The 72,089-nt window shown below is 44.5% G+C and overlaps 1 long non-coding RNA gene across 1 annotated transcript; it reads right to left on the bottom strand.

Moving 5' to 3' along the window:
• Window positions 1-46,404: 46,404 nt before the first annotated feature.
• LOC129386702 (uncharacterized) lies at window positions 46,405-50,479 on the bottom strand. The gene is made up of 3 exons (XR_008614021.2): window positions 50,328-50,479; window positions 48,697-48,723; window positions 46,405-46,479 (listed from the first exon to the last, which is right to left on the bottom strand). It is a non-coding gene; the product is annotated as an uncharacterized lncRNA (long non-coding RNA).
• Between the last annotated feature and the right edge of the window lie 21,610 nt (window positions 50,480-72,089).

Here is a 72,089-nt window from a genome sequence, read left to right as displayed (position 1 = left end):
AAAATCATGATAAACGGTGTTCGCATAAAAAGAAGTAAATAGGCCCAGACTCATTTCTATCCCTTGTAATCTACAAAGGACGCCTTTTTTCATGCATTGATAATGGGGGTTGGCTCACACTTATTGTTATTTATGTGGTGTGCCTGACTGATTTCTCTTGCCAATTTTCAGCCATGGGTGAAAACAGATAAACAATCCTAATCCGGCCTGAAGCCCCATTGCGGATATGTGGGGCCAAGTCGGACGAGCATACTGTTCTTTCAGTGAAATATGGTGGTCTCATAGGTACATATTTAGGCACCAGCCAGTCCGCGTTAGGTACATTTGACCACATGTGAAAGGAATACAGTACAGTGCCTCTGACACGTACTGGACAAATTTGGTGCTACTTTTAACCAAGGAAGCCTCGCTTGCCTCCTTGCATCTCTGAAATCAATTTTGAACTGTTGGGCATATGCTGCTTAATTTATTTTTGCTTGAAATATGTGTGCATTGCAGTCCACAAATGAATTGACAAAGGTACCCAGGCATTGGAGGCTTGCTTAGTTAAAGATACACAAAATTTGTCTCGTATCTGTCAGTGGTAGTGTAGGCTATTCTTTTGATCCCGTGCATATTTGGCCCAATGTACATCGGGCATGCTGACTAGCCGGTGCCTCAGCATGCGCCTAGGAGAGCACCATAATTTGTCTCTGTGTTTGTCTCCTACTCTTTCTCGTCCTGTCGTCTAGCGCTGTTTGAATTTTATTGTTACCATGGAACACCAACTCACCCAATCCGCTGCCCTTCTGCAGTTCACTCAAAGGACCAGTGCGATCGTCCCATTTGACCTTGCATTGACATGACATGCTGTGCACTGGATTTAGATTGTTTATCTGTTTTGTTCGCCTATGGCAACCGATTGATACAACAAAATCAGTGAAGAGTAGCACATCCGAAAATGGGACGTGTGTCAGTCAACGCTCATTATGATTTCATGACAAAGAGGAATACTCTCTAATCACATGGGATAGCAATCACCATGCTTATTTATTAAATTCTTTTTATGCAAGCTTGTTTATCATGCTTCTACGCATTTGTTTATCAACTTGTGCCTTCCCTCTGAAAGCAGCGCTCGCGTGTAAACGATAAAAAACCCCAGACATGGTGTGGTGTATTTCTTGAATGGGATATTGGCCATCATCCAGGAGGCCAACACAGGCATGACATAGTAGGCTTGGAATGTATGAGAACTGTGTGGTAGCTGATACAAATATTCTATAACGACTGGCACTTGGATGTCTCGGGAATGCATTTGGCTGCCCGTACACAAAGTCTCCCATGCTCATTTCCATGCCAATTTTCTAATTCTTTAATTCACGCTAGCAATCCACAGACACTGCTGCCCTTTGTCAAGAAGAAACTGATATAGCTGAAGTAGTTCACAACATGTACACACGCCACAGCTGATCCACGTTGCACATTTGTACAGCCAAGAGCAATTTCTGCTTACTGTAGTTACTGCTGCACCCAAAGGCCACACAGTGCTTCCTCAACAAATTTGTGTGAACCGACACCACAGAAATTTTTCGCAGAACTAGCTATAACATCTCCAGATCATTCTGCAGCAAGTGATACAGCGTGTATTTCTGTGGTTCATTGCCAAGTTTTGTTAATTTTCTGTCCTTTCTACCATGCAGGGTACACATGCACTCACTTCAAGACAACACTCCGCCTCAAGAACAACCTCTCCTCAATGATAAGTAGTGAGATTAAATGAAAGGAAAATATCACATCCTTAACCAGACTGATAATGCGTTTCCTTTCATTTAACCTCCTTCTGCATTTAAGGAATTATTGATATGCCCAATAAATGTTTTTGTAATGTCTAACATGCAGCATATGTACGACCCCATGTACATGTCAAAAGTGCGGCATCTTCGCTGGACATTCATACATGCATACAGGCTACATATATCAAGCACCAAAGACAGTCACGTACAGGTAACAGCTTTAAATAAGGACTGGCTGCCATTGGGAGACATGAGAAAATATTACCACTCGTGGTGGCCAATTTTGTTATAGGAGTGCTATGAGCACCAGCAGTCTAATGTATAAGCTCATTGGAGATTCATTTGGAAGGCATGAGAAAGTCACAAGAAAACTGCTTTGGAGCGCACATTAGGAAGACATTTCACGCTCACAAGAAAAACGCTCATCAAGAATTCAACAGAAAGACTGTGGCCAATATGTTTTAGAATGACATTAGGAATACATAGGAAAATTAAAAAAAAAAAACTCATCAGAAAGGCTAATGGCTGTGATGTCAAAACTCATCAGCCTTTCCTGTGAAACTCATCTCATATTTTCTTAAGGGATGTCATCATTCTAGGCACATGTTCACTGTAGAAACATTATAATAGGCCTGCGATAATTTAATGACCTTCTACTGGGAATTTCGAAAACATCCTTATTTGCAATGCCATTTGCGCCGCTTGGAACTTATTAGGAAAAATGAGCCTTACCCCCGAAAGCCCTAGAACACTGGTGCCTCTACGCATATATGTCAACGCCACTGAGAAAGGTTACTGCATGTGAGCCAACCACTGTATCTGCCGAACTTCCCAAAATGAAAAATCCGTGCATCTTCGAAAATGAAATATTCGCGTCCTTAGTAACTCACAAAAAGAAGTAGTAACATGTATGTGGGAGAAAATTCGTAATAGCATAGTTGCTGCTTTTTTTCCTTTCCTTTGAATCTGGTATTACTAGAGCAAAGTGAATGTTAGACAAAGAACCAGTAGGAAGTAAAACGTGCAGCAATAATACGGAGGTCTTACAAAACGGCGTTGGGTGATAAACGCAGTTTTAAAGGTGTGTGCACGTGAAGATAAATATTTTGCGCGAATAGCAGTTTGACAAAAGTTTATGGAATTGACCAAATTTCGAACAATGCGTTCGAAGTTTTCAATCGGTTAAGACGTAGCTCATTTTGGCATACGAAGTAGCTGGTGAATGAGTGAGATTGCGTGCGGCGAACTGGCAATTTTCAGGTTCGTTCTTAAGCCAGTATTTCCGCGCGTGTTACTACTTCTTAGGACATAGAATGTGCGAAGAAGACAACAACGTGGTCGAGCTAAAACATAACGTAAAGTTCTTCCTCGCGTAATCTATTGTCCATAATTTGTCCATAAGTCATGGCGCAGTGCATATATAATGTAATGTAATGCAAGTGCATAAACGTTTTGGAATTCGCTGCCACTGAAATGCGACTGCCGCTGGTGGCACTGAACACGTGACTTCGATCTGAGCCGCCTAGCGCCACAGCCACTGAACTGCTGCCCCGGGTACTCTGGCTTTATGCTAAAGTGAGGGATTTAAACACCAGGAGTGATTATTTTTTGGAAGTTGCAGATTTGCTAAAAAGCCACATTAATCAAGATCTGCCCTAACGCCGGTCGCGAGCCAGTGAGCTACTTTGAACCGGTTCCGAGGAAACGGCACGAAAACTTCAGCTGGAGTAAAGCGTTCTACGCGGAGCCATCACAACCAATAGCAGTGAGTAGTATCCCACCTTTTTACAGCGAAGCTGTATATCTCCACCCTTCAAGGAAATTTTCGTGTCGTTGGTATGGGAAGCAAAAAAAGCTCCCTATACGTGTGCCGATCCTGGAGATAGTTTAATACCAGGCCGACCCGAGGCCGAAGTCAAGCAGGCGCCAAGCACTCCCCATACGTGGGCCAATACCGAAGATTGTGAAATGCCCGCCCGATCCGTGGCGCAGGTGAAGCAGGCGTTAAACACTCGCCGTACGTGGCCCGATCCGGTAGATAGTGCAATACCGGCCTGACCCGCGGTGAAGGTGAAGCAGGCCTTAAGCACTCCCCATACGTGGGCCGATCCGGAATGTAGTGCAATGCCGAGCCGACCCACGGCGGAGATGAAGCAGTTCTTAAATGCTCCCCATACGTGAGCCAATCCCGAAGATAGTACAATACCGACCCGACCCGCGGTGAAGGTGAAGCAGGCGTTAAGCACTCCCCATACGTGGACCGATCCGGAAGATAGTCCGATTCCGGTCCGGGCCGAACCGCGGCAGAGATGAAGCAGGCGTTAAGTACTCCCCATACCTCGGCCGAAACCGAAGATAGTGCAATGCCGGCCCGACCCGCGGCGGAGATGAAGCAGGCGTTAAGCACTCCCCATACGTGGGCCGATCCGGAAGATAGTGCAATTCTGGGCCGGGCCGAACCGCGGCGGAGATGGAGCAGACGTTAAGTACTCCCCATACCTGGGCCGATACCGAAGATAGTGCAATGCCGGCCCGACCCGCGGCGGAGATGAAGCAGGCATTGAGCACTCCCCATACGTGGGCTGATACCGAAAATAGTGCAATACCGGCCTGACCCGCGCTGAAGGTGAAGCAAGCGTTAGCACTCCCGATACGTGGGCCGATCCGGAAGATAGTGAAATTCCGGGCCAACCCGCGACGGAGGTGCAGATCGCTATTAAGGTGCTCACATACATAGCTTCGCTGGTCATACTTCCTCGCACAGCATTTTTTTACAGGTGTCCTGCTTTCTGTGAATCGTCTTTTGCACGTTCTCCGCCCGCCTTTCTCCACATTAAATTTGCTGCATGAGCATACGCTGCAAACGCACAAATGTTTATTTATTGCAGGATTACACAGCTGGTGATGCTTTTTTTTCATATCACTTGCCTCAGACATTTTTGCGTTGTCCTCCATAAATTGAAGCGGTGATTTTCTGTCACGTGCTCACAACTTCTTCAATATATAAGCATACTATGCCCTTTAGCTGCAATTACCGGCCCAAAGTTGGCCACTAGCATTCGCTGGGAAAGGATATATCGTGTGTGTTCGCTGCAATAATGAATAGTTTGGGAAAAGAATTTAGTTTGCTTAAGAAGAAACCCTGAAATATAAACAATCACTATTTTTAATGTATTTTTATCCTTGATCAGAAGTTTCTGCTTTTGCAACAGAGACTGAAAGGAATCGGCATTTTTTTTCTGGAAATACCAATGAATGTTTCAACTCTTAACATTCATCTCATGCAAATGTGCTATTTCATGACACTGACATGACAAGTGTGAATGGCCTTCCATAGAAATAGTAACGTTTCTCTGAGCGTTGGAGTACTGCCATTAGTGCCACAGATTCACCTCCTGTGTCAAGAACAATCGGGGCAAAGCGTTGATATGATACTGCATTTAGCGCTTATAGCGATGGAAGTAATTAAGGGTTATGCACATTGAGAATTGCCAATATCATCATCGGATAACCATTACAATTAAGGCGCTCAAGTCAATGACTTCGGCTTATTTTGGCAACGTCGTAACTGGCCACCCGCACCAGCCGTAGTGTTTAATGGCTATGGTGTTGGGCTGTTAAGAACGTGGTCACGGTATCGAATCCCGGTAATGATGGCAGCATTTCAATCGGATCGAAAATGGAAAACATCGCTCGTGCACTATGGCATGCCTCATAATCAGATCGTATTTCTGGCACGTAAAGCACATTATTTTTTTGACTTGCCACCCGCAATAAATGCAGATAAGAATTCCGCAATGAACAGTTAGCAGTAAAAGCATAAAACCTGCAAAATGCACAAATGCTTTTTCATGCGTTACTAAATTCTCGCATGACACTCAAATATCGCCGGCGTTGTATTTACAGTTACACATTTCAATTAAACTCAATTCTTTATTCAACGTCTTGAGGATGTTGGGTGCGTCGACAAAAAACCAGAAGAAACGCTTGACAGAGGTCGACGCACCCTACAATGACTTGGCAACACTATCACAGTGTATCATATAGCATGTGTAAAGCATTCACAATAGTAACATTGGCACAAATGAAGCGGCATTTGAACTTTACAGGCAAAACAAAAACAAGCACAAATCGCTATGACAAATGTTTCAGCGGTACATAAGTATACATCAATTCAGAGCGCGTTATTTAACGTCTGTGGAAGAATGTAGCAAAGCATTTGGCGACCATAATTCGTTCGCGTTTTTGACACGAACTCCGTGAAGCCAGTGCGCGTAGCATACTTAAGTTCCTTGCATTTCAACATTGCCAGGTCAAACTTAATGTATTATTCTAATACTTGTTTTATACCGCCTTAATAGTAAGTTTTCATACAATTGGGGAAGGGGAGTGATGCCAAGTGACGCATAGATCGGTGTGGTATGTTCAAATCTCCAAGCATTAACAATATTTCGAACAATTCCCTTCTGAAGCATGTGCAGCCGTTTGATATTAGTAAATGACGTGGTGCCCCAGACCAACATACAGTAATTAACGACTGAAGAAAACATTGCATTGTACAGCATTTGCTTAAAACGCTTCGGTAGGAAATATCGCAGTCGGGACACTGAGTTGCAACTGAACTTCTAATGTTCTGTACTGGTAATAGTAAAGGTACTCGAAAATTGGAAAATATTCTCACTGATGTCAAATGACCGGCCTATTCAAGCGACGCAATTGTGTTACCAAACAGGGAAAGTTGTTAAGAACAGTGATAGTGAAAACAAAGGCGTTTTTCAACATTTCACCAACATTTCTGTCTAAGACGAAGAGAAAGCGTAGTTCTACGAATGTGCACAAAAACTGCTCATCTGCGCATCTGAAAGTGCACTGTTACAGTGAAGCTTTGTGACTAGAAGAGTTCGAAATGCTTCTCTGTGTGTATTTTTTCCGTGGAACGTCTTTCGCTTCAACTTGCGTAGGTGGTCACTTGCTGAAATCGCATGTAACGAACAAATATAAAAATAATATTGCTTATATCCTTAAGATCGCGCTACACCTTTGCTATCATTGCGTATACATTAGAAAACGTTACTCGATCGTTCATGTGTCGGGTAAACATACACGAGAGGCAAATTGTGCGAAATTTAGTTATGTTTATGGCGTTCCGTGAGGTGTAGATAGTAAGTACTTTTGTCGATCCGAGCGCAAGTGGTCGTGTTTCAGAAAATTCACACTTGCGATAGTACGTATAACACATCCAACACAAACGCACGTCTATTATGCGTTACAAGATATTCAAAATTCCATTTATCGAAGAAACTCCACGCTTTCTCAGCTATGGCACCCTTTCAATCAATATTGAGGGTCCTGAAATAGCAAAGCATGATGACAGTCGGACGGCCACACAAAAGAATAAAAATCATCTTGAGCACGAGATATTGTGTTTTTCTCTATAGGAAGCGCAAGTGCAGGAACTGATGCGTTTGGAGTTTGCGCCGTCTAACAGTCATCATTAGAGATAGATTCATTTATTCAGTTTGCCTACAAGGGGGCGAAGATGTTTGACTTGCCGTCGCAGTGTCGCTGCAATATCGCGCAGTGTGGTCGAACTGAACTTGCGCGCCTGTCAGTGGTGATCACTGGAAGGCACGCTCTGTAGCATCAGCTTTGTTTCGGCCACGCGCTCGGTTGCTCGCATTTAATTTACGCTGATAGTTCGCAGACGTACATACATGCATACGTACATACATACATACATACATACATACATACATACATACATACACACATACATACATACATGATGATGATGATGATGATGAGTGGTGTTTTATGGCGCAAGGGCCAGGTTTGGCCAAAGAGCGCAATGACATACATACATGCATGCATGCATGTATGCGTACATACATACATACATACATACATACATACATACATACATACATACATACATACATACATACATACATACATACATACATACCTACTTTAATGCCGTAGAAGACAATAGTTTTCGCATCACCGTGTGTTGCCGCCAATACTTCGCTGGTGGTCGTTGCTGCAGATTTGCGGGTGGCACATACCTTTGTGCGCGCAGGGTTCTCGCCGCTCTTGCGTTGAAGTGATAGACCGCACGGCCTTTTGAATATAGCGCTGATTTAAAGATTCTCGCTCGTATTCCGCAAGCTTAGAATACCACTTCGCATCTTTAGCTGTGGCAGTTGCATAAAGTTGTTCGACTAAACGCAAATGACTGTTTTCGTTGGGGCTTGGCAAGGCGGGCTCGATTTATGGTGCTTATACCACCTTCACCTCAGAAAGAGTTTCTGAACGTGGAGCTGCAGCAGTGGACAACGCGCAATGACTTCCCAAATTGTTGACGACTCCAGAATATGTTGCTTGTGCTCGTAGCGCTCTCCAGAGAGAGATAGCTGCGAAATTGAGATTCACGGCAGCTCTTTTGCTTGGTGCTTTGCTCAAGTTTCTCGCTTGTAGCTTACAATCGAGGCGTTCTCTTCGAAGCCGAAAAACCCTTTCTGCCGATTACTTTATTTTGATCGTTCGCAAGGATTCCAGTGGCGATGTCGCGGAAATCTTTGCTGTGAACGTGAAAATGTGCGGCCTGTCTAGAGAGCCGTGTGAGTCTTTTCTAAAAAAAAAATTATTTCAAGCTAGCCGGGGAATAAGAAAGTGTTTGCGCAAAGCAGGCATGCGAACTGTGCAAACACTTGTTCGTGGCGTATTTCCACCGGTAGAGGTGAAATACGTGACTGTTTTGGACCTCTTTAGGCAATTCCGCCGCTTTATTCGTGCGAAAGTGTATCGCCTACCATGCCGCGATATATAGACCGTAACGTGTCGTGGTTTAGGAAGGTAAAAATAAAATATAATGAACCTAAAAACTTTTAAGAGACCTGGCCAGAGGGTCTTGTGTGCTACATTGTACGTACGTTGCCGTAAAGTACGCTAAGTTTCTTATAATTGTTCCTAAATTGCTGTCGGTTGTATAGCGTGCCATGGCGTTCCAAAAATTTAGTGTCATGTTGGAACTCATTGCCCGCCAATTACGACACCGAAGGTCGCCCTACACCTATGTTTGCGGCATTCTTCTTCTAGATATTTTTATTGTAATGAAGCCCATGCAATTTTGATAAGGCGCTTATACCACTTCCTAAAGCAAAGCCGGAAAGCAGACTGAAATGCTTTGTACAGTCATGGTTGTACTGTCCGGTAAAATATGCTAGAGCTTATTTATTGGGAGTGATTCATCTAAAAAATGTCCGCGAGTAACATTTGGAGGTGTACATGAGGCTACACATATGACAACTGGTATTGTCACGTCAGTTGACACGTCGCGCTAGGTATTGTGCTCTATTGCTATCAGTCATAAAGGCATTTGCACGTCTGCAGAGTCTAGAGGTGCGGTCAGAGAATGTGACACCCTCAATAGGGTTGGGAACTTTTTGATCGCAGACTCTTCCCGCATATTTCTCTCTGCACTGGCGTATGTGGTAAATTACCGAAAACGACTTTCCTCCCCCAATGTCAAAGCGGCTTCACGGACTACTAGTCATATCATAAAAGAACACCTGCATAGCTAAGTAGGCATTCTACTGCACATAATTTTGATTGCAGCGGTTGAACTTCCACCTATCAATTTCATAATGAGCAAATGTGAGAGCTGGCAAAGTGGCGTCGTTTTACTAATGAATGATATTTGGAGAGCCATACAGCAGATCTCGCTTCGTGAGTCTGCGTCAGTCTCGTTAGTGTCACTTACGGCGGCGAAAAAAACGATAAAAGAGCAATGGTTCATGATCTTGGCTTCTAGCGCGAAGTGAACACGGACACAGAAAGGAGCAGAAAGAACGAGCGCTAACTCTGAACTAAATTTTTATTAAAACGAACAACATATATATAGGTGATTGCAAAAACCGTAGCATAAGAACATGACAAGGTAAAAAGATCAGTTAAACATATCAGGGGGTATGGAAGTCAAAGAACAAAAACTGATTACTTCAGATTAGTACACGTATTGCGAAGGTACTGAAATTCGCAATCTAACAGAGACAACGAAGCATGGCTGACGAAAGTGTCTCCTAATCTTCTTATGTGGAATGCCTCGATAATTTCCCGCGAGGTTTGGCATCTGTGTCAGGAAAGAAATTTTGTGACTTCAAAGAAAGGTTTTCAAGGTGTACAACAATGGTTCACTAATGGGCGCGTACTTATATTTTACTCGTATTTGCCTAGCGATAAAAAAATGTGGATCGAGATAAGGAGGCCGCATCGTATGTTTCTGTACTGTATGTGTTGGGTATATCACGCACTTTTCTGAAGCTATTCATATTTCTTTTCAAGTTTTTATTTATGTTTGTATCTAACCGTCTTCATGCCTACGTGGGTTAATGGGTAGACAGTTATGGAATGCGTAGTGCATTGTGCTGTGTACTGCGGTAACGCAGTTCCTAGTCGGTCAAGGCACTAACTTCGGTCAGTGAGCGTGCGGCAATTTGTACAATGATACCACTTTTCAACGAACATCTTTGACGTCGACATGTGTCACTGTTGGAGCGTAACTTGGTAGGCAAAGCTGTTCGAAGAAACCCTTTGAAGCCTACGTCCAGCACTGTGTAGGGGCGACTGGATCTATTATTTTCTTTAGTGAAACCCTGATACCAACTTAGGTCACTGTTTATATACGAGTAGGAGTGTGTCTCTTTTGAATGAACATTTATGTCGCCAACGCGGGTAATTAGGTATTTGCTAGTGGGTATGTGGCGCTCTCAAACGACGAATATGATCCCTCAATGTTCGTCGATGTCGAGTGGAATCTAACCATCGCCTAAAGGGTTCCCCAAGATCAGCAACGAGACAAATTTGCATTCTGGGCCACAAATGAACTGTGTATGTACTGCTTCTCAATGAACGCCTTTCACACCAAAGCTTTGCTGGCTGGACCGAAAATTTATTGGGCATGTGCCGCCACTCTTTAGTGACCATCTCGCCAACGTGTGTCCCGCAGTGTGTGCCACTGACTAGGTGGCGAGCGAGGGAGCAATGCTCAGCATTCGCAGGCGCCGTCTCACCTCGGTTCTCGCCTCGGAGACCACGCGCTTACTTCTCGTCGGTGCCACTAGATGGCACAGCGCATTTCAATATAAACGCGAGAGAGGAGCTCATTTGTATTCAGGCGTTTCTGAGCATGCGCATGTACCAGCGCGCCGTTCATTTCGGAGGCTACACGAAATGACGCAGAGTGTACTTCGTGCAGCACGAAAGAGGTGTTCCGGTGCAGTACACGCTTCATACATAACTTGTTTTGACAGTGAAAATACATTGTGTATCTTTACTCATTTATTGCTGACCCAATGCCGTCGACAGTCGCCGTAAGATGGGCTCTGGCGCACTTTATTATTCGCAAGACATTTTAGCGCTGCGCAAAGATGTCTTAAGTCAGCAGTTAGCGGACGTCTTGATTATGTACGTCTTTCTTAATTTTCATAGGTATATTTCATCGGCTTACTCTCGAAGTCGTATTCACCTACCCTGAAGCCGTCGACATCAAGTGTGGGATCCGGCATTTCGTTTGAGAGATGGTACAAAGTGCAGAGAAACCTTCGTAGATGTATGCGGATCATAAAAAGAATACATGTATCATAACTTCGAACCTATTGTATCGGCTTGTCGTGCTAACTAATGCAATCATCTTATAACTTTAACTCAGAATATTTAGCACGCGGAAATAGCTCTTCGTGTTTTTACCGCTTTTACTTACTTCAATATTCATTGTATATCAGGGAGCGCACGGTAAATTTTTGCGGTGCCTTTTACGGTGACTCTTGCCATTCGCTTGCAGATATAACAAATCACTCCCAGTCTGCGGTTGGCACGCAGTGCAAAATTGAAAAAAGCCAAATTCATTTTGAATGATTCACATGAATTAGATACCTATAAAGCAAGGCACTAGACGCAGATTGCTAATCCACTAACTATTCTCGCGCGTCACTATCTTACTTGAAGACAAGGCGCTGAAGTTCAGCCGTAATACTCTCTCCCTAACACTAACCGTGCCGTCTAGTTACGCACACTCTATTAAGCCATCATTGACCACGAAGTAGCTCATGTTGCTTGCCGCCTCAGAACACGTCCGCATATTGAGCTTACGATGCTGCGTTTACTGTCTTAATCTCTTTCCTAAAACGTATGCGTCAGAAATGAATAAAGAAAGATGTTGTGTACTATCTTTTATGCTTAAGTCAACAAGTAATATTCGAAAAGCTTGCGCAGGAATATCTAGCAATGGTTGCTGCATTTTGCAGTTATGTTCGCTTCGTATGAAAGCATTACATTGGTCTGAAAAAATACATATATGGTCGGACATTTATTGCCTACTTTATGATTATTCATTCTCATGCATGACGTACGAAATATGTATTGGAAGGTGAGATAATTTTATTCCTACTAGTTGTTCTCACAGATAGCTAGATCGGTAACCTTTGTTTTCTGTCTAAACGCATATGATAGCAGGGGCACGAAAAGACGTGGGGGGTTCTTTGAATGACATTTTCCAAAAGTGTTTAGTTAGAAAGTGTGGCGTTAGCTTGACAAAGACGCTACCACTTTTAATACAATAACGTTAGGGAGAGATTTAGCCCAACATTCTAATACAAAAAAGGAAGTCGTAGTATACCTTCATATGAAAATGCTATTTGTTAATATATCTCATGACTGTTCAAAAACGCTATTCCTGTACTTTATAATGACGCAATTAAAGTTGCACGGCTATACAAATACAGAAACAAAAAAGAAGGCGTTTCAACCAGAGTTGACACCATACAAGAGAAGGCCGCCTTAAGTTATAGGTGTCGCATGTAATATATATATATATATATATATGTGTGTGTGTGTGTGTGTGTGTGTGTGAGTGTATTATGGTATGAATATTATGCAGTATTCTATCATTCGATAATACTTCGCCTTGCATATTAATTATTATTTTTTGTTTTATTCATATAGTTTAAATTTTTTTCTAACCTCCAACCAGTTTGAGTACGTAACGCACCAGCGGGCCTGATATTACTACTGGTCGAAATGGTGTTCGAGCTAGCTTAGTAATCTGTCCAGTAAACTCCGCCAAAGCCTATAAAGAGCATGGAAACAGGCAAATCCGCCATCACAGAAATAGAAATGAAAGCGGAAGCGCCGGCGATGTCGTTCAGTCAGGACAGCAGGCGCAAGACAGATGGCACTGGACGGTGGAAGAAAATTAGAGGAGAACGCGAAGTGAAGAACGTAATAAAAACCACAACAACGCCGACAAAGCCAAAAAAAGCAACAATTTACGAAATTTTGCTCGCATACGGGAGCACGGAAGCACACAAGCAGCATCAGGACGGGACTGTGCAAGACAACAAAACAAAACGAAGATCTTCATCATCCGGAAGATGTATCTTCATCCTGAACATGTATCGGGTTAACCAGCTCAGGTTAACCGAGGCGGTCAAAAGAAAAACAGAAGTCAAACAAGGTATAAGACACTAATTCAGATTTTTTCCTGACATTCTGGTCAAGTAACCCAACCAATGGTTTAGGAAGAGTACAAAACCAGTAAGTCCGTTTCATCGTCGGCACTTGTCACTGAACTGGGAGCTTCCGTTCCATGAAAGCCACCCTAAATGTTAGTGCTCTCGCCAACGGCAGAAACAATGTCACGTGTGTCTCTGTCATCTAAACTCCACTTCCACAATTGGATGCTATGTGTGAACCCGATAACACCGGAAACTTGTATCTCTTCCCTTGTGGAACATCGTTATAAGGATTCCAGTCCGGCACACACCGTACACTTACCTAAAGCCACTACAGTGTTATTGCAATATGAATTATATGGACAATCCAGGCTCATTACTGCCATCAGCGTAGCCGTACTGTGGTGTATAAAGTCCAAGAGCGATGACATCGTTTGCACGCCCCATATGCTCTATGTGCGAGGATAAGCTGACGAAGACGGCTAGTCTCGCGCGCCAAGGAAGGAAAGCGAGGAGGAAACGTGCCATATTCCATGGCGCTCGGGACACCGGGGAAGAGAGTGATCTACTCCGACCACTGCCGCTAACGGCGCGGCCACGGGCGGCCTCGCGAGCACTATCTTGTAAGGCATCTGCGATGAGTAAGTGCCTAGGTGCCCCATAGGCACATAGCTTCGTGTGAATTATGTTATAGACGCTCAGTTCGCGCTGCAGCGAGAGCAAGCAAGATGGCCCTTTCGCTCGACGCTGCTGCCGCTCTTCCTCATGCCAGCGTTTCGACAGCGAGTGTCCGTGCTTATCGAGTGAGATCTGTTAATGTTCCCCTTTGTCCGCGCGACACCATTTGTGTTAAACAAATTTATTTAGTATGCGAATGTATCGGAATTTACACGGTGATAAAGCTGCTATCCTTACTTCGTATAGGTGTCTACAAATGTGCTATCGCAATCAATGCTACCTCTTTCAGGCGAAAGTGCACTATCTTTTACCAAAGCCTTGTTAACTGCGAAAGTTTAACCGCGCAAATTATTAAACGGCAACAAATTACCTGCGCAAATTTGTCGCCTCTTAAGCTGTCTCGGGTCTACTTCAAAAACATTTTATTATTGTTTTAATGGCTTTTGTTCCACACGTAGTTTGTTTCGTTTTGTTTGAGTGCTCTTCAATTTTTCTATGTCCGTATATTATGCATTTGTGGATTTTAACGTCTTCAGGTGTCGGATTCAATACATTTACAATTTATCTCTGTATATAATCCAGGTTTTATTCGCCTTCTTGAAATTTTTCCACCTGTAATTCTTCATTGCAAGCCCTGAGGGTTAAAGGAATAAATAAATAAATAAATAAATAAGTAAATAAATAAATAAATAAATAAATAAATAAAAGGAGGACAACGAGGTAGGAAAGGGCAACAGTTTTAAAGAAAACATAAAAGATGCTACGGTAATCGCGAAATATCGTACGAAAGCGCTTTTTTTCCCTGGTAAACTCCAGCCGCCTCTGTCGCCGAGCTCATTGTTGTTTGCTGGTCTTTGGGCAACAAATCATTTTTTTATACATTTACGACGGCGATCCCGATTTACTTTCCATGTTAATTTCACGCATACGCGCCAGGACGCCGTTGCGCAAAGGGCAAGAGTGACTAAGCGGCTCATCACACGTTCTCGTTTTATGTACAGCGCAGTAGATATCCTTGGCTATGCAAGAACAATGGCACCCACAACGATCATGGAAGAGAGCATAGTCTAGAGGAATTTAAAATCCCCAATGGGACGCCGGAAGAAGTAAAGAAAGCCTTGGGACCTATGCAAAGGGGGAAGGCAGCTGGGAAGAATCATGTAACAGCAGATTTGTTGAAGAATGGTGGGCAGATTGTTCTAAAGAACTGGCCACCTTGTATACGCAATGCTTCATGACCTCGACCGTACCGGTATCTTGGAAAAACACTAACATAATCCTCATCCATGAGAAAGGGGACGCCGAAGACTTCAAAAATTATAGACCAATAAGCTTACTGTCCGTTGCCTACAAAGTATTTACTAAGGTAATCGCTAATAGAATCAGAGACAGCTTAGACTACTTTCAACCAAAGGACCAGGCAGGATTCCGTAAAGGCTACTCAACAATTGAACATGTTCACACTATCAATCAGGAGATAGAGAAATGTGCGGAATATAACCAAACCTTACATAAAGCTTTCATTGATTACGAGAAAGCGTTTGATTCAGTCGAAGCCTTACAGTCATGGAGGCATTACAGAATCAGGGTGTAGACGAGCCGTATGTAAAACTACTTAAAGATATCTATAGCGTCTCCACAACCACCGTAGTCCTCCACAAAGAAAACTACAAAATCCCAATAAAGAAAGGCGTCAGGCAGAGAGATACCATATCTCCAATGCTATTCACAGCGTGTTTAGAGGAGACATTCAGACACCTGAATTGGGAAGAATCGGGGATAAGAGTTAATGGAGAATATCTTAGTAACTTGCGATTCGCTGATAATATTACCTTGCTTAGTAACTCAGGGGACAAATTGTAATGCATGCTCACTGACCCGGAAAGGCAAAACAGAAGGGTGGGTCTAAAAATTGATCTGCAGAAATCGGAAGTAATGTTTAGCAGTCTCGGAAGAGAACAGCAGTTTACGATAGATAGCGAGGCTCTGGAAGTGGTAAGGGAGTACATCTACTTAGGGCAGGTAGTGACCGCGGATCCGATTCATGAGACTGAAATAATCAGACGAGTAAGAATGGGCTGGGGTGCGTTTCGCAGGCATTCGCAGATCATGAACAGCCGGTTACCATTATCCATCCCTCAAGAGAAAATTGTATAACAACTGTGTACTCACAAGTACTCACGTACGGGGCAGAAACCTGGAGGCTTACGAAAAGGGTTCTACTTAAATTGAGGACGACGCAACGAGCTATAGAAAGAAGAATTATGGGTGTAACGTTAAGGGATAAGAAAAGAGCAGATTGGGTGAGGGAACAAACGCGAGTTAACGACATCTTAGTTGAAATCAAGAAAAAGAAATGGGCATGGGCAGGACATGTAATGAGGAGGGATGATAACTGATGGTCATTAAGGGTTACGGACTGGATTCCAAGGGGAGGGAAGCGTAGCAGGGGCGGCAGAAAGTTAGATGGGCGGCTGAGATTCAGAAGTTTGCAGGGACGACATGGCCACAATTACTACATGACCGATGTTTTTGGAGAAGTATGGGAGAATCCTTTGCCCTGCAGTGGGCGTAACCAGGCTGATGATGATGATGTATAGGATCTAGAGTGGCTTCCGTCTTGAGTAGCATTCTTTTTTGGCGCAGGTGAATATGGCATTAGACCGGCGTATTTCAGGGATAGCCATGAAGATGTTCAGATATGTTGATGTTTTTTTGGCTTTAATTTACCGCGACGACTCTCCAACAAGGCGGACGAAAAAAGAGGTATTTTTAGTGAGTTTGGTCAGGGTTTGAGGTTCACCTCGGAGCAAGCAAAACAGGATGAACTACAATAACTTGACCTTAGATACGTTTCCTAGACGATCTTGTCTGTTGGGCAATTCGGATCTCTGAACTTCTCGCTGTCCTGGTAAAACAAGTGGGCATGCAATGAGTGATACCTTTCACGTCGGGTAGTCATGCTGGAGGAAGCTGGGTACCCGGATAGATTAATAGCGGGTGAGCGATGAAAAAATGAATAAGTGGGTAAGAAACTCGAGTAGACAGAAGGCCGCAGGAAATAGCAGGAAGAACTTGGTAGTTCTACTATGTACATCGCCTATCTCATGGCCTCAAAAACGTTGCAGGTCATTATGGGATGCAGGTTGCTTTTCGGCTCCTGGAAAATTGAGTGCTATTCGTCCGGCGGTCGAAAGGCGAGAAAGTGGTGCAAAGCGTAATGATAAAGTGAGGTGCAAAGTGAAACATACAGTTTGTGGTGCAAGTATGTAGGCTGCACCACCAACGTGGTATGCTCTTTTCCGCTCAATTGTAGGCGAGTGTAAATAGGGCAAACCGGCCGATGCCTAAATGTAAGACTTAGCGAGCATGAATTGTCCTTGGACAAGAATGGTTATGCGCATGTCTCTGCCCATTGCCGGCAATGTAAGTGCAAGCCTCTGCTCAGAGAGACAACAGTTTTGTTGAAGCATAATGATGCATCCACCAGATTAGTCATGGAAGCAGCCCGCATTGAGCGAAAGGGCACGTGGTGCATTAGCCAGCCTTCGATCACGCTTTCTCAGCAGGAATTAACGAACCTAGATATCCCTATACGGAAAGAGATGCCCTGTATACACGTGGCCCGGTTGTGTGTCCCTCGATTGACCATGTGATCGCTTGTGCCGCTTGTATAACTGACGTGTGTTTCTGTAAACGTAGTTGTGAGTCAGCACTCGTCCTGGGTCATTTCACTCCGTAGTCGTGTTGTTCGCGCTGTTCCCATTATGGATCCTATCCAGTATTGCTTTTCATCTGGGAGTCCTCTGTAACAGAGGGCGTGGCCATTATTCAGCAATGTAAAAGCCTCACCAGTTCTTGTAACCTCACTATGGCCAATAATATGCCATAAATACCATATAGTTCATCAAAGAGTCCTGCTAAGCTAGCTTCACTCGAGAGGTTGTGAGTGTGGAATGTTGCCAGGTTTAGTTTCCAGTGGTGGTGTGTACCGGTCCAGAGAGTTGCGGGGGACTGAGGGCCATGGGCTTATTGAAGGAGTCATGAGAGAGGTTGTGGCCAAATACTGCACCTGGGAGGTGAAATCCTGTTTTGTGGAATGTCTTTTGTTGAAGCTAAGTAGGCCTTCCTCATTTCGTTGCACGTGGAATGGTGTAACGCCACTGGCTCTTGGAATTTTATGCAGGTGTCAGGCGCCACTTCAAGCCTCTAGCTGTAGTGTACTGAAGGAGGATTCGAACATACGATCTTCAAGTTAGAAGGCCGAGGTTACAAATAAAGCATGATGATTTGAGCCTTTCACTATAGCAACCGAGCTTCCGAAATGGTTCAGCTAGGGGACCCTATGTGGTGCAAGGCCACAATAAGGGTCAGAATTCACGCGCAGAGCTGCGTACATGCACAAAAATAACTATAGTTGACCTCAATAGGGGGGCGGAAGTGATTAACGAACCAGCTATACGCTTAGTCTGGGAACAATCTGTTGGTGTGAACTTCTAAGTTGTCCTGAACTTATGCTATAGAGAAGTGAAAAGCTATTGGAACACTCCTTACCGTGACATGTAGGGCAGTATTGCTTATTTGCCTCTGAAGCGACTGCTATTCTCCTGTCTCTGGTCGCGCCAAGGGGCGTGGTAGAAGAGAGGATAGAAGAATCCTTTAAAAAGTTGCAAACGGTTCTGCAGTGGTGTTTTCAACAGCACGCGACCGTGAAGAGGGTCAGACAAACTAGACTATTTCGACAAACTTTGGTGTTTGAAGCACAAAAACACCCTGAACAGCGCTTAAACGCCAACAGAAACATTTCCTAATTTTCTGTCTTAACGCTAGCTGCACAAAGTTTATTCTTCAACGATCGGTACCATCGTAGCTATAAAACGTATTATAGAGTTTAGAACTATACCACGAGAAAACAAAAAAAAAGAGATGAGAAAGCGGAGTTGTCGCGGTGTGTCAACTTACTACAGCCTTCGTGTTGCGCCTTTAAGCTGTGATTTACCAGCAATCAGTTGTGCCCATGCATACCACGATCTCAATAATGTGGGTATTGTTCGACAACGCAATAAGTAGTGCTGTTTAACAGGCGTTCACATTGCTCTCTGTAGATACATTGCGTGAGTGTCTGGTTTGTTGGACGAGGATTTCGCCTACTAATAAAATACATGTGGGTTAGTAATACTAGCATAACGTACAATGTGAATAACACTTGTAGGAAGGTCGGATCACCATCTGTGCACTGTGCGAGCGTCTGAAGCAGTCGTAGATGCATTGTTTTAAATATGTTTGTTGTATATAGTGCATTTCTTGATCATGTGGCATAGCCATGGGATCTTCTACTGGCTTTAGCACGTTTTATTTAACTTTTTTTTCTCGCAAAAGTATAGTATGGGATCTGATCTTGTTTTTGGTCTTGTTCGCCCCGTTCTCTATGACGAAATCACCCATCTTACGGAAATTATGTCATCCCAAATAGCCGCTGGATTGTATTTGTGTGATCTGCTTCCGATATTACTACATTAGAGGCCGAAAATACAATGACGAAACAGAAAGCTTATATATCAGGTTGGTTTAATAAGCGCAGCAAATTCTCTGTTTAACATCGTCATTGGCGTCATACAGGCGGCTGACATACAGATAGTGTACTGGCGCGTAAAGGTGATAGGTAGGGATAAGGTGCCTGACATTGACTGGCCAACGTTTCAATAGGAGGACCTATCTTCGTCAAAGGCCACCTCGCAATCCTCGGCACGTGTGTTTAACATGGCTCCAAGTCTACTAGTCTTGAAATGCAGGGAGACGATGCAGGTTGCTGACGCAAATATTTCATAATGATTGGCGATTTGATGTTCCGGGGTGGCATTGGGTTGGCCATACGCGAGCATGCTGTTCTAAGTTGCAGGTCCCAAGCAAAGCTGGAAGATAGTGAGAGTATTTTTTAATTTACGCTGGCTGTTCACAGACGCTGGTTCTCTTCATCGAGTGAAAAACATGTACGGCCAATATAGTTCACAACACGTACACTGCGGCTGACGAGGCAGGATATAACACTCATCTTATTTTATTGGTACCAGCCTAATAAAGGTTCTAAAATCTTATGTAATACCCAAAACCCATAGTGCGTTAAGGTGTAACTCGAATAAATGAATAAATATAACTGGCATTATCAGCCGGTAATGCTATAGAAGTACCTTAGATGCATTTTATTGTGCTACATGAGATGCAGTGATAAAGTGCACTGTTTTTCAAAGGCTTGGTGTAACGATTGCTTTAGTATTAGACCTAAGTGTGCGCATCCTGCATCGCTAAGTGAGTAGGTGTAATAGAACTTCCATTGGGCCATAGTGATGATGTCTCTAAATCGCTGGGTAAAAGTCGGTTAAACATCTTTTGAGAGATTCAGGACACCGCCCTCACAAAACACAAGAAATTTGCAACCTGCTCAAGAGCATACAAAATTTATATCAGAAGGCAGGAGGATTGAGAAGACGCTAGAACTTCCCTCGACATATTTGGGTCCTCTATCGAAACCAGGCTCTACAGATGTTTAAGCCTTCTGTTCGAACAACTTGCGGGAGACGAGAAACATCTCGTGGGACAGACTGCGAAAGATGTCCCATGCGACCCCGCACTAACTGGATTCAATTTCCTGCATCGTTCGCCGAGAGATTCAGCTGTCACTGTCAGTTCTGGAACGACCGCATTCTCAGCCACAAGCAATGAGTTGCGCAGCCGTCGGCCGCCCTCACGTTGTCCTCCGCGCCCACGCCAGGACCCCGTAACACAGCAGTTTCGTTTTACACAGCACGCAAAGAGAGGACGCTGGCTCCACCCGTGCCAAGCATCCCAAGAAATGGGGACGTTTGGCACGCGCCAAACCAGTGTCCGCTGTGCTCTCACGGCGGTTACAAAGTTCACGTGTACCGCCTGCACCCTTACCAAGAGATAGGACTGCGAGTGTTCGGCATCAACGCCCCGGAAACAGAGCTAGGCGAACCATGAGACATCACCGCCTAGATAGTAACAATTCATTAGAGGCTTCGATGACTTTCCTGCTTTGCTTGCCGTCACCAGGGTGCTACCAATCGTCACAATGGCGACCCTGCACGATACCTACCCGTAGCCGTGTACATTAGGCCTGATCCAGAAAACTAAAAGCAGCAACCGATGGAGGTGCAGTAGCTCTTTATTAACGTCTGCTTTGGAACCGCCGCAAGAAAGTCCCGCAACGCGACGTAACAGCAGTTGGAATAATCCACACTTTGTAACGCCAGGCCAAGAACCACAGACCTCAGCGTTGTTATCGATACTCAAGACGTCACCGCTGTAATCGGCAATGGACGCGACTACCCTTTCGTCAATGGAACATTAGCCACCAAGTTGCCCAAAGACTACTATGAAAGGCCTTCAAATCAGAGGGGCTGGATAACACCTCGAAAGATCGACCGGAAGCTTCAGGGCAAGATTTACGGTTCATGACTAGACTTACGTTATGCTCTTTGGTGATGTGCACCAATGCTCACGGGAAGTAATTATAAACCTAAATTTCGTAGGCCAACACGGCGCAGTCATTGCGTTGAAGTCCAAATCTATAACGCTCTCCAGATCAAGCGTTATTGGCTCCACCCGTGTAGGTACATAGATGTAGGTGCACGGTAAAGAACCGCAGGTTGTAGAAATTATTCCGGAGTCCTTTCTTACGGCGTGCCTTATAATCAGGTCATTTGTGGACGTAAAACCCCGCAATTTAATTGATTTTACCTCTCGACCCGAAGTCGATTGCCAACACATACCTATGGAGACTGTACCTGTCCATGCGAAATCTACTCCAAGACGCGTGTTTTCGGCTCACAATGTGCCTCTGATTCACAAATACTCCTTACATGTCTCTTTTACGAGCTCGCATTTCATGCTTTGGCTAATTACCATGCCTTCACCTCCGTCTTTCCTAGAGCGAATCTTTATGTTGCAACGCTCCCATACGGAATTCTCAAAAGTAGGCGCTGCTCCAAATATTGTGAATGCTTTTCGGTGAAGGTGTACAAACCTATATATTCCTTGGTCAGCTGCATTTGAATTTCCAGCCATTTTCCTGCCTGTGACAAAAACATGCCCCTGCATGTTTATGTAGGAAACATTAAATTCTGTATACTTGTAATTTGTGTTTCTTTCCTAAGTCCTTCTCTTCTATTACTGTTCTTTGCTGTTTTACCCCTGCATTAATGTCTTAATGCACCTTTGTGTTTTCCTGGTGCCTCCTAAAAATGCTATTTCCGATACCGCTAGTCGACGGCCAACTAGTGTTGGTAGACTGTCGCTAAAATGGGCCCTGTCAAGCAGAAACGCACCTTCATAGTCTAATGGGCGCACTTCTCGGTTGATGGCCACGACAGTAAAATTTATTGCCTTAGCTAGCATCGAAATATTCTTTATTGCAAGCATAGCCCTTTCAGTTGCATACCCCAGCCTTTCAGCCTCTGGCACCATGAGCAATGCGATTTCCACTACCGTTGAAGCCGCAGATTGGTAATCCCAACGGTTATTAGCTTCGCCATCACAATCCCCGTCTGAAAGTACGCCAATCACTCCGCCCATCATATCTGCTGGATAATTCTCCTTGGTTGTCACCCACACATGTGATTCGACTTTCGCTATGAATTATCTAATCTGTTTCGCTTTAGGTTTTTCAGTCTGCAACAGAATTCTCGAATTTCCCCCTCCTAGTCACTGAAAGGTAAATTTCAGGCCGCGATACCCTTCGCCACTGTCTCATTCTCACCCTTCGCATTTCTGTCTTCTTCCGCCGCCGGTACGTCAGTGGTACCGTGACCATCGTGGACGCGTCCGCCACTTTTCGCGGCTTGGCGGTCTCAGCCTCCTAATCGGCTCTCGGTCCTAAGCCAGTCCTTTTTCGTGATTCTCGCATCGAAGCGTTCAAGATTAATTGTCGGCATGGCAGCCATCAGCTTCATTTGTGCGTTGGCTAGCTGACCTCTTACCTTCCGCAGCTTCTGGTCGCTTTCGAGTTCCTTTTCTAGCTTGTGAACCCGCTTACCTAGCTCATCCTTCTCCTGTACTTGACGGTTTAGTCGCGGCCCGAGCGCATACATCCTATAGATAACTGCACATTTGCATGGCGTACAGACTCAAAACACGTTTCTACGACCACGTAGAAACGTGCGCGCTCAGAACAACGCATGCATTGTTTCCTTGAAGTGGATGGATGGATGGATGGATACAACTTTCTTGTACGTCCGGCAAGGTTTAACGCGACGCGGGCTCAGGTCTGCGGACCACTATTTTGTACTAACGAGGCGTCGTAGTAACCCTCGTTGTACAAAAATAATAGATACTATTAGATATTTAATATTATCCAAAATGGCAAACCAGTTTCAAAGCATGAGAAACACCATGCAGAGATTTCTCTTTTGACCTGACTCTTCTAACAATCAAATCAGCAAAAAATAAAATAAACACATATCGATTTGGCGTACTGTTTCTGCTTCACTGAGAAAGCACTTACTTCCAATGGGCACATCTCATCCGCCAGAATCACTCGATGGAATGACGCCGAATTGATGCCACTGTTCCATCGCTAGTAAGACACGGCGTCATGTAGCATCACCGCCGCGAAGCCTGCGTGGGACCTCTGCAATGTATGGCGCGCCGGAAGGGGGGAAGGCTGAGAAACGCTTCATCAGATAGCGGGGCTCCTTTCTCGCACATCGATGGTTGGATGGATGGAAGAATTTTATGAGGGTCCCCTTTGGAATGGGGCGGAGGGTTGAGGTACCAAGCTCTTGCTATTAAACTGTCTAATGTCCTATCTAGGGTAAAGAACAAACAGAGACAAAAACCAATATGAGCTCCCACAACCAAACTTTCTGACCAACTATTGCGAACTTTGGTTTTGTGCGTCGCCGTTTTTTGGCGTTTCCCTACTTTTCTTCCACCAATCTTCCAATCAACTCTTACTGATCTCTATTGCGGACATGTTTACTTTCTCCCTGCTCTCGCTGAATCCAAGGGCTTCAAGGAGGCCAGTGGTGACTAACTCGTCCGCTGGGCAAATGTCTTCACATTCTAATAAAACATGCTCCATCGTTTCCCTAGATTTACCGCATCAAGCATATGCTTCGTCTTCCATCTTATATCTCGCTTTATAGGTTCGTTTTCTAAGGCATCGCGATCGCGCTTCGAAAAGTAATGAGCTTCCGTTTGAATTATCATAAAGTGTTTCTTTCCTGATTTCGTTTTTTTCCTCTTAAGTAGTCACATATTGTTGGATTCTTTTCCATTGCAGGTCGCCCATGAGATTATTTCAGCATCTCTGACTTTTCCTTTGACGTTGCTCGTTGCTGTGTTGCCCACCTTACACCGCATACTTGCTGCTAAGCTTCCTTCACTGTGAATCAATGTTTTTCCTGTACAGGTACCTCAACACTCTCGCAGCCCATTTATTTTGTTCCATATTCCTCAGTCGTTCTTCATCATCAATTTTACTACGAGCTTCCCTCACTTCAAAACTAGTCCAGTCCATGTCACCCAGCACAGCTTCATTTGTAGTCTTCCCGTGAGCGCCCAATGTAAGGCGTCCCACAGACCTTTGCTTCCCATCGAGTCGTGCTTGTACCCCTGATTTCAAGCACACAACCCCATTTCCAAAAGTAAGTCCTGGAACCATTACACCTTTCCACATACCCCGGAGCACCGTATACCTATTGTATCCCCATAGCGCTCTGTGCTTCATTATGGCTGCATTTCTCTTCCTCTTTACTGTTATTGTTTTTGTTGTGTTTCCAAATATCTATGCTTTACTTTATCCATATAATAAGGGATTTATATTCTATTACCCGAGATATTTCCTGGCCCTGTATTGCCACTGTCTGTTCACTGTTTTGCACAAGAGTTGAAATTCGGGCCAGTCGGCACATAGTTGAAGGAAAGAAAACAGTCACAAAACACAAAGGACAAGAAGAGAGTTTCACACCACAACGACTGTCGTTGTGGTGTGAACCTCTCTTTTTGTCCTTTGTGTTTTGTGTCTGTTTTTTTTTCTTCAACTATGTTCACTGTTGTCATTCAATACCATAAGCCCCAAATTTTCTAACACTAAATTTCAAACCTAACTTCTTGCCTTCCTGACCACAGATATTCGTCAGACGTTGCAAATTGCTTTGCTTGATAGCTAGCAACACAATGTGGTCCGCATAAAATAAACTTGGAAGCTGCTGCTCTAGTACTACACCCACCTGTTTGTATGAGAGACTTCCTTCTAGCGCCCTCTCCATATTCACCATGTACATCGTATACCGCAGTGGGGATAAAGGGCACCCCTTCCTCAGTCCCTTGTTGATATCAACTTTCTCGTCGCTCCTTATCTCTTCCCATTTAACGAAAACAGTATTTTATAGGTAAATCTCTCTCAAAAGCTGTCTAAAGTCGTCCCCTAAGCCTTCCGCTTCCACAATATCCCTCAAAATGTTGCAATCTACGTTGTTATATGCTCCTGTAATATCCAAAAAGGCCACACATAACGGCCTGCTTTCTACTCTTGATACTTCAACACACTGAGCTAGAACAAATAAATTATCAACCATACGCCTACGTATTTTAAAACCGTTCTGAATTTTTCGCGAAGTGCCAACATTCTCTGCCCATGCTTGCAGATTAATTTGATGGTCTGCATTGCTAGCCCGTATATTACCGATGTAATAGTCAATGGTCTATAGGAGTTAATTAAATCTTTCTCCGCCTTACCGTTATAGAACAAATGAATTCTACTTTGTCGCCAACTGTCTGGTCTTCGTCTATATATTAATTTTTTTCCACTGTTTACACCAGAGCTTCCTTACTTCTTAGTTGTTGTTAACTAATCAGCCTAAGGGGAACCTCGTCTAGCCCCGTCGCTGTGCGCTTAGGAATTTTCTCTTCCGCTTTCTTCCAGTTGAAAGTGTGCAGCACCAGCTCCTTTTCCACGTGGTTCTCTTTCATTCTTTTTTCTTTCTTCAAATACAACCTTGTAAAAATTCTTGGAAGAATTCGGCTGTTATTTTTCGGATGTAATTTAATGCCGCTTCCCCTTACAGTCTGTTTCCATCGTCGTCTAGGATGTGTTGTTCAATTGCTGTTGACTTTCTGATTAATAGTTTTATGCGGTTAAAAATATCCAAGGTGCGGCCTTGTTATTCTTACGTATTTCTGACAACCAACTTCACTTTCAACTTTTATCTTTGCTTGCACTAGTATTTGAACCATACACTTTTTCTCCCGATATATTTCCCATTTACTGGCTGTTTCATCCTGTGGCAACTGCGCCTTGTTTGCCTGCCTGTGCTCTCGGGATGCTTTCTGTCGTTCGGCGATCGCTTCTCGTATCTTCCTGTTCCTCCAGTTTTTCGGTTTCTTTTTTTTCTAACGAACATGCTGTTTCTCTTTCCGTATTTCTGTCGTTATTAAACTTGCAAGCTCACCATATTTCAACCCTTGGCCATTCGCGTTCGTCGTCGATCATTCTTTCGGCAAAAATAATTCCAAATAATGCAAACCGAACCACGCAGACCCTCCGTGTAGCGCAAAGAAGTTACTGAACTCATTGAAATACTCGAGTAAGCTAAGGCAGAAAAATTAAAAAGTACAACTTACGCACAACCTAAAGACATGATAGCGTTGCATTGTATTTTGAATTTACGAAAAGAAAACAAAATGTTTTGACGTGGAAACTCAAACAAACCTCTTTATCAACGTTGCTATCCTTCATAGACCGGCCACCGCGTCCACGATTTGCCTGAGTTGGCTGCGCAAATTTTGGAGGCCACAGAGTGGTGTGCGGTGTTCCTTGTAACACCTCTAGATGGCGCTCGCCTCCGCCTCATCGTGGCTCACGCAAGAGGCCACGTTTCTACCAGAAAGCTCGCCTTCATGCATAGAGTTCGGTGCGAGCGTTTCCGGGCAAACATTACAGTTGCATGACTTGCGTTTGCCGGGAATCCTGTCACGCAATCAGGAATCTTTGAATGCTATCACGTTTCGCTTTTGAAGGCGAAACTTAAGCGTACTCCTAATTTTTGTAACAAACCCCACTGCACGTCTGCAGTGAGCTTTTAGACCCTCCACGAGGCCGGCCGCGCATAGGCCGTCGATACCACGACCACATGCACCACGTGCGGAAGGACTAAATCTCGTGTGTCTGTATGATTGATATCACCATATAATTGATTGCTGCTGTGCTCTGGTTTATTGGTAAGGAACAGGCATTATCTTTAATTTTCACAAAGTAGCAAGACCCAGCATGTTAGATGTCACTCATTTTTATTTTTCTTAAGAATAAATCTTCAAGCATATATGTTTGCCTGGCTCGTTTGCCTGGCGCGGATATAAACGTACGTCCTCTTGCGCAACCAAGTCAGGACCTTCACCAAAAGCCTGCACTAAATGTGTCATATACAATTTAAGAACCATGGGTGCAAACAATGTTCTCACAAACTCATGAGACAGATATACTACTCGCAACAAAAGGAGGAGGAATAAACATTATTTTAGGACAGCAGATAAGACCTTGGGCTCTCTACCTAGATGTCGGCCTCAAGCCCTTGGGCTCTGGTGGCATCTTTGGCCTACTGGATTGTCCTAAGTTGGTATTCTGGCGCACACCTGAGCAACGCGGTCTCCCATTGCTCTCTGGTCTTGTGTCTTTTATTCGGGTTGGGTGTTCGTGGACAAGCCCTAACAATATGACGCAGGTCCGCCCTTTCTTCACATAATCTACATCTATCAGCGTAAAGGTCAGGGTAGAAGCGGTGCTGGCCACCGCGTTCGGCTATGTATCTGTTTGTAAGACTCGCCATGCCGTCACTTGCCGTCTACTTAGCGAAGAGTGTGCCGGGAGTCAATGGGCCCTTCCGAATTTATAGGGTTTGGTGATCTCGTTAAAGCTCGTAAATGAAGCTAAAGATTTTTCTGAAATATCACAAACATGTTGGGCTCTTGCTGAGAGCTGTGTAGATGAGTCTAATGTGAGACAATGCGAAGGTAGACTTATGCGGCGTTTTAGAGACGACCTGCGACATCGTCTAGCAGATTTCTGCCTCTAGCCGAATAGTCAGGCCTACAATCATCTGCTCTGGCGTGAGAGCTTTAGAGTGTTTTAGTTTAGACACCGCGATAGATCGCTCAGGAAGGACAGCTCTCCCCTTATGCCGCCACCCTTTCTCCCTGTGACGCTGCAGGGGAGTGCTCGGGCACCATTACAACGGTAGCGACGAAGAGCTCAGTTATATTCAGAAGACATGATTCGAGAAATGCTAGCAAAATGTCCTCTATGACGCACACAGACACATTTTCAAGGGCATTATTATTGATTGCGAAGCAATAATACTTTAGGTCGCACTTCAGCCCGTTGCGTGGCGAGGCGGTGGTAGGCACCATTGACCTTTAGCGTGACCGCGCTGCGTGACGTCACACCACGTGACCTAGAGTGACGCCACACCAGCTGTGTAAAAACGGGGCCCCATCTCACGCCGTCGCGAGGCGAGGCGGTAGGCACCAACGGCGGCCTAACTCCCGCTCCTCTCACCAGGGGCGCTACGGTCGTTGTGGCGTCACACCAGCTGTGTAAAAACGGGGCCCCATCTCACGCAGTCGCGAGGCGAGGCGGTAGCCACCAACGGCGGCGTAACTCACGCTCCTCTCAGGCATTACTGAGTATATTTACTCAATTACTACCAGCTGATCATAGAATACCACACTATTGCTTCGGAATCATCAGGCTTAACCAAGCTAAGCCACGGCCGTTTTTTTTCTCGTAATGCAAATGGCTTTGCGGAAGGATTCGATTATTCGTTTACATTGACGATAATCTTTATTAGCTTGTACACAATCTTATTGCTGATAACTAAGTTATAAGTGTTACTTTTACATAAATGCGGAGCATAGAAAAATTTGTGATATTTATGCGACGAGCACACTGGTGCACAGGTTAAAAGACTTTGTCTTTTCTCCTTAGTCAATGGAGTGGACAACGAAGGAGACATTTCTGAGGAAGCTGCTGTTTATTGTAGTCGTTCTTACATGCAAGGTTTCATCTATCACTGCATGTAAGTAATGCGTGTTTGTTTGTTTTGTTTTTTTTCACAGAAAAGGCCGTCATGCCAATCTTTAGAGCTTTGCAAGTATCAAGTGGTTCAGTTTTGGTAATAGCTACTAAAATAAATGAAGACCCCATACTCGCGGCATATAGGTAATTCTAACTGTATAAAAAGGGCCTCGCAGGAAGATAAAAATTTCCATAGCCAAATAGTTTTTCTAGAAAGGAAGCTCAAATTTACAGGCTACAATTTGAACAGGCAGCTTGTTTTTGTTAGAGACATATGCGACTTTCTCGGGGATATTAGTTATGCCCTGCTTCCTAAAACGCGAGCAGGCTACCCAAGTACCCAGTTGTATGCGCTGATCTGGGCTAAACAAGTTGAAATGTTTGGAGCGCTGAATTGCTTTAGAGAAAAAAATGTAAGTCGTAAGATTATTGTAAGAAGCGTAAGATATAAACAAAAAGAAGCATAGCATCGGTAAGGACCCTTTGAGAAAAATTACGTATTATCGTCGTTTTGTATTAGGGACATGAATTTGCGCTCGTAGATTGCCTTGCATTGCTGTCGCTGGTGTCGATCCTTTAGAAAAACAAAACTTTAACGGACATGAGAAACGACTCGTGCGCCGATGCGAAAGAAACGCATTAAATATAAACAGAGGAACTGCATCTGATTGACAAATCTGCCAGAAAACATAGGCATTCAGTAAAGCGAAGAACACAACAACGGGCGAAAAAGTACTCAAGCGAAAGGTAGCAGAATCAAACATACATTGTGAAAAAAATTTTGAAAACCAGGTAAAGACGGTATTGTTCTAAGGCCACATAAGGGCTTTAATAAACCAACCACTGAATTTCATGCTAATGGGGTAGAACTTATATTAATTATTAATTTGTAATGTGTTAAAAATGCGACTGGGATTTATTTCAATTTTTTTTCTCACTTGGGTTATCGAACTATGACATTACAATACAAGCTTTAACTTGGTGTCCTCATCACGATCTCAGCATTTCATTAGTTTTACGGTTCTGAGTTCACCATTTACGAGTGTCTTACTGAAGGTAAAGTCATCGGTAAAATTAGTTGCCACGATATACAGAACTTACACGATATACAGAACCTACCGGTAGCGATATATTTTAACCAATATACTATCGTTATGCCAGCACTACCGTTAAGTCATATATATACGAAAAGGCTCAATGCCGTATGACATGCATGAGTGACTTATGAAATGCATGAGAGATTTATGTTTAATTTCAGTATTCTTTACAAAAACAAGTTGAAATTGCATTTCAGTGCAGCAACCACATGAAGATCGTTTCAAGGGCAAAATGCTGGCTCTTAGAAAAAAAGGGACGTAGTTGACCTTGCTTTGAGAACACGCAATAATATTAATTTTTCGACACCATCACTGTTATAGTAACATGTACGAAAATTTTGAGCGTTGGCCCCTCGGCGCTCTGTCAAACTCACCGGAGGTGCGCCAGCGGGAATGAACAGACCATATCTCAATTGTAGATATTTCCGAAGGCCACTAGGATTTCAACAATTTTCACTGGGCAACGTTGAGAAGGTACGCGCTATTACTAACACGAATCAATGCTGGCAAGGCAGGTACTTTTATTAGCATGTCTAATTACGGCGCCCCGTCGTAACTTCTTTGCTTTGTTACGCTGGAATATTGCTCAGTCTGAAGACACTTCTATAACCCAGCAGGAAAGTTACAAATGGGCACCGAAAACACACATGTTATTAGAAGGGTGCACCATCCCGAAGTTGCTAACCTAAAGTTGTGGAAATTTGGAGGGCCTTTACAAACTCAACCGCCATCCAACACACGAAATCCGACTCCCCAGAATTCTACTCAACCGGGCGCTCACTCGGACACAGACTCACAGAAGAACTATATTGCCCCGCGCTGTCTCGCGTCAATAATCGCATGAATTCTACTCAGCAGAACTTACTTGGTCTAATGTACATCAAAATGCCCCTCATCCTAGCTCACTCGCACATACTCAGTAGAATCGCCGTCAAGCAGAGGTGCGTCGACCTCTCTTAAAGGCTCTTTCTTGGGCTTTCTCGTGAATTAACGTCATGAAAAAATGTAATGTCTTCATACGTGTCAAATATATATATAATGAAGAAAAAGAGTACGACATACGTTAATAAGCACAGTATATTGCACTGACGTTTCCGCTGGTGTACCAGCCTTTGTCAAAGTGCAGTCAAAGAACAAGACTGACAAAGGCTCGTCCACCAGCCCAAATGTCAGTGCAATATACTGTGCTTATTTACGTACGTCGTACTCTTTTTTTTCTTCTTGCCGTATGATTTCATGAATACAGCCTCAGTACGTATTGCCACAGTCCAAACAAGTTACGTGTGAGGCATTCCCTGCAGCAAGACTCCTCTTTTGCGCTTCTCTGGGAAACCTCGGCGCCACCTACCGCCACAGCTGCGAAACCTGGGCTGGCATCCGAAATGCATGGCGCTTTGGTACGTTCTAACGCTCAGAAACGCGTCACGCAGCAACCGGGCTCATCTCACGTGCTGCTTTCTGAACACGGTGCGCCACCTGTTGGCTCTGCCGGGAACTGCGTTTGACCTTCAAGGCGAGAACCATGGCCCGCCGGTGGCGCCGACTGCTAAGAATTGTTTTCTCGCATGTCACGCACTCAGTGGCACATGCTTAGTGTACCAAGGTGGCGAGAGGTTTATTAAAAAGGGGCATACTCATGCCTAGTGAATTCATGGGGCCGGTCACTAAAGCGTTAGGTTTATAGGCGTTCACTGAAAAGCGGCACACACGCAGTGCGTTAGTGGGGCCGCTTTTTAATGAAAAATGTGTCGTGTTGCTGTGACTGAGCAACCTTTGTGACGTGGGCGTCGAGTCCGCTCAGCAATGAAGAAAATTAAGGGAGGCAGAGTGGCACATTTCCAGTGGTGCACACCTAGTTGCCTACCTCGGCGTCAAATACATTTATTGAAGACCTACTCGGTCCTACCCAGTAATGAAGCTCCCTCAACTAAATCTGCCACCCAACGTTCTAAACTGGATAGCCCAATTTCTGACAAACAGCTCTCTGTTTGTTTCCCTTCACAAAGTAAAGTCTAACTTGCGCCCTGTAATGTCCAGCGTGCAGCAAGGATCTGTCCTCGGCCCGCTTTTATGTCTAATATATATCAACGAAATGACTAACAATTTATTATGTAACATCCGCATGTTCGCTGATGACTGTGTTATCTACCGCAAAATAAGTAACAAATCTGACCAAATAGCCCTACAGAATGATCGTAATAATGTGTTCGACTGGTCTAACCGCTGGCTAATGGCCCTTACTCCTAGCAAATGTAAATTAGTTTCCTTGGACCGCCTCAAGAATCCGCTACAGTTTTCCAGAAAATTGCTAACATACCAGTTGAAACAAAGTGAATCCTCTTACTACCTGGGTGTAACACTTGCCCCTGATCTTTCCTGGTGCACCCATGTCACGAATATCATTTCATCGGCTAACCGTTGATTAGGATTTCTAAAATGTCATCTGTGTCACTCACCCTACCACGTAAGACGTTTTGGTTTACCAGTCGCTAATTCGGCCCAAACTTGAGTACGTATCCCCAATGTGGAGCCCTCTCCACGGTAATTTGATCAACGCTATCGACGCAGTGCAAAATTGTGCTGCTCGCTTCATTCATTCTTCTTATTCATACGATATCAGCGTGACATCCCTTAAAATTAAATCTGGTCTGCCCACTATTTTGTCTCACCGCAGGATCCTCACACTATCACTTTACCACAAGTTTTGTCACAGTTCTTTCAGCCATCCACCTTACCTCGCTCCCGCCGCGCTCGCTTCCCCGCGCAGGGGCCATACACTTCAAGTCACCCGACCCCGTTCTGGCATTACAACTTCTTCTGCGTCATTTTTCTTTGCCGCACAGTTTCAGAATAGAATGGTCATCCCCACAACATTGTTTCAAAACACCTGTCATCACGTTTCATTCAAAGTGTACCCATGTACCTGTCTTGTTAACAACCTGTGGCATTAGTAACATCTCTGTACAACCCATCCCTATGCAACGCCCCCTTGTGGGATCTTTAAGGAAATATAGTGAAGTGAAGCTAAGTTGGCAACACAGTGGCTCATTAGAGAGTAGCACCGATCGAGTGGCACATGCCGGGTACTCCAAGAAGCGTCACAAAGTATTTTAGAAGAGCAGTATTTGCCAACTCTTGCGTCTACATTGGCTCATGCCGGCGTGAAAGTGATCTGTTGAAGAGCGGCACGTATGCATATATTGCCACTCATTGACACAAGTGTGTTCTTTATTTTATTTTTTCAAGTGTGTGTTCTTTATTTGCATAATAATCAGGTTACAAATGGGGATTATACATACATACAGAGGGAGGTCCCATAGTCCACAGACTGTACAGGGGACCTCCCATTACAAATGAGTAGGATATATAAATACAACGCAGCTATATGCAAACACAAAATACACCATATTAAGTTAGTCACTAGCTTACGCTGTAAAATATTTAACGACAGAAAACACTTATTAATATAATGATAACGATGAAATTGTTATATTGAGTGCAAAAATTTACGAAGGTTTGATTTGAATGTGTAAAAATGAGAGAATATCTTAATATGACACGGTAATGAGTTCCAAAGTAATGTGGCTGAAAAATTAGTAGTAAATTTACCATAATTAGTTCTAGGTTTTGGTAGTAAATAGCAGTTGGTAGAAGCGATACGGGTAGACGTGGAATATGGATACTGGCTGGTAGTAATTATAGGGAACGGGAGCTTTCCGTTAACAGATTTATAAACAAGTATTCCAAGTGAGTATTTATTTAGTTTCTGTAACGATAAAATGCCGTTAGATCTGAGCAATGGAGATGCTTCCGATGTGTAGCTGCTACGTGTAATGATGCGGATTGCTTGATTTTGGGTATGCTGTAGTGGAGATAAATGTGTGGAATACGTGTTTCCCCATGATGATATGCAATAGTTAATATGCGTGTGAATAAAAGCGTAGTAGAGGGAGATGAGTGTCTTCATATTAAATAAATTGCGAACTTTAATTAATATTCTAATTCCAAATGCTGCCTTCTTTGTTAAGGATAAAACATGCTCGTCAAATTTTAGGTGTTTATCTAATATGACGCCAAGAAACAGTGCACTATCAGTAGGATAAAGTACACTGGAGGCAAAGGTTAGCGATGGATACACTGAGATATGTTTTTTTTTTAGCTGAGAAGATGACGAAGTTAGATTTGGCAGTATTAATGTGTAGTTTGTTTAGTTGGCACCAGGTTACAATATTTGCCGCGTCGTGATTAAGCTTACGCATCAATGAATCAATACTTTTGTCTGAGGAGAAGATAGTAGTGTCGTCAGCGTAAAGGATACAGTCAGAGGACTTTAGGTACTTTGGGAGGTCATTGATGTATATTAAAAACAAGAGAGGTCCTAATATAAATCCTTGTAGTACACCAATGTTAGTTGTTTTAGGGTGCGAGTAAGTGCTGGAGATTGATACATAGTTACGTACTAATTGCAGTGCCGGGACAGTTATACCAATAGAGTCTAATTTAGCAAGAAGGATGTTTTGAACAAGTGAATCGAATGCTTTAGAGAGGTCAATAAATAATGCACCAGCGAAATTTCCAGTGTCAATTGCCTGCCGAATCTTGTCTGTTAGAAACATTAATGCCAAATCAGTTGAGTAACCTTCCCGAAACCCAAATTGATTTAGTGATAGGATGCGCAATTTTGATAAATAGCTTGATAAGCGTGTTACGATTAGTTTTTCGATAATTTTACTGAAGAATGAAAGTATAGCGATAGGGCGGTAGTTAGATGTTAGACGCTTATCTCCCTTCTTGAAAAAAGGGATTATTTTGGCTTTCTTCAATGAACTTCGACAGATTCCTGGTTTAAAGATAAGGTTCACTATGTGACAGAATATTTCAGATATTAGGTAAGCTATCGTTTTTATGAGAGATGGGCTGAAGTTATCGAGAGCAGGTCCTGTATATTTTAGACTTGAAATGACTGTGACTATTTGTTCGGGTGTTGCGGGATGAAGGAAAAAGCTATGGGGCACACGGGGGTAAGTCTCGGTCAATGAATCTTCGCACTCTTCGTTATCTGCACAGAAGGAATTAATGAAGGAGTTTGCAATATCTAAGGGAGTATCAAGGAGAAGATCCCCCGATTGTATCATAGTTATTTCGGAATTATGATTCGACCGACCTAAAAAAGAGTTTAATACTTTCCATTGCTTTCTGACATCATTACCTGCAGACTTAATTTCATTTTCATAATACGCCGTTTTAGCCTGTTTGAGCAGTTTTCCTAGTAAGTTAGACCATGGGTTACGAGGAGCTGAAAACGTTTTTTTACAATTCATTAGTACCGTGGAATCTGAAATAGCTTTAGAAATTATTTGTGCGAATGTATTATAGGCAGTTTCAGGGTTATCACATACCATTACTGGGGACCAGTCTGAAGCGGCAATTAATTCAATAAATATTGACGAATTAAACTACTTTCTGGTGAAGCTTGCATCGGTAATGCGAGCAGTAGAAGTTAAGCGCACGAATGTTGGGTAATCATCGGTTATTGAAGCTTCGACAACGCCACAGTCAGGGTTAGTAAGAAGATTGGATACTATGTGGTCGATAAGCGTGCCCTGTTTATCCGTGGGACAACGAGTCGGAAGAGCAATTAGGTTTTCATATCCGAACCCATTGAGGCAGCTAACGTAGTCATTAAGTAGTGTATTGGATGTATCTAAAAGGTTAATATTAATATCGCCCATGATAATGACATTTTTCTGTTCGAATGTTAAATTATGTAGCAAATTACCTAGGGCTAAGCAAAACGCGCTTCCAGATGATGAGGGTGAACGATAGATGCAGCCATCTATTAGGTTTTTCTTATCTTGTGAAAAGAATGTATCATCAAATTCGACCCAGACAGATTCACAGTTCGCCACGTTGAGTGTCAAGTCAGATCGTCGGTGAAAACGCAACTCTGAGGACACAAAAATAGCAGCACCACGATGATTACTGTTATCACGGTGGCAGTATTCGGCTGAGTACGAAGGAAAGCAATACAATTTATTGTGAGAAGCGGAGAGCCAGGTTTCACTAACGCAGATAACAGAAAAATTATGACGGGTAGATGATAAAAAATTTGTGATGCCATCCATGTTTTTTTGCAGACTTCGCGCATTGAAATGGATTAGTGAACGGCAGTGCGATGAAAAATAAGCCTCAAGTTCTTCAGGTAAAAAGTACATAGCCATTGGACCGAATTTAAAAATTGAAAGTTGGGAGGCTTATGCAAAGTTAGGTAATGATAGATAGGTCAGAATCAGAAGCGATGCGAAATACCCGACTATCGGGAGATTTCCGCACTTTGATTTGACAGTTTTCTCTCCAGATGAACTGCCAACCTTTTTCCTTCTTTAAGGCAAGCGTCCTGGAGAACAAACGCTTATTGTCTGGCGATAGATGCTCATTGATGAATATCGCCTGCGAGTGCTCTCCTGAAAACCCTATATTTCGGGTATTCAGTCGGGCCTTTGATGATATGTGGTTTTTAATGGCGCAAGGGCCACTTATGGCCAAAGAGCGCCATGACAAATGGTAATTTAAAGGATTTATTGTGAATGGCGTGGACTGTGAATTTATTATGGTAGGTGTGGCATGGCTGTATAAGGGCCTAAAGATTTTCGCTGTAAATGGCGTAAATATATAGTTTCTAAAATAATGACACTGATTAGTTATGGACGTGGACGATGGCAATTGTGTTTTGATATAAAGAACATACGAAGATGAAACAACAGTTACACTAGAGCATCAAGACAGCCCTGGTAATCACTGTTCAATCACTGGGCTGGTAATCACGTGTTAGAATTTCCTGGCCAAATTATTTTCAGAGTGTCGGTTTCGGCTAAGAAATCTAGGACTACTTGCAGTTTAAAAAACGGTTCATCACTGAGAAAAAATGCAGGATGAAGAGGTATATTTTCCCGATATGCAGAAAGGAAATACTTTTTCCTCTCTGTTTCTAGTGCAGGGCACTGGATTAGAACATGGAGGACTGTCAAACTACCGCCGCACCTACTACAAGTAGGAGAGTCCCCGCCAGTCAACAGGTAGCAGTGAGTACTGTAAGTGTGCCCTATTCTTAATCGGCAAAGAAGTACTTCCTTGTACCGTGCTGTTTTCTCACTTATCCAATTCCGCAGCTTTGGTTTTATAATGTGTAAGTTATTCAATGTTTCTGTATCCCACTCTGCTTGCCAGTGATTTCTTAATTTACGGCGCAGGAAGGGCTTTAGGTCTATGGCAGGAATGGGGATATTTCCATCTGTGTCGCTAAAACTCACTGACGTAGCGTTTTCGTCAGCAGCTACGTTCCCTTTTATACCTTTATGGCCAGGTACCCAGCATAGTATAATCACTTGGTTGCACATATATGCGGAGCACAGCAAGCTATACAGCTCATTCAGAACGGGATTCTTATGCTTTCGTAAGCTAATTAGCGCTCTCACGACACTTAATGAGTCTGTAAAGACGACAGCCTTTGCGACATTTCTACGCCTTATGTGTTTAATAGCCGAAAGTATAGCGTATGCTTCTGCCGTAAAGATACTGGTGTGTGGGTTTAGTGCCCCAGCTATTGAAAATGAGGGTCCGAGAGCTGCATAAGCAACACCAGCAGGAGACTTCGAAGCATCTGTGTAATATTCGTCACAGGAATACTTTTCTTTAAGTTCAAGAAAATGCGATTGTATGTGAGCCTCAGATGCTTGTTTCGATATTTCTAAAAAAGAGATGTCCCATCTTATGGTCTGCCACTCCCAAGGCGGTGGAAGCCGTGTAGGAGCCATTAAGACATTGTGTAAAAGAGGGACCCCTGTGTTTTCTGAGAGTGCTTCCACCCGGAGGAACAGAGGAGGCCTAGTGGCCGGGCGGTTACGAAACAGCCTTGCAGTGGAAAAGTCGCATATAGTGGAATGACAAGGATGTTTAACATCTCAGCTAACTTTCAGGGCGTAGGAGAAAGTTAAGTATGACCTTTGGTAGTGCAATGACCATTCGTTTGATTCGACGTAGAGGCTTTGCACAGGGCTAGTCCTAAAGGCACCTGTAGCAAGGCGGATACCTAGGTGGTGAATAGGATCTAGCATTTTCAAAGCGCTAGGTGCGGCAGAATTATAGACTATTGCTCCGTGGTCAAGCCGTGTTAATATGAGACTTTTGTAAAGTTTTAGAAGGCACCGTCTGTCACTTCCCCAAGATGTACGTGATAAGAGCTTCAGCAGATTCATAGTCTTGAGGCACTTTGATTTCAGATACTTCAGGTGTGGTACAAAGGTTAGCTTGCTGTCTAAAAGGATACCTAGAAAGTTATGCTCGTGGCTCACACATAGCCGTTCTCCATTTAGATCTATTGCGGGGTCCGCCAGTATGCCTCTCTTGTTAGAGAACAGGACGCGTGTACTTTTTTGAGGGTTTAGCTTAAAACCATTTTCGTCAGCCCACTTAGACAGTTTATTTATGCAAAGCTGTACTTGTCGCTCGCACATACTTAGATTGCATGATTTGAAACCTATCTGGATGTCATCCACATATACAGAATAAAACATAGTACGTGGAATGACAGTCTGGATCGAGTTCATTTTGACAATAAAGAGAGTGCAGCTGAGCACACCACCTTGTGGAACACCGGCCTCTTGTGTAAATGGGCGAGACAGAACATTACCAACTCTAACACGGAACGTCCGATTGGCGAGGTAACTCTGAATCACGTTCAACAAGTTGCCTCGAACTCCCATTTCAGACAGGTCACGGAGGATTCCAAAGCGCCAGGTTGTGTCGTATGCCTTTTCCATATCTAAACATACTGACAGAAAAAACTGTTTGTGGACAAAGGCATCACGGATAATTGTCTCGATGCGTACAAGGTGATCTATTGTGGATCTACCTTCCCTAAAACCGCACTGTAAGGGATCAAGCATCTTGTTGCTTTCCAGAAAATGGATGAGGCGACGATTAATCATTTTCTCAAACAATTTGCATAGACAACTTGTCGGAGCTATAGGCCTATAACTGTCGGCTGAGGAAGGGTCCTTGCCCTCTTTGAGAATGGGGATTACGATTGCTTCTTTCCAGGCCAACGGAATGTAGCCTGCGGAGAACATACAATTGAAGAGTGACAGTAGTGTTTCTTGGGCTTCAGGGTGTAGGTGTCTGATCATCTCATACACTATTCTGTCACTTCCTGGGGCGGACTTGTTGCAACAGTTCAGTGAGGCCTGGAACTCAGCCATTTCAAATGGACGATTGTATACTTCTTTAGATGAGCTGTTCCGACCCAAATTCATCTCTTCTGCTAGTCGCTGGTATTTTAGAAATGTATCTGTGTAATGAGATGTACTGGAAATGTGCTCAAAATGTGATCCTAGACAATCTGCCTGATCCTCAAGAGTGTCTCCTTGTGTATTTAATAAAGGTAAGGGATGAGTTTCGCGGCCTTTTATTTTATTCACCCTGTTCCAGGCTTTTCGTTCGTCTGTGTATGAATTGATGCTGCTTATGTAGTTTTTCCAACTTTCGCGTTTAGCGCGGCGGTGCGTTCTTCTACCTTGCGACTTGATCGCCTTGAAATTAATCAGATTCTCTGTGGTTGGGGAGTTACGAAGGAGGTTCCAAGCCTTGTTTTGCTTTTTCCTGGCTTCCCTACACTCCTCATTCCACCATGGAATACGTCGCTTCGATGGCGACCCATTTGTTTGGGGAATGCATACTGATGCAGCCTCAATAATGAACGCGGTTATGTATGCTACTGCGTCGTCTAAGCTAAGATCAGAGATATCATTCCATGGCAGCTGTGTTAGTTCGCGAAACTTTGTCCAGTCGGCTGAGTCAACATTCCATCGAGGAAGATGTGCATGACAATCACTTTGTTTTTTAAGGTTTAGAACGACGGGGAAGTGATCACTTCCATAAGGGTTATTAATGACATCCCACTCCAGATATGGCACAATTGTACTAGACGCTATGCTTAGATCTATCGAAGAAAATGTTTTGTGTGTAGAGCTGTAAAATGTTGGCTTTTTCTTGTTCAGCAAGCAGGAACTTGAAAAGAATAGAATGTTTTCTACAAGCCGTCCTCTCGCATCACAGCGAGAGTCGCCCCACAGTGGGCTATGCGCGTTTACATCACCGACGACTATGTAAGGGCGATGCAGCTCATCAATAAAGGTTTGAAATGTTGTGCTAGAGAGTTGATAACTTGGGGGGATGTATACGGACGCGATAGTAACCAGTTTATTGAATAGCACTGCTTGGATAGCAACTGCCTCAAGAGGAGTTCGGAGTTGCAGTTGCCGACAGGCAACGCCTCTGCCTACTATTATTGCTACCCCGCCGGACGATGCAACAGCATCATCTCGGTCCTTCCGGAAAATAGCGTATTGCCTAAGAAAGTTTGTTTGTGTAGATTTAAGATGTGTCTCCTGAACACACAGCACCTTTGGATTGTATTTGTGTAAGAGTTCTTTGACATCATCGAGGTTGTGGATCAGACCTCTCACGTTCCAGTGTAATATTTGTGTATCCATATTGTTTGTGTTTATGTGCCGTGTGTCAAGAGGAGTCAAGTTTGAGAAATGACTCACGGAGCCGTTTCAGGCCCCGTGATTATGGTACGGGTTTTGTCTTTTTTGGAGCGGTCGCGAGACTCGCGCCGCTCCCGAGGCGCTGGATGCGCCTTCTGGCTCGGGGTTGTGTCCATCGACCCTTGGGAGCCGCTGGACTTCCGCTCACACAAGCGGGGTGTTTTCACCTTAGGCCTTGCCTCGAAAAGCAGGGCCTTGGAGGCCACCAACCCAGAGGTCGATGGACCCTCCTTCAGAGATGGCGCAGCAGAGCCGGCTGCTGTCGCCTGGGGGGCTGGTGGCTCTGCCACGGCCACATTCTTTGTGGTCCGGGCCGAAGCCGGAGTCTGTTGCGGCGTTGCCCCCTTACGCGCCGCAGCAGCATACCCTGCGGTATGAAGAAAGGAAATGCGCTTTCGCGCTTCCTGGAAGGAAATGTTCTCTTTTACTTTGAGGGTAATTATTTCCTTTTTCTTTCTGCCATGTAGGGCAAGCCCTAGAGAAAGCTGCATGTCCGCCGCCACAGTTGGGACAGTGGAGTGCGCCATTACAATTATCTGAAAGGTGATCCTGGACGCCGCACTTTGCGCAGGTTTGTCGACCCCGGCAACTTTGTGAGCCGTGGCCATACCTCTGGCACTTGAAACATCTCCGAGGGTTCGGGATGTATGGTCGGACTCGAACTTTAGTATACCGTTTCTAATGTTTCTGGCAGCACACTGGGCGCAAAGGTAACGATCAGATATTTAGTTGGAATTTCTTTGTTTTCCCGTTTGATTATGATTCTCTTTACTGTGGTGACGTTCTGTTCCTTCCAACCTTCTAGAAGTTTTTCCTCGCTCAGATACAACAGGTCGTCGTCGGAAATTACTCCTTTGCTTGAATTCATGGATCGATGTGGAGTCACTGTTACGTTTACATTACCGAAGGAGACCAGATTTGGGAGCTTGTCATGCTGTTGTTTGTCACGGACCTCAAGCATGAGATCACCGCTAGCCATTTTTGTGACTTTGTAGCCTGGGCCAACTGAGTCAGTGAGACATTTCGCAACCGTGAACGGCGATATCATTCTAACTGTCTTTTCAGGATTTTCACTATGAATAACGTGAAATCGTGCGAACGTTTGCTTAGGTTGACAAGAAAATAGCAACTTTTCTTCGGTGCGTCCTCTTTTGTTAAGAGGCCGATCAGACAGACGGGGGAAGGATAAATCCATACATGTTTATTTGATTTCGGCAGCCATGCCAGCCACCCACCATCGAGCCCAACAAGGGGACGCTACAAGACCCGAAGGAAACGCAGACGCCAGCTGTACATAGCCGCTATAACCTAATATAATACACCCAAGGTTGGATAAACTACACCAGGTTAACCCTTGCCGCCAGGAAATAAGGAAGTAATAAGAAGTGAAGAGAAGACAGGAAAGATAAAAAAGGTGAGAGAGAAAGACGAAGATGGAGAGAAGGACAGGAAAAGGCGACTGCCGATTTCCCCCGGGTGGGTCAGTTCGGGGGTGCCGTCTGCGTGAAGCAGAGGCCAAAGAGGTGTGTTGCCTCCACCGGGGGGCCTTAAAGGTCCAAACACCCGGCATCGGCTCACTCCCCAGGATCCCCCTTTCCCCGGACACGGCTAAGCCGCGCACGGCTACGCGCGGGAGGGTCCAACCCTCGTGTGCTCGGGTACGTGGTGTCGCAACACACCAAACGCCTGCTGACGCAGACGCCCCTGCGGGGTCAGTCGGGCCTTTCGCGCCTTCTTCATGAATTCAGTTTTTTTTGATCGAGAGCAAAACCGCACGATTATATTCTTTTGGCCAGACTTTGCTGGTACGCGATGAACTGTGTCGACATCTGTGGCTGAGACTGGGCAGTTGATTTTGTCGGCGATGGTAGTCAGGATTGCGGTACAATCCTCTCCCTGGGTACAGGGTACCCCCTTTATTTCTAAGTTATTTAATCTTGAGTATTGCTCAAGGTCAGCTACTTTCCTTTGAAGGGCCTCGTTTTCTGCTTTCAGAACGCGGTTTGCCGCAGATAACTCAAGCTGTTGAGATTGGGTTGACTCGACTACTTCGTTTAGAAGCTTTAGGCTGTCATCAATGCGACCAACTTCAGTTCTCATCGCACCGACGTCTAATCCTGTGTCCTGAAGCTTAGTTTGTATGCTAATAACAAGCCGGTCGACTAATTCATTCAACCGATGTTTGAATATAGCTTCTAGCTCGTCCATTCGCTTACAAAGTTCAGCATTTGTCGGCATTACGAGGATGGCTAAATAGCGAACACAATGTGAGTACGGAAGCAGAGAAAAACAATAGCAGTAACAACTGTAGCAGCAGCAGTTGCAGGACTTGAGAAATTGTAAAAAAAATATCGAGAGTGATAAAAGCAACCGACCTGTGAAACCAAGGAAGTTTGCTTAGTTGCGTGCTTGAGAATGCAACTGCTGCTGCTACAACCTTGAGGTAACACCCAGAGGCGCGGGCTGTCATAGGCATGCATGCATGCATTATGCAGAATCAGGAGAAAGAAATGCTGTTTTCTGCTGCTAAACGCGTTGAACTTCAATTCAAGTAATCTGCCATGAAAAACAGAAGAAAGCTGAGGCTCCTGTCGCCTGACCATGGGATTTCGAAAACGTCGTTTGCGCTTAAAGACACGGGTGCTGGAGTCACAAGCGCTCTCAGGTTAAGGCGCGCGCTATACAGCCCAGAGTGGTCAAACATTTCAAGGCATCACTTAATGTGATGCCTGGGGGAGCAGTGCGATTTGTAGCGCGGTGAATAAAAACGAAAAGTTTTCGTTTAGAGTTTGCTTGGCCGTGGCGGTCTCGTGTCTTTAGAGCAAAGTGCACCCAACGCTGACAGATAAATTGTACATGATCACATCTGTCACGTCAAGGAAACCGCTCACATGGAAGTGCTTGTGAGCCATGTTGTATAAATCCGTGTAGTTAATAACTGAGACCACGAGGGATGCCTACGCCAACCTCCCATGAAGCGGAAAGCCGACAGAGACCAGGCAGTGCTACGCAGTGAACCACCAAAATCAGAAGCATCTACGAAAACAAGCCCTGTTGAAAGAAAAGGAACAAAAGCGAAAATCCGCAAGGTTGTTGAGAAATCTTCAAAATTAATACATATTGCTTAGTATCCTTAAATGCGGAGAACACCCAAAATAGAGCTATCGGTTAAGGGAATAATAGCTATGAAAGCCATTTTAATGACAGCCACGCAGCAATTGGCACTTTACCAGATGAATGCCTTATATCCTCATTTTATGTACGTGCATACATTCGGATAGTGCCATAACAATTCATCTGAATCATAATTAGTCCCACCAGATTTGGCATCACTCAAGATGTCACTCAACCAGTGACATCTTCTGCCATCGTTAACTTTTCCTTAAACTACTGGCACTGTGCTTCATAGCATCAGTAAATGATTCCCAATATTTAGGTATCTTTAGTTATTCCTTAGCCGCACTCGCGTCATTAACAAGCATATGCGGGAAATTTATAAGACACATTTATAATACGAAAAAATAAAAGAACTCACAAAAGCAAGTCAAAAAGATCACGTTTAGCATATGAGTAGACATCAGGGACACTATAACGTAAAACCATTCCAGTATGTTCTTATTCCAATCTCCTAACGTCAAATTTGCGTAATCGTCAACGCAAGCACCGGGCAGTGACCCGCAGGGTTGTCTGAGAGAGAGAGAAAAAACTTTATTTTCATGTTCGGTGGTAACGTGGAAAGGCCCTCAGTCCAGAGCCTCGCTCGCGGCATTCTACAGTGCAGCACTGATAAACGCCGCAAGGTACCGTTGGTCCTCGGCGCTGGCTGCTTCTGTCAGCCACCCGGCATGGGGTTGAGGGCAAAAGATTTGTGGGGGCAGGAAGGGGAGGTGGGGGTGGTCCACAGGACCAGAGGATATGGGATGTGTTCGGGTGTTCGCCACAGTATCGGCAGGGTGGAGGATCTTCAGGTAAGAGGCCGCGGAGGAGGTGCATTCGCGCTGGTGTAGGGAGTGTTTCAGTCTGGGCCTGACGAATCAGTACGCCCTGTTCACGGGTGAGCACTTTGCTGAGCTTGGGGAACTTGCGTCTTGCCTCTTGATATGGCCGCAGAAGCAGGGGAGCCCACCTTTTCGTCTGGGCTGGTCGCGGAATGCAGGGTGCCTGGTTCAAAGTCTCGCAGGCGAGCTGATTAGCTCTTTCATTTCCCGGCAGTCCGTCATGACCAGGTATCCAGATGATTTCCAGAGGACCCTGAAGGTGCTCTTGAATAAATGTCGAAGTGTGGGCAGGGAGATCGTTGTGCAACAATTTCCTGCAAGCCGCCATGGAGTCGGTAAATATGATTCTTGGGTAGGCTGAGTTACTAAGGGGCATGTGTTTGATCGCAGTTGCGATGGCTGTCAGTTCCGCTAAGGTCGGATCTGTCTCTGGGAGTAACTCAGTATGTAGAGTTTGGAGGTTGTTATTCACGACTGCTATAGCGGAGCCCCGTGCACCAACGCTAGCATCAGCGTACAAGTATATGCCGTCAGGGTGTCTTGCCGTGTACCTCTTGAAGTAAGCAACTCGCTGTCGTCGCCTCTCCTTGCCTCGTTCTGGATTCATGTGGCGTGGCAGTGGAGCTATGGTTAGAAGTTCGCGTTGTTTCGGGGGTAGTGGGCGCGTGTTCAGAGGGTTGTCTGAAAAGACCAATCAAACGCTCTCATCGTTTTTTGGAGGTCACTTTTGTTTGGTTTAAAACGAATAACATTGCCTACACTGAGCGACTTGTCTTAACTAATTGTCTGACAAGAGGCGAGGAGCACGCTCTAGTGGAGAGGGATTCGATGGGGCTGAACAAGTGGACTGAAAATAGGTAACCAGATGAAGAGGGTGGTGCCGAGGTCTGCAATTGGTCCGCTTTCCTTTACTAAGCTTGAGGTGGCTGATCAAAAGTCGCGGTGGCATGAAACGGAGTGTTACGAATGCCGCTAAAATGGATCCTCAGCATAGATGGGTCGGCAGAGCGAGGTTCTCGAAAACGTTACACGGCCATGCAAAAAGATTCATTTTACACAAATAGACCCATGCTCTTTGGAACGTGCGAGTAGCCAGTGCCTGAGCGATCGATGGCAGCATTATTTTATTCGTTTTGGAACGGGGCAGCCAGCGGCTATTCATAAAAAAAAACTGTTTTGTTCAGAATATTAGTGCATTTTTAAGGCGTACACGTAACATTGACGCAGTGAGTTTTCGCTGGTTTGTGACATCACGTGACAGGCAGGTGAAGTGTGTGCAGACCGATAACTTTTGACCAATAGTCGATAGCTAATGGCGGAAAGGCGTCGAATCAAAAATTCTTTTGTTAGGTCCAATCATGCAAATAGGTGCGTACGCCTCATATCAGATGGGGAGCCATCGCTGTTTTCGTTACGTTGCGTGACAGACGGGCGAGGTGGGGTAGCTCAAAAAAGTTTTCGAGCAGTGGCAGATGGCTGATTTCAGAACTAGAATAGAAACGTTTGGAATAGCTTTTCTTTATAGCCCGCCCGGTCACTGCAATATTCCTAGAAACGCTGTACCAGATGCAGCTGTCCATGGGGCACACAATAACTATGAAATAATAAATTTTCTTGTGCATAGTTGTGACTACAGCAAAATGATTTCTTACCATGGTCATGAATGGTCAAAACAACCTTCAGGCGTCCGTAATCAGAAATAGCCGCAAAGTCTGCTTCACCCTGTCTGAAAAATAACGTTTCGTGAGTATGAAGGGCACCACGTTTTCAGGAAAAGAATCGGTCATTATTATTTCTGAAACATATGTGAGATTTGATTTCCTGGTAAAATGTTCCCCGTAAATAAATAGCACATACACTCGAAACGAGTTCTGTACGAACTGAATTTTTTTTTATCAGCTAAATAATGAAAGCTCAAATTATCCTTCTAGTTCAATGCAATGGCAATCTGAAGCTTGAGAATTCTCGTTAAATTAAGATCTCTATTTATAATGAATCTTTAGAGTACGTGCAAATGCGTTTTCTGCCAGGCCATATGATGTCTGCAATACATCCACAAGAACATTTGGACAAAATAAAGGAACGCCAGGTGCATTTAGGGGAGTTGCTGTTTCTTTTTTACCTTTCATATGTAGAACTGTCGTTACCGGGATTTGTTAATAATGTATTACTTCTGTATATGTATGCCGTTAATGTTCAGAATACTGTACTCGACGTTCGATTCCCCTTTAAATGTGAGAAAAATGTCTTTCAAGCATTCGTTTCCTTATTCAGTAGTGCGTAGGAAGTCCCAGATTCCGCGTTCTATATGGGTGAACTTTCTTGGAGCCTGCGCTATGCAAATCCCGTGAGGGTGAACAGACACTAGTCGATGTCACACGGGAAATTGCCGTCAGGCATGGGAGATGCCGATGATCCACATTCAGGATTTTTTTGCGCTCTGAGCGCTCGATAGAGATTTTGTGGCAAGGCCCCTTTCCCCAGGATAATTTACTGCTAAAGAATGACAATATTTTGACTAGGGCCCGCCTGTGTCTATCAGGGTAACCAGTGGTTAAGCGGCAACAGCGTGGTTTTTAACCCAAATTTTGCCGCAGTTGAACTGGACACTCGGACATGTATGGATGGAACAAAGCCTCGGCGATGTTTTTTCGAGAATCCATCAAGTTTTGCGGTGCGAAAATTGCGCCCTTTCTAGGTGATCCCTTCCGCCGGTGAAACATTCGGCACGAAAATAGTGCGCACGCTACAGTAATCTTTTAGTTGGTTTAGAATTATTATTTTGAACTGGTCAACATTTCAAAACGGTATCTACGGCAACAAGACACATATTACCTTCATTGTGTGCATAGTACAAGTGTACCCGCTACCACATGAGCACCCAAACCTTAAGAGGGCCACCATAGTGAAAAAAAAAGATTTTCTGCTCGAAAATATGTTGTCCGTACGTGTCTCTGAACGTTTGCTGTAACTCGTAGCAAATGAAACAAAGGAAGACTTGTGGCGTTTATTGTCGCCTTATACATCATGCTACGGTTTTGTGTTATGGGAGAAAGCAGTTCTTTAAGAACTTCGTCCTCGTGCATTCGTTGCTATATTAAAATCGTCATGTCACCACGATAATTTTATGGAATGCTTATAGCTGCGTCATCCAGTTTCCGGAATAATAAATCACGCTGATGCAGTCATCTGGACGGCATTGTTGTCATGTAGTTCTTGTCGGCCTATTTTGATCATGTCGCCAGGCCAAAGACGTCAAGCTGTCGTCGTTAGACAATGGTCATCATTATTATTCGTCATCTTATTGTAACAATGCCGTCGTCGTCATACCCGCTTTCTTGTTCCGTCGACTTAATTCCTTAATTGTTATTCCATTATCGTCACGGCGTCATCATGAAACAGCAGTGGTCAAGTTTTGATGCTTATGTCAGACATTCGTGGTTGGGATGCCGTCGTGGTGGTTTCATTGTCGTCTTTTTTCAACTTCGTTATGTCACTCTCATCATACCTTTGTCGCCACCCCATTGCCTCATGTTATGATCGCGACTTCATCATTATGATAGCATTGCAAATATTTTAGAACCGGAATGGCAATGTTGCCATGCATCGTAATCATACCTCGTTCTATTCAAGTCATTATTTCTTCGTCACGGCGTTGTCATCATGCCTTCATGGTAATCACCGACTTTGGCATGCGAGTTTCATAGCTAAATGGGCTTAAGCAGAACGAATGCATGTCGCGTATAGCCGATGCGGCGGAAGATTGGATATGACCAATACAAATTCTAATTGAACGTGCCAGCAATGAGTTTTGTCACTACGTTGCTTGAATGCTTATTGAGTTAACACCGACAGTCGCTTTGAGGTGGGTTCCCCAAGAACATTTTTGCTAAAGATTCAAAATCAGATAGTTTAAATAAAGGTCGCATTGAAATGCACTTACTTCATCATGACTGAGTAATGAGCCTCCCTGGAAAGAAGAAAGTTACCTAATCAGTCTGTTAGATATTATTGCACATTATTTTAACAAAGATATAAATGTAAAATACAGCAACGGGCTTCCCCGGAAAAAAATATGCAAGCGAAGAATGTGCAGTATCTTTTAAAACTATAATTACCTCTTCATTCACTTAAAAATGGCAATGAATTCTGGAGTGCAGTCCAGTACAAGAAAGGGGTGGGGGACACTTAAGGGTGAGACCGAGTTCCCCTTACGGTCCCGTGTCTTGCATGCAAAGAATTAACTGCGCGTTTCTCTAGGGTTTTGGTGCTACGAAGGACATGGTCCACATGCGTGATTTTTTCGAGAAGCTGTTGTTGAAAGCTGTAATACAAGAACGACAAGATCAACTAGTCACAGGACTGGACTCTGCTGACATACAATCGCTAGAGAAAAATGATATTCAAATGAAGGTGCCTATCGTCCCGATAATGCAACTTGCGTCATCAGGGACGTCACATTGGGAGCCTGCGAAACAATTTCCACCACATATGCTTCTTTAATTTGCACCCAAAGCAGAGCCCACGAGCGCTTTTGCATTGGACTTCAATGTAATGAGGAACCTGCTGGCTAGAATCGTACCACGGACCTCGTGCACAGCAGGGCAACGCTGACTGTCATTGAGCCACCTCAGCGGGTAATTGAAAGAAGATGCGTGAAAAACTTGACAAAATGGCAGCATTCTTTTAGCTGAATAAGTTACCTTGTGTCGCCCTCAAGCACTAGCAATGCATCGTACCGAATAACAAAATGAATGAATTCGAAAATAACACGATAATTAGCTTCCTGAGAAACAGCATTAGGGCGCATCTAACTAAGGAAAGTTGTAATAGACGTTTAGTTCTATATTTTTTCACCTGAATTAGCCGGTAACTAACTGTCGTTATTTTTTATTTTTTTGAATTCGACCTACTGGGCACGCAGCGATGTGGAGGACTGTTCAAGCTGCCGTCACTGTTACCTCTGTCCATGACATCGTACACACTGTCACATTGTCCAGTTTGTTATTGGCCACAGAAATTGTCCCTTAGGTAGCAGGAGCGTGGTGGGCCGCGTTCTCGTGCGGGGTGGTAAAGGTACTATTCCAGTACTAGCCTTCAATGGTGCAGATGGTTTGAACTACGGGCCATGCTTTGCGGCCCTGGTTACGTGAATGTCCTATTTAAAAAAAATATGTAGCGACACTATTTTATTCTACACTGCCATCTGCAAACGTAAAAAGATGAAACCAGAGGTTTGTGGCAGTTTTATTCATTATCGCGCTCTAAATATCTGCTTTAAGATTATTAATGACGACATTGAATTGTCTAGTTAGTTGACTTACAAAATAAACATCTGCAGCTTTTCTAGCGACGTGTATTATCATAAGCAGGTGAGTAGATTCCAACGACGCAATCCGAATAAATTTTGTTGGCATCAAATAATGCTTGAAGAAAAAGAAACTTTATACGCATACCCTGAATTTCACCAACGCTCATAAAAAATATGCGCTTTGTAGTTAAAAAACTCCCGGTACACTGTCAACGTTGCAGTTCTCCTGATATTAAAAAAAATCTAAATGCCTGAAGGCTTACATTAGCTGCACGTCCTTGTAGCAGTCCACCGTTCGCAGTGCTCCGGAGGCAGTCTCCTGAATAAATGCTGATTTCAGGCAAATGCAGTAACCTTTTAGGCCGTACGGCCACTTCTCGCTATTAACCGTTAGGAGATATATAGTTTTAAGGCTCTGAATGAACTGCAACAGAAATATAAACAATAGCTTAGCACAATGTGGGCGCGAAAACATGTGATGAAAGGTTTGAGACAAATGTACTCGCTGCAAACACCGAATGCACCGAAGTCTATACCACGGTTTTAACCTCGAAGTGGTATCGTTACGAAGCGAGTCCCGATTAGCTTCATCTTGAATAATAAACAGAAATGCAGGCAAAATGGGAGGATGTTAGGGCGGTAGCCATAATGCAAAGGACGAGTTGTTGATTGCAAATACTTGAGTTCACAAATGTGTGCTGTTGTCTTTGGTTCTCTTAGTGGGAATATTGGCAAATTGCAAGGGGTCTAATCAGAACTGTTCTTAAATTAGAAGTTTTTATGGCTATGCCGGACTTACGCGCAGGTAATCTAGTTTGTTTTTAAAGACAAGGCGGAATAGCCGGTTTATAAAAATAACGCTCTTCCACAATCGCATACTGCGAAGTTTCGCGCTAACTTAAGAATACAGTGGTAAAATACGTAAAAAGCTGCCTGTGCTATACGCCTACCTTCCCGTCTTATCACATGTGTGAGATGGGAACCTGCACGCAAAAGAGAGAGGAGTAGGTTCCACACCACATTACTACGGGAATTTGTGCTAGCGTGGCGGAGGACTCGCTATATAATGATAGTGGTGGGTAGAAAAATATGTACGCGTTTAATATGTTAGACGACAAGTGGTTGGATTAGAATGTACGCAAATCGCACAAATTTTGACCTTCAAAGCGCCAAATAAAGCAATAGACCTCATGGTTTCGCCCGAAATGCGAAGCATCAATTTCTATACCAAAACTATAGACAACCATACCAAGTAAGGATAGTAGTTATATGGGTCTTACAAACTTGTGAACCTTCGCTTAATAACTAGATTACTAAGCGTCGTTTGATTAGCGCGCAGGCAGTCATGAATACATTTCAATCGATGACCGCGGCACTCGCTGTAAAAATGCTGGCGTGAGGAAGAGTGATAACTCCAGCGAGCGAACTGGCCTTCCTGATGCCTTCTCTTCAGCGCGAATTAATCAGGCGAGAACACAGCGCACACGATGCTATCAGCCCTCAGGTGCGCCTTGACTCTGTGGTCATTGCATATCGCTTTCAAGAGAGGGCCTGCGAGACCGCGCTCAGTCGCGTCAAACACAGCCGGAGCAGAACGCCACACCGTTGCCTTGCATGCGACGGAAGACGGCGCGCTTACTCCGCACTACTTCCCGCCCGCGCGCGAGTTCAAGTCAACATCATCAGTCTACCCTCGCACGCTTTCACTCGCACCCTCAAAATACGGCGCGTGGCCATAATGTTATCACCCTTCGACTTTCACGGAACATTGCGGTGACGCCGACGATCTCAGCGTGGAATCTCCAAATAATTGCTATCACAATAAATCGAATGGGTCCAATGCCCGAATATTTTTGAGGCCGTGATTAATACGACAACCGGAAGGCAAATTGGCAAGCTTCCCTAGTGGCTTTGAGGTAACGTGCGGTCGATTTTTGTCACTCCGTTTTCTTTTTGCCCTCTTGCTTACTTTTCTCTGCATTTCTTCTTGTATAGTCACTTCAACCAACACATCAGCTAGATGTAATTACTGTGGGGCTATATGTGTAATCACGTCTATTGCACTGCTTCTACAAAACGTTTATTTCGCTGTTTTAATGCGAAAGCTGTAAATGCCCCATGGCGCGGAATATCTGGCGTTGGTGCTATTACCAAATCATGGTACAAAAAGGCTACACAACCGAATCAAAACCACGATCTGTGCTGTTAATACTGCGAATCCTCAAAAATTCGTTGGGAGTCGAACCCACAACTTATGGCGTTAATGATGGCGAGGTTAAGGTAGAGTTAATTAAGACGCAAGCAGGTTCAAGGCGTGTCAATAGGAAGAAAAACTCTGCTCAAATGGCTCGCTCGGCGCTCATGTGAAAGTGGCTATGCGTCGGTCATCGTAGGTATATCTTTCGCTTTAGAAATATTTTTAAGATAGAAGGGCCTTGAACCGTGTAGTCTTGCATTCGTCCAACTTTCTGCAACATTTCGTTGTTGTATTGAAGGATTGCATTGTGTTTTGACACAACTAGTAACCGAGCTATAAAAACACCAACAAAATGTTTTGGTCAGTTGTTCCATATTTTCGTCCTATAATGTTGTGTGTTGTGTCCTTCAGTCGGTAATGATGTTGTATTGCTCGGTTGAATAGTTGAGTAGTTCTATTCTGTGCTGTCCTGTAGTAGTTTCACTTCTTTGAATGATTGAGAAGAGTTTAGAACTTGGAAATATTGATTCATGAGCTTCACACATTGTTGATACACATATATTTTGTTCTGGTAAAAAGTTCTTTCTTTACTTTTAGAAGTTTGACGAAATCTTCATAAGATCCTTGGAGATGATCAGGAATTTCATAAGGGTAATCATCGTTCTGCTTTGGCGGTGGTTTATGAGGTATATTTCCATCTTCTTTCGTCGCGTCTTCTGTGAAAACAAAGTCGCATAAAAGATTATGTCGGGACTTAACCATTAGTATTAGCTTAAGTAGAGCACCCCTCCCTTTAACATTGCCCCCTTTGCTTTGTCATTGGGGGAGGATAATTTCTTTATAGTGGGATAAAATCCATAATCATAGTCTACTACTTTTCTATACCTATGGTTACGGCGTATACAACGAAGGATGACATGCCTGTAACATGGCCTGTCAACTGTATCGGTTGCAGTACAATAAAGAGATGTGGTGAGGACTCAAAGTAAGCTGTCCATACATGTAGACAATTAGGTAGCTTTATTTTACCTGAGTAAATGCCCGGAAATTGACTATAGAGCATGGTGAAAATATGCTTACCGCATTCGTGGCTAGGCACACAGCTTCCATCTTTTCTTCTGTGCAGAGGAGCCGGACAAAGACACTTTGCTTGACTTCTCTTCTTACAAGCCCACTGACTTTGTAGGTGCACGTGGGGACAATACAGTTGCGGAATAAAATCATTACTGTGGCAGAAACTTGGTACCAGATCATCCGGACATGCTGAATAAATAGAAAACAAGCAGATGCTTAAACTGATTGCACATAATCTGTTTCTACTCCAAGGCACGAGAGCAGTTCATATATAATAAGTACGAGTTACAATTTTTATTGCATTTGGCGGCATTGGAGCACCAAAATATAAAGCGTATTATAGAAAGGTCATATATAAGAACACTTCGTCGGAAACACGTTTTTACCTAGAAGCGTACTTCATTACAACTTACAATGATTGATAAGAAACCGTGTGTCATTAGAAACGCTAGTATATCTTGAGGGCGTTTGAAGTAAATTGTAGCGTATATCGCTTGCTTCTAGCACGTCCTGATCTTTTCCGGCAGTCTGTTCAATTTAAATGCGTTACCATTATTAGGGTTCTTCATGCGGCACTTTCCAGGATCTATCTATCTATCTATCTATCTATCTATCTATCTATCTATCTATCTATCTATCTATCCATCTATCTATCTATCTATCTATCTATCTATCTATCTATCTATCTATCTATCTATCTATCTATCTATCTATCTATCTATCTATCTATCTATCTATCTATCTATCTATCTATCTATCTATCTATCTATGTTTGTATGGGCCCGTCTTCCCGCCTACCTACGTGAATGACTGGTTAGTTGTCGAATTGGTAGCGCATCGGCCAGCGGTGCTGAGGTAACAGGCTTGGAAAGGAAGCATCCGACACACTTGCGTCAATGAGTGTCTGGCAATATATATATATATATATATATATATATATATATATATATATATACATACATACGTTGCGCTCTTGAACAGATCGCTTTCACGCAGACATGGGCCAATGTGGACGCAACAATGGGCAAATACTGCTCTTCGCAAATACTTTGTGATGCTTTCTTGGAGTACGGCGATGTGCCACTCGATCAGGACTACTCTCTAATGAGCCAGTTTGCTGCCAACTTTGCTGACTGGGTAGGACCAAGTAGCTCTTCAATGAATGTGTTGGGCGCCGAGGTAGGTAACTAGGCAAGCATCACTGGGAATGATGTGATAAATACTGAAATTAAACATAAATCACTCATGTATTTTTGATGGCACTGCACTGCAGAGGTGAATGCAATTCGCATGCTGCATGGAATAGTCTTATTGAGTGAAGCCTGTCCATACATACACATTGTATATATATATATATATATATATATATATATATATATATATATATATCATCAGGCGGGTTAGCACACTGCAGGGCAATGGCCACTCCCGTACTTCTGCAAAATACCCATTCATGCTCTAATTGTGGCCATGTAGTGCATGCAAACTTCTTAATCTCATCCGCCCACCTGGCTTTCTGCCGCCTCTGCTACGCTTCCGTTTCCTCGGAATCCTGTCCATAACCCTTAATGACCATCCGTTAACTTCCCTCCTCGTTACATGTCCTGCCGAAGCCCATTCCTTTTTCTTGATTTCAACTAAGGTGTCATTAACTCGCGGTTGTTCCCTCACCCAATCTGCTCTTTTCTTTTTCCTTAGCGTTACACCCATCATTCTTCTTTCCATAGCTCGTTGCGTCGTCCTCAATTTGAGCAGAACCCTTTTCGTAAGCCTCCAGGTTTCTGCGCCGTAGGAGAGTACTGGTGAGACACAGCTATTGTACACTTTTCTCTTGAGGGATAATGACAACCTGCTGTGGATGATCTGAGAATGCCTGCAAGTGCACCCCAGCCCATTCTTATTCTTCTGATTATTTCCGTCTCATGATCCGGATCCGCTGTTACTACCTCCCCTAAGTAGATGCATTCCGTTACCACTTCAAGTGCCTCGCCAATTATTGTAAATTGCTGTTCTCTTCCGAGACTGCTAAACATTACTTTAGTTTTCTGCAGATTAATCTTTAGACCCACTCTTCTGCTTTGCCTCTCCAGGTCAGTGAGCATGCATTGCAATTGGTCCCCTGAGTTACTAAGCAAGGCAATATCATCAGCGAATCGCACGTTACTAAGGTATTCTCCATTAACTATTATCCCCAATTCTTCCCAATCCAGGTCTCTGAATACCTCCTGTAAACACGCTGTGAACAAAATTGGAGAGATCGTATCTCCCTGCCTGATAGCTTTCTTTATTGGGATTTTGTTGCTTTCTTTATGGAGGACTACGGTGGTTGTGGAGCCGCTATAGATATCTTTCAGTATTTTTACATACTGCTCGTCTACACCCTGATTCCGTAATGCCTCCATAACTGCTGAGGTTTTGACAGAATTAAACACTTTCTCGTAATCAATGAAAGCTATATATAAGGGTTGGTTATATTCCGCACATTTCTCTATCACCTGATTTATAGTGTGAATATGGTCTATTGTTGAGTAGCCTTTACGGAAGTCTAAGGTGTTCCTGATTCCACTTGCGATTACCTTAATAAATAGTTTGTAGGCAACTGACAGTAAGCTGATCGGTCTATAATTTTTCAAGTCTTTGGCGTCCCCTTTCTTAGAGATTAGGATTATGTTAGCGTTTTTCCAAGATTCCGGCACGCTCAAGGTGATGAGGCATTGTGTATACAGGGTGGCCAGTTTCTCTAGAACAATCTGCCCACCACCCTTCAACAAATCTGCTGTTACCTGATCTTCCGCAGCTGCTTTGCCCCTTTGCATATCTCCCAAGGCTTTCTTGTCTTCTTCCGGCGTTACCTGTGGGATTTCGAATTCCTCTAGACTATTTTCTCTTCCATTATTGTCGTGGGTGCCACTGGTACTGTATAGATCTCCGAATAACTCCCCAGCCACTGGAACTATCTCATCCATATTAGTAATGATATTGCCGGCTTTGTCTCTTAACGCATACATCTGATTCTTGCCAATTCCTAGTTTCTTCTTCACTGCTTTTAGGCTTCCTCTGTTCCTGAGAGCATGTTTATTTCTGTCCATATTATACTTCCTTATGTCAGCTGTCTTACGCTTGCTGATTAACTTGGAAAGTTCTGCCAGTTCTATTCTAGCTGTAGGGTTAGGTGCTTTCATTCATTGGCGTTTCTTGATCAGATTTTTCGTCTCCTGTGATAGTTTACTGGTATCATGCCTAACGGAGTTACCAGCGACTTCTATTGCACACTCCTTAATGATGCCCACAAGATTTTCGTTCATTGCTTCAACACTAAGGTCCTCTTCCTAAATTAAAGCCGAATACCTGTTCTGTAGCTTGATCGTGAGTTCGTCTATTTTCCCTCTTACCGCTAACTCATTGATCGGCTTCTTATGTACCAGTTTCTTCCGTTCCCTCCTCAGGTCTCGGCTAATTCGAGCTCTTACCATCCTATGGTCACTGCAGCGCACCTTGCTGAGCACGTCCACAGCTTGTATGATGCCAGGGTTAGCGCAGAGTATGAAGTCTACTTCATTTCTAGTCCCGCCGTTCGGGCTCTTCCACGTCCACTTTCGTCTATCCCGTTTGCGGAAGAAGGTATTCATTATCCGCATATTATCCTGTTCCGCAAACTCTACTAATAACTCTACCCTGCTATTTCTAGTGCCTATGCCATATTCCCCCATTACCTTGTCTCCAGCCTGCTTCTTGCCTACCTTGGCATTAAAGTCGCCCATTAGTATAGTGTATTTTGTTTTCACTCTACCCATCGCCGATGCCACGTCTTCGTAGAAGCTTTCGACTTCCTCGTTATCATGACTAGATGTAGGGGCTTAGACCTGTACAACCTTCATTTTGTAGCTCTTATTAAGTTTCACAAGGCCTGCCACCCTCTCGTTAATGCTATAGAAGTTACTTCGTTACTGAGAGCATGTTCAATTATATCCATAATATACATCCCTACGTCAGCTGTCTTGCGCTTGTTGATGAACTTGGAAAGTTCTGCCAGTCCTATTCTACCTTTAGGGTTGGGGGTTTCATACATTGCCGTTTCTTGGTCACATCTTTTGTATCCTGCTATAGCTTACCCGTATCCTCTCTAACGGAGTTACCACCGACTTCTAGTACGCACTCCTGAATGATGGCTAATAAATTGTCGTTCATTGCGATATATATATATATATATATATATATATGTCTTGACTGTGGTGCTGGGATAACGATAGCATATTGCTTATTATATATCACTACCGGTATGTTCTGTATATCGTGTCATTTCCGCTACATTTGTTCCCTGCAATTGCACTGATGACTTTACCTTCAGTAAGACACTCGTAAATGGTGAACTCATTTCTTATGTGAGCACCGTAAAACTAATGAAAAATTTAGATCGTGATGACGACATCAAGTTAAAGCTTGTATTCTACAGTCATAGTTCGATAACCCAAGTGAGAACAAGCAGAAATAAAATTCACTCGCATTTTAAACACATTACGAAGTAATAAGTAATATAATTTCTACCACAATAACCTCGAATGCAGTGGCATGTTTATTAATGCCCTTACATGGTCTCAGAACAATACTATTTTTACCTGGTTATCGCAATTTTTTTCACAATGCATGTTTGATTCTGCTACCTTTCGCTTGAGTCCTTATTCGTCTGTTGCTGTGTTCTTCGTTTTACTGAATGCTGATGTTTTCTGGTAAATTTATCAATCAGATACAGTTCCTCTGCTCATATTTAGCGCGTTGTTTTCGCATGGGCGCCCGAGTTCGTTCTGATGTCCGTTAAAGTTTTCTTTTTCAAAAGTATCGACACCAGCGAAAGCAATGCAAGGCCACTTACGAGCGCAAATTCATGTCCCTAATAGCAAACGACGATAATATGTAAGTAATATTTTTCGAAGGCTGCTTACCAATGCTACGCTTCTTTTTGTTTATATTTTACGCAGCTTACAATAATGTTAGCACTTACATTTTCTTGTCTAACCCAATTAAGTGTTCCAAACATTTCAATTTGCATTAGCCCAGATCAACGCATACAACTGGGCACTTGGGTAGCCTGGCCCTGTTTTAGGAAACAGCGCCTATAATAATATCCCCGAGAAAGACACTTGTGTCTGTAATAAAAACAAGCGTCCGGTTCATATTGTAGGCTGCAAATTGAAGTGTCATTTTTACTAAAACAATTTCGTTAAGGAAATCTTTATCTTGCCGCGAGGCCCTTTTTCATTCAGTTAGAAATACCTATATGCCGCGAGTATGGGGTCTCCATTTATTTAGTAGCTATAGCCGAAACTAAACCACTTGATACTTGCAAGGCTCTAAAGATTGGCATTACGGCTTTTCTGTGAAAGAACAACCAAATGTACTTTACTTACATGCAGTGATAAATGAAACCTTGCATGTAAGAACGACTACCGTAAGCAGCAGCTTCATCATATATGTCTCCTTCGTCGACCACTGTAGACTAATGAGAAAAGACAAAGTCTTTTAACGTGCACACCAGGGTGCTCGTCGAAGAAATTTCCAAAATTTTTCTTTGCTCTGCATATATGCAAAAGTGACATTCAAAACTTAGTTATCAGGAGTAACATTGTGTACAAGCTATTAGTGATGATCGCCAATGTAAACGAATAACCAAGTGCCTCCAGAAAGCTAATTGTATTATAAAAAAATAACGCCCTTGAAGTTATGTATGTGTGTCATAGAGGACATTTAGCTAGCATTTCTCAAATTGCGTATTCTGAAGGCACCGGAGCTGTTCATCACTACCGTTGTAACGGTGCCGGAGCACTCCCCTGCAGCGCCACAGGGATAAAGGGAGGCGGCAGAAGGGGAGAGGTGTCCTTCCTGAGCGATCCATCACGGTGTCTAAACTTAAAACGCTCCAAAGCTCTCACGCCAGAGCTGATGACAGTAGGCCAGACTATACGTCTAGAGGCACAAATCTGCTAGACGATGTCACACGTCGTCGCTAAAACGCCGCTGAACTCGACCTTCGCTTTGTCTCTCGTTAGACTTATCTACAAAGCTCTCTGCAAGAGCCAAAAATGTTCATGAAATTTGAGAAAAAATTTCATCTTCGCGATGACCACCTTCAACGAGATCACCAAACAGTGGGAAGAGCCTATTTCCCCCCGGCACACTCTTTGCCAAGTAGACGGCAAGTGACGGCATGGTGCCTCTTACAGACAGATACATGTCCAATCCCGGTGGCCAGCACCGCTCATACACGGACCTTTACACGGATAGGTGTAGATTATGACAAGGCGGACCTACAACATGTATGGTTTGGGCTTGTCCTCGGACACCCACACAGAATAAAATACACAAGACCAGAGAGCAATAGGAGACCGCGTTGCTGAGCTGTGCACGGGAAGACAAATTTAAGGTCATCCAGCAGGGCGGAGATGCCTCAAGGCCCAAGCGCTTGAGGCCTTCATCTAGGTAGAGACGCCTAAGTCTCAAATGTGCTGTCCTAAATGAAAGTTTATTCCTCCTCTCGTTGCTAGTGGCATATCTGTCTCATGAGCTTGTGAGAGCTTCTTTGGCGCCCATCGTTCTTAGATTGGATATGTCGCATTTAGTGCAGGCTTTCGGGTGAAGGTCCTGACCTGGTTGCGCCTGAGGACGGATACTTTTATCGGTGATTTTGCCAAACCAACACCGGCCAGCGAACACGAAAACGGGTGAAAGAGCCAGAAAAAGTTATAGGCTTTAGGATGTAATGTTAAGAAAAATGAAAAGGAGCGACACCTAACATGTAGGTGAAATGTCTTGCTACTTGGAGAAAATTAACGATAATGCCTGTTTCTTATGAATAAACCAGAGAACAGCAACAATTATATGGTGATATCAATTATACGCACGCGCGCGGCCGGCCTCGTGGAGGGCTAAAAGGTCACCGCAGATACGCGGTGGGATGGGTTACGAAAATTTGGAGGACGCTGAAGCTTCGCCTTTAAAAGGAAAATTCGATAGCATTCAAAGATCCCTGACTGCTTCTCCAGCTTACCGGCAAATGCAGCTTATGTAACTATAGTGTTCACGCGGAAACGCTGGCACCGAATGCGATGCACGAAGGCGAGCTCTCTGGTAGAAACGCGGCCTCTTGCACGGGCCACGATGGGCTGGAGGCGAGCGCTATCTAGAGGTGTTGCAAGCAACGCGGCACGACGCTCTGTGGCCTCAAAAATTTGCGCACGCCTACACGCGCAAATCGTCAACGCCATGGCCGGTCTATGTATGATAGAAACGTTGATAAAGGGTATTGAGTTTCCGCGTAAAATAATTAGGTTTTTTTCGTAAATTCAAATTACAATCCAAAGCTATCATGTCTAGATTGTGTGTAAGTTGTACTTTTCTATTGTTCTGAGTTACTTGAGTAATTTAATGAGTTCAGTCTCTTCTATGAGCTCAGTCTCTTCTTTGCGCTACACGGAGGGTCTGCGTGGTTCAGTTTGCATGGTTTGGAACAACTTTTGCCGAAATGATGGTGGACCCAGGACGCCAAGACCAGGTTTCTGCGACACGGGGTACTCAATGCTCTGGTTTTAGTATGACGACGCCAATTGGACGCACCGTCATGCGCTTCCACTGCTGCTGCGATTGTTGCGCGCACATACATAAGCGTCCCTGTTGAATGTGCAGGCTGATGCAGGCCTCGTGGGGCCCAGGCTGGCCTGAGCAGAACGGACACTTATGGTTAATTTCATCGCGCCTCAGCTTTATACAGCTCGCTCCAGCACCCCACGGATTTTTGTCAAACTCGTCTGGCGGGCCCATCGACGTGCCACGCGTGCAACTGGGCTGCTTGTCGTTCCTGTTTTTCCAGAGGTGTGAACTGCCTTGAATCTACCGGTGCGCAATTGTCGCTGCGCTGAAGCAGTCGTTTCGCTTCCCGAGTTGCCTACGGCTTCGGTGAGAAAACCATGTGACGAGCTCGAGCGAAATGCTAAATGTTGGTATTGCGCTTCTTTATGTTCTTTTCTCCTTCCCCCAGGCGCTGAGTGACTGTTCTAGGTGGTGTAGCGCTAAGACGTGCTCCCTCATGGTTTGCAGAAAATCGTGCATCTTCCTCTTCAGAATGCCTCGCTCTCTCCTTCTCTCTTTGAAACCATCACCTTCTAGAAAATTGTAATCTTTTTCTTTATCGTTAAATCTGCCAAACCACGCATTTCATTTCTTCATACTTTATAGAACGTGTAGATCTGGCATACTTTGTTTTCTAGTAGTAAATTGATGAGGCGAACGAGCTCATTCGTCATTACGTGTTTATGTTCAATGTAAGATTAAGGAAAGGGTTGGACGCGATAGTCGCGCTGCCAAAGAGTCTCCCTCCTAGTGCGAAGCGCTATTGAAATAAGTGATGAAGGTGCGCGTATAGAAAGAAGACACTGCAAACTATAGAAAGAAGATACTGCTGCGGCGAAGAGCACAAATAACTTTCTGGTGGTTGTGACTAAGAGTGTCCGGACACTGGGCGCATTGTCTAATGCGTTCAGAGCGTCGTTTTGCGTTGTCGACATCTGCGTGACCAGTAGAGTGCCACTCGGCAAGTAGAGTTGAACGATAGCGGCCAGTTCTGGGCGCCTGCCGAGAGTTCAGGCCGTTGTGCGGAACAACACCGTAGACCATGTCTTCGAACGGTGGGCAACCGTGGCAGTGGGGGAGAACTGCAAGTGTCGTTAGTGTGTGTTCTTGCTCTTGCTGTACCATCCTGGGTCACCATATCAGTTGCCGATACGCTTGTACAGGCCGACGTATTGTAAGGACCAGCAAGACCTGGTGAATCTGGCCGCTGCTTGTTTGTTGCGTAATTTGCCTGGGCTTCGTTCAGAGGCACTAGGGAAAGCAAATGCTGTTGTCATTGGTAGTGGCACCTTCACAGAGTCCGAGATAAATGTACCAGGCACTACCAGCAGCGTAGGTTGTCAGCGAGGCGCAGTCACAGTGATGCCCTAGTGCGGAATTGCGACTTGCCGCAGGTTTTTTTTTTTTTTTATGCCCGGGCCTGTAGAGTTAGGAGCTTCGAAAGAAGGCTGTCTGGCAGCTCGCGACTTGTGTGGAGATAGTGGAATTTTCGATCATTCACGTTGTTTACATAGAAGTGATTCTCGAGCTAAAGAAACGAGATGGGAGAGCTGATCCTGTAAAACTTCCCTAAATAATAGGTCCGCGGTAAGTGCGAGCACATAACATCTTAATGTTGGCTTGCTGCGGCTCGTTACCTAATATAGAATGCCGATAGTATCAAGCTTGCCGTGGTCGCAGAAAGCATCGCCTTGTGTAGTCGCCTTGCTTGCGAGAGCGAAATTGGCGCCTAATGGAACCGTTGGGAGAACCTCGGAATCGCTGATGAGTAAGACGCCCCTTAACAGAAAGCGGATAGCTTGCGCAAACGTCAATGGACGAAGAGCGGCAGGCCGTGTAAAAGCAGAAAGCGCTTGCGTTTGGCCTAGTTCACTGGAGAGAGTCGTTGCACAGCTGCCTTTGAGATGGGGAGGAGGTTCGCGGACCGAGTAGAGGTTTGAGGTCGGGGCCGGCATGTGCTGTCGATGGGCGCGGATGGACGCAGGCGATTTGGGACGACAAAAAGCGGGATGACGCGATGCTTGAAATGGCGAGAGCTGTTGATAGTTATCTCTCGAGGCGGCGTAGTGAGCAAGAACGGCTGGCCGCAAGTCCTCGTAGAATTCGGGGCCGGGGTGTGGCTGACGGAGCCCGGAACGCACCCTGGAACTTAGTTTATACGGCAGTGGCTGTCCAGCTGGATGAACCAGATGTCCGGCATGTCATGCTAGGATTCACGAAAACTTTACAACACTGGAATGTCTGCCGGACCACGTGAGGCCACGTAACTCTCGCCTTGGTAGAGTCGCTGCGTCGATGCTGGCGTGGCTGGGCTCGGTCTTCCAGGTCACCAATTTCTGGGAGGTGGTGCGCAGAGGTAGCTGCCGCTGCCACTGTTTATTTAGGCCGGCTAGTCATTGTGCCGCGGGATTTGGGGAGCGGCCGATGCTGTGGCAGATCAGGTCGCGCACAGCTAGAGTGCGCTATTCTCCTGCTACGGGTACGTGAGCTGCCTTTCTTGGCTTTGGAGGCGATGATAGTGCCGTGACCACGTCAATTGAATGACGAAGGCACTATGACGACACTCAGTTGGTGTTTCCGAAGGGATGACGTAGGTAAAAAATATGCAGACTCAACGCACTGTGGGAATGTGTGTGAACCTTTCCGTGCTGGATTCTTTGATGGATGATAATTGGCGGCGATGCTGATGGCTAAAATCTAATTTCTTCAATGTTTAGGCTAACATGAGAACGGTGAAATGATGTTAAACGTTACTTGCGTGCCCGACTGCTGTTTGTCTGCGTAGTACACAGAGCACACAGGGAAAGGTGTTTTCTTGACGTGTTGTTGTGCGGAATATTTGATATTTTCTGAGAGGGTTGAACGTTGTCATTTCCACACATGGCACATCGCATTGTGGCAGAAGTATTAAACTTGAATTGGATTATGGAGCTCTACGTTCCAAAACCACACTCGGATTATGAGACAAGCGGTAGTGGCGGACTCCGGATTAATTTTTACACGGTGATGTTATTTAACTTGCCCCAAAATCTAAGTGCACGTGCGTTTCTTATTTCGCCCCCACCGAAATGCGGCTGCCGCGATCGGCATCGAATCTACGACCTTTAGCGATGCCATCGCCGCAAAGCTAATGGGGCGGCCACAAAAGTGTTGATTTGAAGGTCGACCGCCTCCGTGGTGTCTCCTGAGCCCTGTGGTGCCCTTTATTTAACGTGGCTCTACTTCTGCACGCACTGCGTAAGTTGCGCGCTTGACGTATTCGCAAGGCGTATATTTTTCGGGAATAGAAGCAACGTACTGTACCGTATCTGGAACTTAAGCTCTTTCGCCGCAACCGCTGTCGTATAATAGTGATGTTCTCACGTAACCTCCCCCTCTCTTATATTAGGACTGCCTTTTCTCCCTCTCTTTCTTCTCATTTCTACAGGTCTATCTGCGTCCCCTGTGGGCTCGCGCGTTAATAGAAATGTTAGCGCTGCAGTTTCTGCAATGCCTCTGAGGGGAGTCACGGATAAACACAGCTGTCAAGCGGCTAAGTGGTGACGGCCAAGGAGCTCCACAGGGCATTGCGCGCATTCGACGTGGGTGGGTGAAAACGAGTTTCTGCCGTCGGCTTTTCTCTCTTACTCGCACTGTCATTTATATACACGCGCTAAGCACCCCCTGACGCGGTATGCGCGACCGCAGCCCACAGCAGCAGCAGCAGTGGGAAAGCCAAAAGAAGAGGCAAAGGAAGCTTCGCTATAAAACTACAGCGTGACGACGACGGCATAGCATCAATGGGTTGATCACAACTACGTGACGATTGCGGCAGGGCGAGGATGAGATCACGAAAAATCAGAATGGCGACCAAGTAACAAGACAATTGCATTCCAATGACGATATGACCGAGAATGCATGACAACGATGGTGTGATGATAACGCAATGGCGGCGGTGTCATTGCAACTGTATGAGGACAATGAGATGACGAGTTTATGAGGAGGATGGCGTCAATACAGTGTGAAGAGAGTCGGACGAAGAATTGGGAGTGACCGCTGTACAACGACCGCAATGGCATCACGGATGCGTGATGAAGAATGAAGACGACTGTATGATGACAACGGTGTGATGACGGCGGTATCACAGGACTCGAGATAAGATCTCGAGCTCACACCCAGTCTCCCAATCGATTATACAACTTGGGTTTGTGGGTCGGCGTGGTAAGGGTGATGATGATGGCATGACGATAGACAAACGACGCAGCTTGGATGAGGACAATGGAAGGACCACGATAGCGCCACGACCACGAGCGAATGCGCAGTGACCCAATTTCGCAGAAACTAGTGGTCACTTCGTCAAAGTAAGGGATCAGATAGATAGATAGATAGATAGATAGATAGATAGATAGATAGATAGATAGATAGATAGATAGATAGATAGATAGATAGATAGATAGATAGATAGATAGATAGATAGATAGATAGATAGATAGATAGATAGATAGATAGATAGATAGATAGATAACCTGAGAATACCTGAAGTGGGAAAATAATCCTAATTGGATAAGAACTATCGACTACGCTTCTGACTCACCAATATAGCACTGGGGCTCTACAACGTAAAGCTATTCCAAACTGTTCTATTCCAATTCTGCAATCAGGCCTCCGTGATTGGTCAAAAACTTTTTTGGGCCACCCCCCACCTCGCCTGTCAATCACGGGACCTCACAGAATCCGCGATAGCTCCCATCTGATAAGACGTGTGCACTCTCATTATGCATGATTGAGCTGCACAAACTAAAGATAGTTATATCTGATTCGTCGACCTTTCACCATTAGCTCTGGGCTATTGGTCAAAAGTTTTCGGGCTGAAGCGACTTCACCCGCCAGTCAGTAGACGTCACAAAACCACGAAAACTCACCGCGTCGAAGTGACGTGTACGCGTTAAAAATGTATTAATATGCCGAACAAAACTGAATTATTCTGCGAATAGCCGCAGGCTGCCCCGTTCCGAAAGGAATAAAAGATGGCTGCCACCCATGGCTCAGGCACTGTCTACTCGCGCCTGCCGGAGAGCATGAGTTTATTTGTGTACATTAAAGATTTCTGCGTGGCCGTGTAACGTTTTCGAGCACTTTCGGCACGACTGAAACCTCCCTGAACCAACTTGTTTTTTTGCCAAGGATCCTTTTTAGCGGCATTATTAATATTCCGTTGCATGACGCCGTGATTTTCTACCAGCCACCGCAAGCTAAGTAAGGGAAAGCCAACCAATCGCAGACGCCAGAACAACCCTCTACACCCGGTTATCAGTGCACTGGCTCGGCCCCATCGACTCCCTCTCCACTTGAGCGTGCTCCTCGCCTCTTATCAGCCAATTAGATAAGACAAGCCGCGCAGTGTAGGCAATGTTGTTCGTCTTTAAAGCAAACAAAATTAACCTCCTATGAGCGAGTAGAGCGTTTGCTTGCTTTCTTTAGACAACCCTTCGGGTCACTGCCCGATGCATGCGTCGGTGGTCACGCAAATGTGACGTCAGAAGATTGGAATAAAAACATATTCGAATAGTTTTACGTTATAGGGCCCCTGATCTCTATTGTGCAACGTTTGAATGAACACAGCTTTCAGGCCCGTACGTTGTCACTGAGGAAGCAACCGAGCAGTGAAGATTTGTGGCTTTTCATTGTGCCTATTGAGCTTACGTAAATAGCGTTCTCCTTTGTGGCAGCATGATTCAGCAAGGAGAAATTGCAATTAGGCATTGAATCTCAATACTATGACATCTGTTTCCGTACCAAATGATTGAATTGCGGCCGGCGCTCTCGACCTAGGACACCATGAAGTTGGTCAAACATCAGATTATCGACGTTCGGTCGAGAGACATCAGGGAAATCCTGCGACTTGACCTGGAGAAAGCCATTGAGAATCTCTCGGGCATACATATTCTCAAATTGATCTCTAGTTTTGGATTGAGGCGTATATTCCACGCATTCATCAGCTCCTTCCTCAAAAGCAGAGGGCCCAACACTAGGATAGGAGATGTCAAAGCAGAACCCCTCGTTCTTGACTCCAAAGGTACGCAAAAAGGTTCGGTATTTCACCACATTTAATAAACATTGCTCTCTGTGGGCTTTACAAGAGGATCTCACAAGTCGAGGGCATACATCATACCCTTTACGCAGATATCACCGTCTGGTATCGGGCGGCAGCAAGTGTAGAGTAGATGGGGTACTCAATAGGCTGTGGGTTACACCGAGGCTTTCCTTAGCGAAACCGGACTCCGACTATTTCCAAGCAAGTCGGAACATTTGCTGTACAGACCCAAGAGAAGCGTTGTCAAACGTAAGGGCTGGGCCCCCCTTTCGAACGTCAGTATAAAGCTTCGCACCCCCTCTGGTCATATCATCTCTAGGGCAGAGGTCATCAGAGTTCTTGGCATGCTTATAGAGGCTAATGGCACTAGTGCGCAGGCCATAACAAGATTTCAGCTAAAACAGAAAGCGTGGTTCGGCTTATCTCTATAGAGTCTCCAACTCTCGAGATGGCCTAAGGGAGGAGAGTTTAGTAAGGTCGTTCCACATTTTTTTAATGAGCTAAATTACCCACGATGCTGCCATGCACTACTGGCAGAGTCATGAAAAGACTAAGCCCAAAACGCTGGCCAAGCAAGGCACCGAGGCCAATTCCATTCGCGTCGGTGTGCAATTGTGTTGTGGCAGATGGATCAAAATGACCAATATGGGTCGAGAAGAGAGCCGGAACTTCAGTTAATGAAAGCAGGGGCCCTATAACGTAGAACTATTTCAATATGTTTCTATTCCACTCCCCTGACGTCAAATTTGCGTAACCACCGATGCAAGCACCGGGCGGTAACCCGCAGGGTTGTCTTAACAGGCCAATCAAACGCTCTCCTCGTTCAAAGGAGGTCACTTTTGTTTGCTTGAAAAACGAATAACATTGCCTACACTGAGCGGCTTGTCGTATCTAATTGGCTGACAAGAGGCGAGGAGAACGCTCAAGTGGAGAGGGATCCGCTGGGGCAGAGCCAGTGCACTGAAAATCGATAACCGGATGAAGAGGGTGGTGCCGGCGTCTGCGATTGGTCGGCTTTCTTTTACTTAGCTTTTGGTGGCTGGTCGAAAATCGTGGCGGCATGCAACTGAAGCTTAAGAATGACGCTAAAACTGACCCTCAGCAAAGAAGAGTTGGCAGAATGAGGTTGTAAACGTGCCGAAAGTGCTCGAAAACGTTACACGGCCACGCAAGAAGTTTTATTATACGCAAATACACCCATGCTCTCCGGCAGGTGCGAGTAGCCAGCGTCTGAGCGATCGGCGGCAGCCATCATTTATTCCTTTCGGAACGGGGCAGTCTGCGGCTATTCCGAAGAAAATTCTGTTTTGTTCGGCCTATTATTGCATCTTTATCGCGTACATGTCACTTTGACGCGGTGAGTGTTTGCGGTTTTTGTGACGTCGCGTGAGAGGGAGGTGAAGTGGGTGCAGCCCGAAAGTTTTTTACCAATAGCCGAGGGATAATGGCGAAACGGGGTCGAATCATAAATAACTGTTTTCTTTTTTCTTTCAAATCATGCATAACCCGTGTGTACACTTCATATCAGATGGGGAGGTAACGCGGTTTTCGTGACTTCGCGTGACAGACAAGTGAAGTGGGGGAGGTCGAAAAAAGTTTTTGACCAATCGTGGAGGGCTGATAGCAGAATTGGAATAGAAAAATGTGCAATAGTTTTACGTTATAGCGCCCCAGGAATCGCAATCCACTGTCCAGGGGAAAGGCTTGTCCTTGCGCAATAATGAAGTCAGCAGGTAGGCTGTGTCGACAATGCTGGGCACACCTGCCAGCCTTCTACTTTTATCTTTCATCCTCTTGGGCACAAAACCTCGCGAGTATGAGCAAAGACCCAACACCCAAAAAACCTCTGTGGTCGCGTTTTGACTGCGGTTGTATAAAGCCGTTCACTGCAGCGACCTTTTGTGGGTCTCGTAACACATCATGCTTGTCCACCACGTGTCTAAATACTAGCGCCTCTTGTTGGCGAAAGTGGCATTCTTCTGAGTATAGGGTAGGGGCCGCTCGTTCAAGGCATGTCGATACAGCGTCGAGTGGATGATTGCGCTCTGTAAAAGTCGCGAAGTCTTCAAGGTACCAAAAGCAAATCTCCAAATTCAGGCTGCGCAGTCCATGTCCATAAACCTTGCAAACGTCGCAGGCGCATTGCACAAACCAAACTATCACGTCGAATTCAGACAAGACGTCTGGTGTCACAAAAACGGTTTTCTCTTTGCCGGTTGAATGCATGGATATCTGCCAGTAGCCCGATTAGAGGTCCACAGAGGAAGAGCAGGATGCGGAGTGAAGACTGCCGATAACGTCATCGATACCGCGAAGTGGATACACATCCTTTATTGGTACCGAATTGAGACGCTGGTGGGCGATGCGATGCCTCGAGTACCCGTTTTTCTTTTGCACGGGGATGACCAGGGCACCCCAAAGCTAGGGGATTCTTGCATGAAGTGACAGTCTTGCGCTCCAACGCGCACACGCTGTAAGGCCTTATGGGATGAGCGGACGCCGCGTGGATCTGTGGCGAGCCTACGTAGTTGGAATGCGAATTCTGTCGGCGTTCTGGGCTAAATTAAGCAATGAAGCATGCCTGCTAAGAAAGGTGACCAGGGTTTGACGCTTCCCTGAACAGAATGACTTGTTGATAACTTTTCGAAACGTTAACGAATCTTGTGGGCCAACCGGGCCAGCCACGGGAGCTCGGGCTCCAGGCGACGTGCCATCACTTGGAGTGTATGGTGAGACTAGAATCTACTTCAAAAGTGCCACATACCCCTGGGTAGCACAACATCCAAGGAGGATAAATTTTACAACCACAATGCAGTTCTGCATGCAATAGAGATGACACATCAAGGTAGGAACACACTTTTCTACACAACAATCGAAGGCACGGTCTCAACAATTCTATCAAATGTATCAGCGTCGACACCACAAGCAGCAAGTCAAGCTATCGATGAGTGTGCGATGCTCTGCCAATTGAACTACCGCGGTGCCGTTCTCCCATCGACTTTCTGTGGTATCTATGTGTTATAACTAGAACTGACCGTGGGTGTGTTAGCGAGTGCCACCATTCACAAATATATTGCGAATATTTCTACGAAAACACAAAGCGCAGTGGCTGACTGCTTTAGGCCAGAACTAACTGAAGAAAGACAAAAAAAATGATGGAAACATTCGTATCAGGATGAGGCATGTGTGTGCTGCAACAAACGTATGTAGACAACTCAGCACATCCTAAACGAACGCGAAGTTACTCACCCATATTTTATTTTCGCACGCACATACATTTTTTGCTGTGGCAAGTAGGCAGGTACAAAAGTTGGCTCTCATGTAGTAACTTTTTTTCAGTGTCTTGAGTATATACTGACACCCATCAAAACTTGTGTAGCTATTATAGGGCTTTTGGGGTTAGGCCTCATTTTCCTTGAATAAGTACCACGAGGCGTGTTATAGGCATTGCAAAGTAGGATGTCTTGAATATTGTAGAAGAGTATAATGTCACTGAGTTCTCCACGAGATGTTATAATGCTTCTTGAGTTAACATGCACCCAGAATGAAGGCACATGTACTTTAATGTTTTCCTTCGCAAGACATTTATCCAAATTTCAAGGAACATTTCGTTGTGACTTGGGTTGACTCAGAAGTAGAAGTAGATGTGCAATTGAGTATGTCCATGACGCATATGAATATTTCATTTTGTCTCTTGGCCGCGGCATTCACATCTGCCGTCAAAAATAAGAGACTTATGGACGCCATGCGCGCGGAAGAATTGTTATTAAAGATTGGGTGACCTCATCAACATTTCTACAAACTTTCTTTGCACGTGTGTTTATTTTTTCGTGAACTATTCCTAGGGCGAGGGGAAAAAGTCGCGTGGCGTGACTCTCCTCCTATCTGGCTTATTCGAACCGGCGCGGCGCTCAATGTCTTGCTGTCGCGAGCTACGGAACGATTTGGAGATGTTTCAGCTCGTTGTCTGTGAAATAGATTAGGTAATTCAAAGTGAAAGTCAAATGACATATGTGGACAACTATTGAAGATAAGTATCTAGCGGTGATAACGGGCGGAGTCATTGACGTTCTTTAGACACGGGGGATAGGGATTGCGAAACTAATAACCGTTTGGATTACCGATCTACGGTGTCAAAAGAAGTGCAAATCGCATTGTGCATGGTGCAAGAGGCTGAAAGGCTGGGGTATGCAACTGAAAGGGCTGTGCTTGCGCTAAAAAAGAACATTTCGATGCTAGCTAAGGCAATGAATTTTACTGTTGTTGACCGCAACTGAGAAGTGCGCCGAACAAGCTATGAATGCGCATTTTTGCGTGACAGGGCCCATTTTAGTGACAGGCTACCAACACCAATTGGACGACGATTCGCGGCGTGGGCAATACCACTTTAAGTGGGCTCCAGGAAAACACAAAGGTGCATTAGGATTTTAATGGAGTGGCACACCAGCAAAGAACAGTAATAGACCAGATTTTATAAAAATATACAAAGGATAACTAGAAAGAAGGTAAAATTTGCTACATGAACATGTAGGGTGGTCGCAGGCCGGAAACATGGCTTGAAATTCTAAACGCAGCTGATCGACGGTAGTATAGGTTTACACGCCTTCACCGAAACGAATGCACGAAATTTGGAGCGGTGCCTGTTTTTCAGAATTTCGCATGGGAGAGTTGTAACATAATGGTTCACTCTAGGAAAGAGGGAAGTATAGGCATGGTAATTAGCCGAAGTATTAAGTGCCAACTGGCAAAAGATACATATAAGGAGCACTTATGGAGGAGAGGCACAATGAAAGGCAAAACTACGTGTCTTGTAGTAGGTTATGTATGGCCAGGTACGGTCTGCGTAGGTGTGTGTTGGCAATCCCCTTCGGTAGTACTGCTTGATCTAGAGTTAAAATAACTTCATTGTGGGATTTTACGTCCACGTACCAGGACCTGATATAATGAGGCACGCCGTAATGAAGGACTCGGTAATAATTTCTACAACCTGCGGTTCTTTAACCTGCGCCTAAATCTATGTACCTGCACGGGTGGAGTCGGTAACGCTTGATCTGGAGAGCG

This window comes from Dermacentor andersoni, chromosome 8 (assembly GCF_023375885.2).
Source record: "Dermacentor andersoni chromosome 8, qqDerAnde1_hic_scaffold, whole genome shotgun sequence".
NCBI lineage: Eukaryota > Metazoa > Arthropoda > Arachnida > Ixodida > Ixodidae > Dermacentor > Dermacentor andersoni.
This window is presented reverse-complemented; position numbering and strand designations above follow the sequence as displayed.